The sequence below is a fragment of the Vulpes lagopus genome, chromosome 4, assembly GCF_018345385.1.
Source record: "Vulpes lagopus strain Blue_001 chromosome 4, ASM1834538v1, whole genome shotgun sequence".
NCBI lineage: Eukaryota > Metazoa > Chordata > Mammalia > Carnivora > Canidae > Vulpes > Vulpes lagopus.
In genome coordinates, this window is record NC_054827.1 from 95,689,763 (window position 1) to 95,761,851 (window position 72,089).

A 72,089-nucleotide genomic window follows, 5' to 3' on the forward strand; every position below is an offset into this window, starting at 1 on the left:
TAGGTCTTTCAAACATTATGAATTTATCTTTGTATATGGTGTAAGAAAATGATCCAGTTTCATTTTTCACAAGTGGCTGTCCAATTTTCCCAACACCATTTATTGAAGAGACTGTAATATTTCCATTGTATATTATTTTCTGCTTTGTTGAAGTTTACTTGACCATAGAGGTGAGAATCCATTTATGGGTTCTTTATTTTGTTCCACTGATCTGATCTGTGTGTCTGTTTTTGTGCCAGTATCATACTGTCTTGATGATTACATCTTTGTAAACACAGCTTAAAGCCAGACATTGTCATGCCCCTGGCTTTGGTTTTCTTTTTCAACATTCCTCTGGCTATTCAGGGTCTTTTCAGGTTCCATAAACAATTTAGGATTATTTGTTCCAGCTCTGTGAAAAATGCTGATGATATTTTGATAGGGATTGCATTGAATATGTGGATTGCTCAAGATAATATAGACATTTTAATAATATTTATTTTTCCAATCCACGAATGAGCATGGAATGTTTTTTACATCTCTCTGTGTCTTCCTTAATTTCTTTCATAACTGTTCTGTTCTATAGTTTGTAGAGTACAGATCTTTTAACTCTTTGGTTAAGTTTATTCCTAGATATCTTATGATTTTTGCTGCAATTTTAAGTGGGGTCAATTCCTTAATTTCTCTTTCTTCTGTCTCATTGTTAGTGTACAGAAATGCAACTGATTTCTGTGCATTGATTTTTGTATCCTGCAACATTGCTGAATTCTTGAAATTTTGGGGTGGAGTCTTTTGGGTTTTCCACATAATGTATTATGTCATCTGAAAAAAGTGAGAGTGTGACTTATTCTTTGCCAATTTGAATAACTTTTATTTCTTTTTGTTGCCTTGTTGCTGAGGCTCAATCTTCTAGTACTATGTTGAACAACAGTGTTGAGAGTGAACATCCCTGTCGTGTTCCTAATCATAGGGGAAAAGCTCTCAGATTTTCCCCATTGAGAATGATATTTGTCGTTTCTAATGGCTGAGTAATAGTCCATTGTATACATAAACCACATCTTCTTTATCCATTCATCTTTCGATGGACACCGAGGCTCCTTCCACAGTTTGGCTATTGTGGACATTGCTGCTATAAACATCGGGGTGCAGGTGTCCTGGAGTTTCATTGCCATCTGTATCTTTGGGGTAAATCCCCAGTAGTGCAATATCCACCATTTGCTTCGACCTGGATGGAACTGGAGGGTATTATGCTGAGTGAAATAAGTCAATCGGAGAAGGACATTATATGGTCTCATTCATTTGGGGAATATAAAAAATAGTGAAAGGGAATAAAGGAGAAAGGAGAAAAAATGAGTGGGAAATATCAGAAAGGGAGACAGAACATGAGAGACTCCTAACTCTGGGAAACAAACTAGGGGTGGTGGAAGGGGAGGTAGGCGGGAGGGGGGGTGACGGTGATGGGCACTGAGGGGGGCACTTGACAGGATGAGCACTGGGTGTTATTCTATATGTTGGCAAATTGAACACCAATAAAAATAAATTTATGTAAAAAAAGAGAATGATATTTGCTCTGGGCTTTTCATATATGGCTTTTATGATATTGAGGTATGTTCCCTCTCCCTCTACACTGTGGAGGGTTTTAATCAAGAAAGGATGGTGTATTTTGTCAAATACATTTTCTACATCAATTGTATTATATGGTTCTTGTCCTTTTATTGATGTGATGTATCACTTTGATTGTGAATGTTGAACCATCCTTGCAGCCAAGAAATAAATGTTGAATGATGTGAATGTTGAACCATCCTTGCAGCCAAGAAATAAATCTCACGTGGTCATGGTGAATAATCATTTTAATGTACTATTGGATTCTATTGGCTAGTATCTTGGTGAGAATTTTCATCCATGTTCATCAAAGATATTGATCTGTAATTCTCCTTTTTGGTGGGGTCTTTGTCTGGTTTGGGGATCAAAGTAATGCTGGTCTCATAGAATCATTTTGGAAGTTTTCCTTCCATTTCTATTTTTTTAAAACAGGTTCAGAAGAATAGGGATTAGTTCTTTAAATGTTTGGGAGAATTCCCCCAAAAAGTCATCTGGACCTGAACTATTATTTGTTGGGAGATTTTTGATGGTTCAATTTCTTTGCTGGTTACGGGTCTGTTCAGGTTTTCTATTTCTTCCTTTTTCAGTTTTAGTAGTTTTTTTAAATTTTATTTATTTATTCATGATAGTCAGACAGAGAGAGAGAGAGAAAGGCAGAGACACAGGCAGAGGGAGAAGCAGGCTCCATGCACCGGGAGCCCAATGTGGGATTCGATCCCGGGTCTTCAGGATTGTGCCCTGAGCCAAAGGCAGGCACCAAACCACTGCGCCACCCAGGGATCCCTTTTTTAAAATTTTTATTTAGTTTTAGTAGTTTTTAAGTCTCTAGGAATGCATCCATTTCTTCCAGATTGTCTAATTTGTTGGCATATATTTGCTTCTAATATGTTCTTAAAATTGTATTTCCTTGGTGTTGGTCATGATCTCCTCTTTTTCATTCATGATTTTATTGATTTGGGTCCTCTCTTATTTTTGATAAGTAATGCAAGGGTTTTATCAATTTTATTAATTCTTTCAAAGAACTAGCTTCATTGATATGTTCTACTGTTCTTTTAGTTTCTATTCCATTGATTTCTTCTCTAAACTTTATTATTTGTCTTCTCCTGCTTGGTTTTTAGGCATTATTTTCTGTTCTTTCTCCAGATCCTTTAGGTGTAAGTTTAGCTCTAGTATTTGAGACTTTTTAAATTTTTTGAGAAAGGGTTGTATTGCTATGTGCTTTCTTTTTAGGAATGCCTGTACTGCATCCAAAATGTTTTGAGCAATTGTGCTTTCATTTGTTTCCATGAATTTTAAAAATTCTTCTTTAATATCCTAGCTGATGCATTCATTTTTCAGTGACATGCTCTTTAATGTCCATGTATTTGAGTTCTTTCCAAATTTACTCTTGTGTTTAAATTCAAGTTTCAAAGCATTGTGATCTGAAAATAAGCAAGGAATAATCTCCATCTTTTGGTATCAGTTGAGATCTGATTTGTGAACGAGCATGTGTTCTATTCTGGACAATGTTCCATGTGCAGCCAAGAAGAATGTGTATTCTGGTGCTTTAGGAATGCTTTGTATATATCTGTGAAGTCCATTTGGTTCTGTGTGTCCTTCAAAGCGCTTGTTTTCTTGTTGATCTTGTTGAAATGGTAGATTATCTATCCATTTCTGTGAGTGGAGTGTTAAAGACCCCTACTATTATTGTATTATTATCAATGTGTTTATTTTTTTAATAATACATTTATTTTTTATTGGTGTTCAATTTTCTTCAGAGAGTTAGAACAAATTATTTTAAGATTTGTGTGGAATCAGAAAAGACCCTGAATAGCCAGGGGAATTTCAATGTGTTTCTTTAAATTTGTTATTAATTGGTTTATATAAGTGGCTGCTCTTATCTCCATGTTCTTGTTGGATGGGCCATTTAGGTATGATATGCTGTTCCTCTTCATCCCTTACTACAGTCTGGTTTAGAAACTAATTTGTCTGATATAAGTATTGCTACCCAAAGCTTTCTTTTGATGTTCATTAGCATGATAAGTCATTCTCTACCCCTTCACTTTCAATGTGAAGGCATCTTTGGTTCTATAATGAGTCTCTTGTAGATAGCATATGGATGGGTCTTGCTTTTTTATCCAACCTGATACCCTGTGTCTTTCCATTGGGACATTTAGCCCAATTACATTCAGAGTAACCATTGAAAAGTACAAATTTAGTGCCATTTTATTACCTGTAAAGTCCCTGTTTCTGTAAATTGTCTCTGTTCCTTTCTGATCTATATTACTTTGGGCTCTTTCTTTGCTTACAGGATCCTCTTTAATCTTTCTTGCAGGGCTGTATTAGTAATCACAAATTCTTTTAGTTTCTGTTTGTCCTGGAAGCTCCTTATCTATCCTTCCATTCTGAATGACAGCCTTGCTGGATAAAGTATTCTTGGATGCATGTTTTCCTCATTTTGTAATCTGAATATATCACGCCAGTCCTTTCTGGAATGTTAGGTTTCTATGGATAGGTCCGCTGCCAGTCTAATATTTGTACCCTTGTACATTAAAGACCTCTTGTCTGAGTTACTTTCGGGATTTTCTCTTTATCTCTGAAATTTGAAAGCTTTACTATTATATGTCAGGTTGTTGGTCTATTTTATTGATTTTGAGGGGGTTTCTCTGTGCCTCTTGGAATTGACTGCCTGTTTCCTTACCCAGATTAGGGAAGATTTCAAGTATGATTTGGTCAAATATACCTTCTGTCCCTCTCCCTCTTTCTTCCTTTGGGACCCCAATAATTCTAATATTATTTCACTTTATAGTATCGCTGATTTCTTGAAGCCTTCCCTAAAGGTGCATTAGTTGTTTTACTTTCTTTTCCTCAGCTTCCTTCCTTTCCATCATTTTGTCTTCTATGTCACTGACTCTCTCTTCTGCCTCATTTACCCTAAGCTGTTAGAGCATCCATTTTAGGCTACATTTCAGTTAAAGCATTTTAAATTTTGACCTAATTAGATGTTATTTCTGCACTAAGAGATTCTCTACTGTGTTTTATGCTTTTTTTTTTTTATTTTTGCAAGCCCAGGTAGTAACTTTATCATCCTTATTCTGAATTCTAGTTCTGACATTTTACTTATATCCATATCAATTAGATCTATGGCAGAAAGTTATACCTCTGGTTCTTTCTTTCACCGTGAATCTCTCCTAGTCATTTTGTCCAGAGAAGAATAGATGAGAGAACAAAATAAAAAATATCCATGAAATACACACTAGACAAATCCAAAGAGGTCAGAAACCAAAGAAAAGAAAAGAAAATTAAAAGTGAAAAAAGAGAACATATAATTTCACACGTGGACGAAACAGAGTGATCCACTTGGTCCTGGGTGTATTTTGGTCTGTGTCAGAGGACACGAAATCCCAAAATTGTAAAGAAAGTTAATATATATATATATATATATATATAAAAATTGAATACAGGGCTACCCGGGTGGCTCAGCAGTTTAGCACCACCTTCAGCCCAGGGCTTGATCCTGGAGACCTGGGATTGAGTCCCATGTCAGGCTCCCTGTATGGAGCCTGCTTCTGCCTCTGCCTGTCTCTCTCTCTCTCTCTCTCTCTCTCTCTCTGTTTCTAATGAATAAATAAATAAAATCTTTTTAAAAACTGAATACAGTAAAAGGGAGCAAAAATGAATATATCTATAAAATATAGATGTAAAAATGAAAATTAGAAAAAGACTTAAAAATAGTTGATAAAATAAGAAATGAGTTGAAAAGAAAAAATTTAAACTGAAAGACTAAAGTCTCATGAGAACAAAACCCTCAAATTCTATATACTATTTTCCCCAAACAGGAGTTTTTAAGTTCTGAATGATCCATATAATTGGTGTTGGACTGATATTCCTGTTGGTCTTCTGGGAGTGAGGACTGTTGCACTGATTCTCAGGTGTCTTTGCCAGGGCAGGGTTGCACCACCCCTTGCCATGAGGCCAGGTTCAGTGTAAGCTTCTTTGGGTTGCATTATGTGGCATTATGTGCATTATGTGGTTGCATTATGTTGCATTATGTGGAACAAAAGGCTTTTTGCACCCTTTAGAGGATGGGGGGAGAAAAGTAAAAATTGCAGTGCCCTGCTCTCCAGCCCAGGGCTGAATGATCACTGCTCCCACTCTTCAGTGCACCCTTAGGGGAAAAGAGTCAATCTCTTTTGTGTTCACCAACCTCTACAGACTCTTGTGGTGCACACCCACACCAATTCCCCAGGGGAGGGTGGCAGGTCTCACTGTGGTCCCTGGCTTGCTGGGCCCCTGCTCAGGGAACGTTTATCAGATAGTGGGTGCACCCATATGCTCCTCTCAGTGGAAGGAGCAGGGTCTCCCACTGGTATAGCTTGCTGGACCTCTGCTTTAAGAGCAGTTGCCCAATTGTGCTGTGACTTGTGGTTTATGGTACCACCTGGCTGAGGGGCTATCCAGGGCTCATTAATTGTAGCCAGTTTCCCTGTTCCCATGCTTGGTAATTCTGTCACACTCAGGCACCCCTGTCCTTTATGTGACCCTGGGGATCCTGAGACTACATTGTCCGACCTAGGATTCTGCCCTGCTTTGCCACCTGAGCATTCTTCAGGCAGGGATATCCCTCAGAGGAACAGACTTTGAAAAGTTCCAATTCTGTATTCCACTGCTATATCACTTTACCATAGCTGGCTTGTGGAGGCTCCCTCCCCTCCGTGGTTTATCTTCCTATATATCCCCTCTGATTCACATCTCTGCACCTCTTACCTTTCAAAACATCATCACTTTTCATTTTTAGAATTGCAGCAATTCTTTTCTTAGATCTCAGGTTGAATTCACAATTTCAGAATGATTTGATAGATAATTAGATGAATTCAAGAGACCAGATGAAATGTAGGCCCCTTATTCTGGTACCATATTCCATCCCTCCAGCATGGTAAAAGGCTTCATGATGTGGTTCTTTTTTAATATAAGTTAATGCTAGCTTGTGTCAAATAAATATCAAGGTAATGTCTAGTGAGTGTGTTCATGCTCAGGGGGTGCCAAAATTCACTCAGGATCTTTCTGAACTGTGGTTCTGAAGATCTAAAATGTTCCAATTCAGCAATAGAATTGAAGATGCAATTCACTCCTGCCTAGTTCTCTTGGAACACTTTCTCTTGAAACCCAGCCACTGTGCTGTAAGGAGACAAAGTCTGCAGCCTTAAGCACGATGGTCTACAAGACAGCAACTGAAGGAGGCCTCCCCATCTGAAAGCACAAGGACAAGCAGCAAGTTGGCGACCACTGAGGCTCCCTATGGGCTTGGAGGATAAGCCACAGGCACACCTGACAGGCTTCTGTATGTGGAAGGTGGAATGGCAGAAGACAGTCACTGAGGAGATGGAGCCCTCCTTGAGGAGTAACAGGAGCAGCTCAGAGAGGAGCACCACCAGGAATACTGAAGATGCTGATGGGGAGACCCTGAAGGAGGCAGACAAACCACTAAAAATCACTTATTAAAACAAAAGTAAGAGAAAGCATAAAATTGTGCCTTCATTCAACCATTTACAAATTTATAAAAATTATTAAGATGAAATAAAAGGGGGGGGGCAGGGCAAGATGGTGGAAGTGTAGGGTCCCCAAGTCACCTGTCCCCACCAACTTACCTAGATAACTTTCAAATCATCCTGAAAACCTATGAATTCAGCCTGAGATTTAAAGAGAGAACAGCTGTGAATGCTACAGAGAGAAGAGTTTGTGCTTCTAACAAGGTAGGAAGACGGAACAAAACTAAAAGACAACCTACAGAATGGGAGAACATATTTGCAAATTACGTATTAGATAAAGGGCTAGTATCCAAGATCTATAAAGAACTTATTAAACTCAACAGCAAAGAAGCAAACAATCCAATCATGAAATGGGCAAAAGACATGAATAGAAATTTCACAGAGGAAGACATAGACATGGCCAACAAGCACATGAGAAAATGCTCCGCATCACTGGCCATCAGGGAAATACAATCAAAACCACAATGGGATACCTCACACCAGTGAGAATGAGGAAAATTCACAAGACAGGAAACAACAAATGTTGGAGAAGATGTGCAGAAAGGAGAACCCTCTTGCACTGTTGGTGGGAATGTGAACTTGTACAGCCACTCTGGAACCTGTGGATGTTCTCAAAGAGTTAAAAATAGATCTGCCCTATGACCCAGAAATTGCACTGCTGGGGATTCACCCAAAAGATACAGATGCAGTTAAAACCCGAGTGTTTACAGGAGCAATGTCCACAATAGCCAAACTGTGGAAGGAGTCTCGGTGTCCATTGAAAGATGAATGGATAAAGAAAATGTGGTCTATATATACAATGGAGTATTAGCCATTAGAAATGAATACACACCATTTGTTTCGATGTGGATGGAACTGGAGGGTGTTATGCTGAATGAAGTAGGTCAGTTGGAGAAGGGCAACATTATATGGTTTTACTCATACAGGGCATATAAAACATAGTGAAAGGGATTATAGGGGAAAGGAGAGAAAATGAGTGGGAAACATCAGAGAGGGTGACAATACATGAGAGACTCCTAATTCTGGGAAATGAACAAGGGGTAGTGGAAGGGGAGGTGGGCGGGGGGAGGGATGGGGTGACTTGGTGACTGGCACTGAGGGGGACACTTGACGGGATGAGCACTGGGTGTTATAGCATATGTTGGCAAATCAAACTGCAATAAAAATATACAAAAAAATTTAAAACAAACAATGGAAGAATAAATAAATGAAAACAATATACAGAATAAATAGAGCTAAATATCTAACTAATGTAATAAATAGAAACATGAAGTACAGTGAGCTCATGGATTCCCCACTGAGCTAAAGGCCTAGCACATTGACATTATCAATAGGAAAATTTTCGAGATGTGTCTTTCAGAATTGAGAGTATCCTGCAAACCAATATATCTCTTTGCAAAATGAGTGGTATATGCAGCATTAAGATTACCTTACTGCCCCAAAAGAAACATCAAATGATACTATGAAGTCATATAAAATTTATTTTCTAGTAAACACATATCTAAAGACATGTTAATGTCCTAACCACATATCTAATATAAGCCCCTCCATGGGAACATTCTGGCTGAGGTATAAAAGCTGTCATCATTTTATTTCAATGCCTGCAATGTCTTACTAATATCCTCAAGTGTGAACTCATAAATTCTATTATTAGGATATATACACCTGCTCCTCTCATTTAGACAAATATGATCTCACTACAAAGAGGCTACCATGGTTCTGAATGAATGTCAAAATCATTTCCATGAAAGTACATTGAAAAGCAGTTTTGTACTTTCGAGGGCAGTCATTCAGAAAAAAATGCTAAAAGGGATGGACACCAGATGCCTCACTGGGCAAAGTTTAATCAATCAGAGAACACATCAGAAAAACCTGGCAAAACCAAGAAAGCACAGTTTCTTAAATTTATATGATGAAGTATTAGTCAAACCTCCGCCTGCAATACAGCTATCAGAATCTTCAGATAGTCCCCAAGTGTAACCAACGGCATGAGTAAATTCCTACATCTAACAAGCTGGATGCCATAGGTGTAAAACCACGACAATAGAAACTCTATCGTGACTCAAGTGAAAACCATGGCATTCATCATTGATGAAGCTTACAGAATTACTGGCTTCAAGCTCACCATGCATGACAAGGGAAAATGTTAACTGGGGCCAGTGAGAAAGGATGCCTTACATTGAGAGATGATCCCATTTAGGCAAGTTAAAAATGTTTCATATTAAAAAAAATGTTTCATATTCCTGACATGATATATTGAAGGGCTAACACTCAAGAAAACTCTTAATCTATACTTAGGTAACCAGAAAAGTAAAAATTATTTATTGTTTTGTGTTTAATCTTTTTCTATTAAAGAGCATTCATTTTTTATTCAACTTTTTACTTAAATTCTAATTAGTTAACAAATGGTGTGATATTAGTTTTAGGTGTAGAATTTAATGATTCAACACTTACATACAATACCCAGTACTTATCACCCTAAGTGTCCTCCTTAATCTCCATCACCCATTTAATCCATCTCCCCTCTGGTAACAATCAGTTCGTTCTCTATAGTCTGTTTCTTCATCCCCACCCTTGATGTTCATTTTTTTCTTAAATTTCACATACGAGTGAAATAATATGGTATTTATCTTGCTCTGACTGACTTATTTCACTTAGCATAATACTCTCTATCTCTATCCAGTTAATTGCAAGTGGCAAGGTTCATTATTTTTGATGGCTGAGTAATATTCCATTGTGTATTTGTGTGTGTGTGTGTGTGTGTGTGTGTGTGTACACACACATCTTTTTCTATTCATCAGTCAACAGACACCTAGGCTGTTTCATAATTTGGCTATTGTAAATAATGCTTCTATAAACATCAAGGTATATGTATAAACATCAAGGTATCTCTTTGAATAAGTGTTTTTGTATCCTTTGAATAAATACCTAGTAGTGCAATTGCTGGGTCATAGGGTAGTTCTAGTTTTAACTTTTTGAGGAACTGTTTTTCAGAGTGGCTGCATTCCAAAATGCATCCATTTTGCACTCCCACCAACAGTGTAAAAGATTTCCACTTTCTCCACATCCTCACCAACACTTGTTGTTTCCTGAGTTGTTAATTTTAGTCTTTCTGACAGGTGTGAGGTAATATCTCATTGTAGTTTTGATTTTTCCCCCGATGATGAGTAATGTTGAGTATCATTTCATGTGTCTGTTTGCTATCTGAATATATTCTTTGAAAAAAAATGTCTATTCATGTCTTCTGCTCACTTTTAAACTGGATCATTTTATTATTATCAATTATGAAACTTAATACCAAAAACCCAAATAAGTTCTTTATAGATTTTGGATTACTAGCCATTGGATATGTCATTTGCAGATATCACCTCCCATTCCATAGGTTGCCTTTTAGTTTTGCTGATTATTTCCTTCACTCTGCATAAGCTTCTTATTTTTATAAAGTCACAATAGTGTATTTTTCTTATTATTTCCCTTGTTTCAGGGGACATATCTAGATCCTAAGTTAAGATAGTGGAGTAGTAGAGGGACCCTATTGTTGGCTCATCTCTTGAATAGTCAGTTAAATATAAAATCTTTTTGAGCACCCAAGAAATCTGAGGGCAGAGAACAAATTGCATATCTAGAAAGAGCAAAATGGCCACATTGTGGAATATAGGAGGTGCAGGGAGTTGATTTGGGGGACAAAAGAATTGTGGGTGCTGTGGAAGAGAGGGAGCCTTGATCACTGAGAGAAGAGGGAGAGAGAGAGAGAAAGAGAGAGAGAGAAAGCAGCACACATGTGAGATTGCACACACATGAAAAACTTCCCAAAACAATTGACTGGGAAAAGAGAGAATATTGGATGGATCCAAAAGGTGAAATGAAACCTGGAAGAAAAGGTATTTCCTCTAATTCCTGAGCAATGGAGCCAGCTGAAGGAACAGACTTCTGACATTGATGATGCAGTAAGAAAACTGTAAAATCAGAGCCATATAAAACCTGTACTGTTCTAGTTGTTTTAATCTGTCTTTTTACATTGGCTTTTGTTTTCTAAACATTGTTTTCCAAGATACTGTATATTTGGATTGCAGAACAATTTGTAAGATGAATACTTTCTTTTTATGTGTATTATTAAAAGTGTTCTGAGTGAAGCTAATTGTCAACTTGATTAAGGAATATTAAAAAAAAAAGGAATATTACTTTGTGCCCACCACCTAGTGTAAAATAAAATCGAGTAATACAATCTTAAAAAAAAAATTATCCGTTCAAAGCCAGCTCCCTTGCCAATGCTGGGAAAAGGAGAGGGGTTAACTACCACAGTGTTTATATGCAATAGAGCTCAAAGTCTGAAGTTTTGTAAGTCAGTGCCATTGGTCAGGGTTGTGCCTAATGGACTTAGAGGTGCTCTGGTGGGGGAAGGAGGGCAGAGACTTGGGAGTATGGGCAGTGTGGTTGGAGGATCCCCTGGATCACATAGGGAGAAATAGTTCCCCTCCTTGGAGTGCATTTGGAGGACCTAGCTTCTTTTAGCAAGGTAACCAAAGCACAACTAGTTACAACTTGCCACACACGGGACAAGGTCTAAACATTCCTCACTGCAGACAAGAAGCAACTCTGAGAGGACAGACCTGAGGGAAGGATCAGGCAAAACACAACAGTAGAGTGCACACTCTGAAACACTTTCTGAAGACCAGGTCCAAGGAAGACAACACGGGACCTCTTCTTAATATAGTCATCACTCTCAGGAGCAGGGATAAACCAGGTTTCCTGATACACAACCCCCACCCCACACATACAATGACCTAGACAAAATAACAACATGGAGGGATTCACCCCATAAGAAATATCAGGAAGAAGTCTCAGACAAGATTTAATAAAAACAAATGTAAGGAAGATGCCTGAACCATAATTCAAAGCAACAATCATAAGGATACTGGTCTTGAGAAAAGCATAGAAGACACTACAGAATCCCTTAATGCAAATATCAAAGACCTAAAAACTAGTCAGGCTGAAATTTAAAAATGCTATAAACCAAGACACAATACCTACTAGATGCAATGACAAAGAGGATGGATGAAGCAGAAGAAGAAACCAGTGATACAAAAAATAAAATTATGGAAAATAGTGAAACTGAAAAAAGAGGGAAAGGAAAGTATTAGATCATGAATGTAGACTAAGGGAACTTAGTGACTCCTTAAAATATAATAACTTTCACATCAGAGGAGTTCCAGAAGAAGAAGAGAGGGGGAAAGGTCAGAAGATTGGAGGAAGGGTTAAGATGACAGAGAAGTAGGGGGAACCTGGGTTCTCCTTATTGCTCAAACATAGCTGTATTGAGATAAGATCACTTGGAACAACCAGTAAATCAATCTAAGGACTGGGAGAAGGATCCCCATGATTGGAGAGAGACAGACTCGCAAGTGTGAGGTGTATGGAAGTGAATTTTGGTAGAGTAAAACTGCACTTCTGTGGAGAGAAGGTAATCCTTTCCATGGGGAGAGAAAAGGGAGAGAGAGAGAGAGGGTTTGAGAAAGTGCAGTGTCAGTGCAGTGTTTTATACAGGATGAAAACCTCCACAGAACTTGGACTGGGGAGTGAGAGTGAGGGAAACTGAGTGTCACAGGTGTTTGTTTGTTTGTTTGTTTGTTTGTTTGTTTTTTCAGATAGTGTGTGAAGCACAAACTCTGAGGTTTTGGAAATGTGTGACTTTTTCCAGAGCGGAGCTGTGGTGTACACTCCTGGGGAGAGGGCCTGGAATGCACAGAGTGGTGTAGGGTTCTCCTGGGTTGCACTGGGACAGAATATTTATTCCCCTTCCTGAAGTACATTTGGAAGAGGTAATATTGCCTCTCCAAGGACAAAAGATCCTGCAGACACTCCTCTTTCATTGTCAGGGAACTGCACAGGCACAGGACTGTTTTTCTTGGATGAAGGACACCAGACACAGGACAGCGAGGCTGTGCTTCTTTTTTTTAAATTTTTTTTTTATTTATGATAGTCACACAGAGAGAGAGAGAGGCAGAGACACAGGCAGAGGGAGAAGCAGGCTTCACGCACCGAGAGCCCGACGTGGGATTAGATCCTGGGTCTCCAGGATCGTGCCCTGGGCCAAAGGCAGGCGCCAAACCGCTGCGCTACCCAGGGATCTCCGAGGCTGTGCTTCTGAGGGTGGGGAATGGTTCCCCATGGTGGCTGGTCTGGTAAGATTTGGTTTTTAATCCCAGCTACATGCTGAAGATAAAACACAGGAAAGCTGTGATGCTGGGTGCACTGACAGCCCTCACTTTTCCATGAGGGCTTCCTGAATGGTAGGGGGTGTGAGATCTCCTGTCTGGGACAAGAGAGTGGAGTGAAGCCATTTCCCCCCTCACCACCAAAATGACTGGACTTCAGAGAGCAGCACAGAAGCCCCCTGTGGAGATAGAAGCTGCTTATACTAAACACAGCCCTTTAAGCCTGTCAAATATGTATTCAAGAATACTTTATCTAGTAATGCTGTCATTCAGAATAGAAGGAGCAATAAAGCACTTTCCAGACTGACAAAAACTAAAGGAGTTCATGACCATTAAGCCAGTCCTGCAAGAAATAATTAAGGGGACTTTTTGAGTGGGAAAGAAAGACCAAAAGCAGCAAAAACTAGAAAGTAACAAAAAACATTACCAGAAACATCAACTCTATAGGTAACACAATGGAACTAAATTCATTTATCTATAATAGTTACTTTGAATGTAAATGGACTAAATGCTCCAATCAAAATACAGGGTATTGATTAAAAAAAAAAAAACAAGACCCATTTATATGCTGCCTAAAAGAGACTCATTTTAAACCTAATGTCACCAGCAGACTGAAAGTGAGGGGATGGAAAACCAACTACCACATTAACGGATGTGAAAAGAAGGCCAGAGTAGCCATACTTATATCAGAGAAACTAGATTTTAAACCAAAGACTGTAACAACAGATAAAGGAAAGCACTATATTATATTAAGGAGTCAATCCATCAAGAAAATATAACTGTTAAGTATGTATGCCCCTAAATTGAGAGCATCTAGATACATAAATCAATAAAAACATAAACCTCAATCATAATAATACAATAATATTAGGAGACTTCAACACCCCACTTACAGTGGTGGACAGATTATTTAAGCAGAAAATCAAGAAGGAAACAAACAATGGTGTTGAATGACACACTGGACCAGATGGATTTAATAGATATATTCAGATCATTCCATCCTAAAGTACCAGAACACACATTCTTTTCGAGTCCACATGGAACATTCCCCAGAATAGGTCACATATTGGGTCACAAATCAGGTCTCAACTAATTCGAAAAGATAGAGATCATGCATGCATATTTCCAGACTACAATGCTATGAAACCTGAAGTCAGCTACAACAAAAAATTGGAAACACCACAAATACATGGAGATTAAAGAACATCTTACTAAGGAATGAATTAGTTAACCAGGAAATTAAAGTAGAATTAAAAAAAGACATGGAAGCAAATGTAAATGAAAACATGACAATCCAAAACCTTTCACATGCATTAAAGGCTATCCTAAAAAGGAAGTATATTGCAATACAGGCCTACCCCAAGAAGCAAGAAATGTCTCAAGCACATACCCTAAACTTAAAATTAAAATAAGTAGAAAAGGAACAGCATATATAGCCTAAAGCCAGCAGAAGATGGGAAATAATAATAATTAGAGCAGAAATAAGTGATATAGAAACAAAAACCAGTAGAACACATCAATTAAACTAAGAGCTGGTTCTCTGAAATAATTAATAAAATTGATAACCTCATAGCCAGACTTATCAAAAAGAAAAAGGAAAGGAAGCAAATAAAGAGAAAAGAAGCAAATAAAAAGATCACAAATAACACCAAATAAATGCAAACAATTATAAGAGAATATTATGAAAAAAATACATGCCAACAAACTGGGCAATCTGAAAGAAATGGATAAATTCTTAAATACATACAAACTGCCAACACTGAAACTGAAGGAAATAGAAAATTTCAACAGACCAATAACCAGTAAAGAAATTGAATCAGTAATTAACAATCTCCAAACAAACAAGAGTCCAAGGCCAGAGGATTTCCCAGAGGAATTCTACCAAACATTTAATGAAGAATTAATACCTATTCTTCTGAAATTATTCCAAAAAGTAGAAATGGAAGGAAAACTTTCAAACTCATTCTATGAGGTCAGAATTACCTTGATTCCAAAACAAAGACTCCACCAAAAAAGAGAATTATACAACAATATCTCTGATGAACATGAATGCAAAAAATCCCAACAAGATACTATCAGATCAAATCAAACAGTACATTAATAAATTATTTACCATGGGGCGCCTGGGTAGCTCAGTTGGTTAAGTGTCTGACTCTTGGTTCCAGCTCAGGTCATGATCTCAGAGTCATGGGATAAAGCCCCATGTTGGGCTCTGGGCTCACCATGGAGTCTGCTTGGGATTCTTTCCTCCTTCCTCTTCTTCTCCCTCCCTCTCTGACTGTCCCCCTTCATCTCCTTCTCTCCCAAAATAAATAATTGAATAAAATTTCTTAAAAAAGAATATTTCATTATGATTAAGTGGGATTTATTCCTGGGATCCAGAGGTGGTTCAATACTTGCAAATCAATCAATGTGATACACTCGTCATCAGGGAAATACAAATCAAAACCCAATGAGATACCACCTAACACCAGTCATAATGGCTAAAATTAACAACACAGGGAACAACTGGTGTTGGTGAGGATGCAGAGAAAGGTGAACACTCTTCCACTGTTGGTGGGAATGTAAACTGGTGCAGAGACTCTGGAAAACAGTGTGGAGGTTCCTCATAGAGTTAAAAATAGAACTATGACCCAGCAATTGCACTACTAGGTATTTACCCCAAAGATGCTGATGCAGTGAAATGCTGGGAAACCTGCACTCCAATGTTTATAGCAGCAATGTGTGCAATAGCCAAACTGTGGAAGGAGCCTCAGTGTCCTTCAACAGATGAATGGATAAAGAAGTACAGGTCTTTTACCTCTTTAATTGGGTTTATTCTTATGATTTTGGGTACAATTGTAAATGGAATTGATTCCTTTATTTCTCTTTCTGCTGTTTATTCATGTATAGTAAGGCAACAGATTACTGCACATTGATTTTGTATCCTGTGACTTTATGAATTTGTCTATCAGTAATACCAATCTTTTGGTGGTTTTGGCTTTTTATATAGAGTATCACGTCATCTGAAAATATTGAAAGTTGACTTCTTCCTTGCTGAGTTGGATGCCTTTTATTTCTTTTTGTTGTGTGATTGCTTCCAGCTCACCAGTCCAGGATCACACTCCAAGCAGAAGGCAGAGCCCAACCGCTGAGTCATCCAGGCATTCCGTTATTAATTGTTTTATATATTTGGGTCCTCCAGTTTGGGAGCATAAATATTTACAAGTGTTAGATCTTCTTGTTGAATAGATCACTTTATTATGATATAGTACCTGTCTTCACCTCTTGTTAGAGTCTTTGGATTAAAATCTACTCTATTGAACATAAGTATTGCTATTCTGTCTTTCTTTTGATGTGTTATTGCATGGTAAATGTTTTTCCACCTCTTTACTTTCAGTCTGGAGATGTTTTTAGTTCTAAAATGAGTTTCTTGTAGGCAGCATATAGATGGGTCTTGGATTTTTATCCATTTTGACACCCTAGTCTTTTTTTGTGACTTTTCTTTATTTTTATAAATTTATTTTTTATTGGTGTTCAATTTGCCAACATATAAAATAACACCCAGTGCTCATCCTGTCAAGTACCCACCTCAGTGCCTGTCACCCAGTCACCCCCACTCCCCGCCCACCTCCCCTTCCATCACCCCTAGTTTGTTTCCCAGACACCCTAGTCTTTTGATTGTGGTATTTAGTCCATTTACACCCAGAGTAATTATTGTCAGATATGTATTTAATGCCACTTTATTACTTGTTTTATCATAGTTTCTGGAGATTCTCTCTGTTCCTTTTTTTTAAGGATTTTATTTATTTATTTATTCATGAGAGACAGAGAGAGAGGCAGAGACACAGGCAAAGGGAGACCTTGGCATCCCTTATGTCACTTTTGGTATCTCCTTTCCACCCAGAGTCCCCTATAATATTTTTTGAAGGGCTGAGTTAGTGAACATGAACTTCTTTAGTTTTTGTTTGTCTGGGAAACTCTTCATCTCTCCTATTCTGAATTATAGGTTCGGTGAATTCTTTGCAGTAGATTTTTCTCATTTTTTAAAAAATTATTTATTTATTTATTTTTTATTTATCATAGTCACACACAGAGAGAGAGAGAGAGGCAGAGACACAGGCCGAGGGAGAAGCAGGCTTCATGCAAGGAGCCCGATGTGGGACTTGATCCTGGGACTCCAGCATCATGCTCTGGACTGAAGGCAGGTGCTAAACCACTGAGCCACCCAGGGATCCCCAGATTTTTCCCATTTATCGTGTTGTATATATCATGCCTTTTTTTCTGGCTTGTCAAGTTTCTGTGGAGAAGTTTGTAGCTAGCTTTATGGGTCTTCCTTTGTAAGTTAGGTACTTCTTTTGTCTTGCTGCTTTACGATTTTTTCTTTATCACTACAATTTGCAAGTTTAAATATGATGGGTCTTGGTGTTGGCCTGCTTTTGTTGATTTTAATGGGAGGTTTCTATTCCTCCTGGATTTAGATATCTGTTTCTTCCCCACATTGGGGAAATTTCCAACTAGTATTTCTTCAAATAAGTTAGCTGCCCCCATTTTTCTCTGTTCTTATTCTAGATACCTATAATACAAATGTCATTACATTTTATGAAGTCATTGAGTACATAAGTCTATTCTTGTGTTCTATAATTCTTCTTTCTCTTTTTTCAGCTTCATTTTTTCCCATTATTTTGTCTTCTATAAAACTTATTTGTCATCTGCTACTTCTATTCTTTTTTTTTTTTTGCTACTTCCATTCTAATGGTCATTACATTCAGTCAGTTTTGAATCTCAGTTATTGCATTTTTAATTTCTGACTTTTTAAAAACTCTTTTATTTCTGTGGTAATGGTCTCCCTGATTTCTTCCATGCTTTTCTCAAACCTAGTGAGTGTCCTCATGATTATTGCTTTCAATTCCTCATAAGGAGTATTACTTATATCTGTTTTGATTAGCTCTCTGGCTGAGGCCTTATCTTGTTTTTTCTTTGGGGATGAGTTACTCTGTCCTGACGTTATGTGTAAGTCTCTGTCTTCTCTGAGTTAGAAAACCTGTGTTTTCTGCTTCTGGAGGTAATGGCTTTGTTAAGAAGAGATCATATAATGTTCAGGGCCTGGCACTTCAGGAAATGTCTCTGATGTGTGCTGTATGCATTCTGCTGTTGTGTTTTGGCTGGTCTATCCTGTAGGCCAGTTGCCTGCAGATGATCTTCTTGCCTGGACTGGGTAGTGTTTGGAACTTGGTAGTTATTTGACTAGGTGTGCTCTAGTCTCCATGTTAAATGATATCTGATACTACTTCCACTAGCAATGAAACTTTGTAGAACTCTATGGTCAGATGTTGTGGTGTGACTAGGGGTTTATGTTCATCTTCTAAGGAAGGTGTCCACCACACTTGGAATGGGGCAAATTTGAACTATAAGGGCAGTATTGGAAATGTGAAGAAGTGTGTGACCTGGTTTAAGCAGGTTAGGCAGTAACTGTTGGCATTGTGCTATTTATGGAAGGTGGTTATGTGTTTGTTCTGAGGGGTGGTGGAAGAGAAACATTGCCATCCAGATGCTCTTGCCCTGGAAAGGGGTTTTAGTGCTTGCTGTCCTCAGGGAGGCACCCTAAGGGTCAATTATCTCCTCCGTGAGTGTCTCAGCTATTTTTCAGTGTCTGTTTTCATACTGTATGACTCCATGTAGTTTACTTACTTTCTTGGAGCAACACAGTATTGTCCATATGCTATCTAAACCAATCCAACTATCACTTGAGAATCCAGAATTTAGGGACACTTCGGTGGCTCAGCGGTTGAGCATCTGCCTTTGGCTCAGGGCATGATCCTGGAGTCCTGGGATTGAGTCTTACATCGGGCTTCCTGCATGGAGCCTTCTTCTCCCTCTGCCTATGTCTCTGCCTCTCCCTCTCTCTGTCTCATGAATGAATGAATGAATAAATAAGTAAATAAGTAAATAAATAAATCAATCTTTAAAAAAGAATCCAGACTTTAGGTACATGGTATGGGCAGAAGCCTGTCCTGGTCTTCTGGAAGAGGGATTCAGTGTGCTGAAACTAAGGGAGTTTTAACCAAGAAGGGCAGTCTTGCCAGAGCACAGGGTACCAGAATGAGGAAGAAGCAACTATGCAGCCAGTAATGGGGATGAGCTGCACCTGGCAGGTGACTCTGCATAGATGCACTTGCACAGCAGAAAAATGGAAATTACTGGATCCTTTGTCCACTGAAAGGCCATTCTATGAAAGTGACCTATCAGAAGTATGGTCAGAGAGGAGTAAATGATCTCTCACTACTGTGACCCACGTGATACTCAGATCCCACCATTGGGCCAGAGATTTTGCTTACATTTTTGTCAAGAGAATGGCAATGCCCTCAAATTTCTATCACAAAAAAATGCCTGCTGACTATAAAACTACAGTTCTCAAAACCATCTGGTTACAAAAATTAGCCTTTATGCTTTTTCTAGGCAATGTAGTGGGATATCTGTCTCCCTATGTGTTCCCAAGTGTACTCCATTATATTTGTCTTTTCTACGACAAGAGCTCCAAACCAGTCATATATCAGTGATAAATTTCTACCAAAACCATCATCTTCACACAATTTAATTTTCTCCATATGGCATCCTTTCTCTTCAATGCTGTGGAGAAGGATAAGTCAGTATTTACTATGATTTCCTGCTTATTCAGAATGATTTGACAATTACCTGTTTCACCCAGAGATTACAACTGGATTTGCCTGAAAAACCAGTGTTGACCTAGGAAAATGTGAAGCACACAAGAAATGCCAAGTTCATGTTTCAGAATGCTGGCTAAAGTGCTCAGCAGGGAAGTTCCAACTGGGAAGCCCCACACAATTCAATTCCCTTCAGTGACTCCTATGGTTGTCTTTGGCACATGTCAGTTCCACGACATATAACACGATGAAACAATCCCCAAATTCCCCACTAAAACTGAAAGAAACATAATTACTCAAGCACAGCATTCTATAGTTGGGCATTTAGATTGAAGAGAAAGAGGCCAAAAGACCAGGGGTGGAGTAGACTTCTCCAGGTATTCCAGACATTGTCAAATGTACAGGGAATATTTGACATCTGGGCCAAAAGCAAGAACAGAATTGGTGTATAGTGTCCAGCAGGAGGCCTGGAACTCCTGCTTACCTATATAGACAAACATTGGCATAGATGGTGAACCACTTGGCAGGAAGTGATAGGAAGGGCCAGGAAAAAGTTGATGTGATGTGAAGAGTGGGGAAGGGCAGGATGGTCATGTGGATTCAGGATCTGTGGGGAGAGAGTTAGGCCAGATGTCCAAGAACCCCAACAGCAAATGCACTAGGGGCCCTGAGATGTGGGAACACAATGCAGGGCAAAGGTTTCCAGGCTTGAGGCCCGTGGCCTACCTTGGAGGACCTAAGGGAGGCCATGGGGGCTTGAGGCATGGAGCCCATGTCAGGATACCCAAAAATCAGGATGACTGCTCCACCAACCTTGGGTCAGAGGGCAGGGTAATGCTTGGTGGGCCACGACAGGCGGGGTGGGACCTGGCCTTATCCTGAAATCTGGTCAGGGCAAGATGCTCAGGGTGGGCCCACAGCCCTAGAAGACTTGGGAATCCAGGCCACCCAGCACCACAGAAGAGCTGAATGAAAACTAAAGTTCGTGCAACCACAACATGCTTCCCAAGCAGACACAGCCCTATTCATGATTGGGAGTGAGGGCTCCCCTAACAGCCGCTGGAGTTGATGTCCAGGACTACTGTCCAACACCATCCCCGATGGCCTGAGGGCATGCCCGGGGGTGCCTTCATGGGCCCTGGGTTGGTGTTACCATTCCAGCAGCCAAGGCCAGGTCCCTTGATGGTGCAGGCCACTCTGAACATACTTCAGAGCTGGCTTGCTGTAAGGGGAAGTTGGTGCTATCTGTGCCCACGGCACCCTCCAAGGTAGAAGTAGCTCCATCAGCATGGCACAGAACAGGGACTTGGCTGAAACTGGCCAAGGGGATCTAATGTTGACCCAGGAGGTCCACCATCATTCTCAACAGGGAGCAGCTGAAGCACACAAAGCTAAACGGCCTAGCATGGTACCTCCCTATATGGCACATTCAAGTGACTCTGGGCTGCCCTGGCCACATTTGGCCAGCATGTTCCAGTGCTCTAGGGAGAGGGAGATCTTCCTAAGGCACTAAACCATCTCAGGTATTGCAGCGGTCCAAGCTATACGTCTGGGCACGAGTCTCACAAGAAAAGATTCTGAAAATCGAGGTTGGTTGCAGCCTGTAGACTATAAATATGGCATACAAACCTATATGATTGAAGTAGAAGCGAGATCCCAGGAGGCATGGCCCAATAAGACACAAAGGAACCAGAGAGGCAGAGCAAGAAGCCCGGGGGAGGCATGACTGAAAAGCAATGGGTCGGGACCAACCCAAAGGCCTGAGCCAGCTCAGGCACCTAGAGGCCCAAAGCCACGACCTCGCCATAAATGGCAGTTTGGAAAGATTGGTAGCCTCAAGGCCCAGGCGGAGGGGAAGCATACCCAGTACCAACTGTACGCCCAGAATACTAATCATGGAACAATATCTTCCATTGGTCCAAAGCTTAATCCTATTGAGCATGATCTTCATGTCATCATCTCTCTTTGAGACAATATGAGTTCTCATCACTGACACAAGCACAGTACTAGTCATGTGTGTGGGCCTCTGCCCCTGAAAAGGCTTACCGGTGGTGCTTCATGCTGAGCTGCATGCCTTGTGGACTGGAGCATTTGGGCCTCTTCTCAAGACTGGACCCAGCTGATGTAGTGTGTAGAAGGGTGCAGTGGCATGATCCACTGGGTTCAGGGTCTGTGGGGCTACGAGGCCCTCCATCAAGAAGCCCATCCTGGGGGCAGCTAAGCTTCCAACTGGAGCAGACCCGTAGGGGCTCAATGAGGGTTTTGGGGTTCAAGATGAGGTGAATGGCCTGCATGGTGGAAGCAGAAAAGGGCCCAATAGGGCATGTGGCCCTGAATCTGTGCTGGGATACACGAATAGTCCATTGAGGGCTTCCCCGAGGGGGCTGAGGGATGGGGCCCACTGACCGGCAGCAGGTTGGGCACCAGGGTTTCCCTTGGTAACCCTCAGATTGTGGTGGTAGGCAACACGGCAGACCAAGAGTAGGATGGCTGGGACCTGGTCTTGGTCAACAATCTCTTTAGGATCATATGGCTGCAGTAACCTTGGGGCACTCGAGGACATGGGGAGCCAGGCCTTTGGGCATCTTGGGAAGCCACAGGGCAAGCCGAGTTCCTGCAACCCCACTTTCTGCCCAAGAAGGGAGAGCCCTGTCCGGAAATGGGAGGAAGGGTGCCCGGGATGCCTGCAAGCAATTGAGGGCCCAGGGCTGGGGCCCTGCACCATCCCTAATGGCCCAACGGCATGCTTGGATGCCCACCCCAGGGCCCCAGCTAGCCCTTGCCTTCCCAGATCCAAGGCCAGGTGAGGGAACCAAGCTGCCACCCTGGGCAGCCAGTTCAAACCTCCTTGGGAGGCGGCAGGTCCAAGGGGAGGTCAGTGCCCTCACAGGCCAGGAATACACCCAAAGCAGCAGTGGCTAGATGCAGCAAGGCCCAGATGAGTGGCTCCAGGGCCCCAAAGGAGAGGGGACCCCAAGTCCACCGAAGCAGAGCCCCATAGTGATAAGCAGGGAGCAGCAGAAGTCCTCTGCCTCCTGTGGCCTGGAGTTGCCCCCCAGCTGCACACACTGGGGTCCCACTGGGCTACCCTGGTTACATTTGGGCCCATTCTTCCCTGCACCTTAGGGATGGGAGGCCTTCAAAGGCAGCAATGTTATGTGTCCCTGCAGGGGTGGGCCTGCACACAGGGACCCAAATCACCCTCAGGCTTGCCTCCCGAAGGCCCCTTGGTCCCCTGGACTTCAACTCGCCTCGTGGCATCAACTCACCAAACTTAGTTGAGGCGGGGGTGAGAGCCTGGACAGTGCAGCCCCCTGAAAGACACAAGGACACCAGAGAGGCTTAGTAAGGGTCTCAGGGCAGGTGTGGTTGGAGGAGCAAGGGTTGGCCCTCAGGCCCAAAGGACTAAGATCTTTAGGGCAGACAGAGACCCATGTCCAGACCCTAGCCAAAAAGGGCAATTAGGCAGGACCCGTAGCCTGAAACTCCAGGCTGAGGGGAAGCACCCCCAGCACAACTGGAGCACCCGATTCCTCCGCCCAGGATAGTCCCCTCCATCGGACCTCAGAATAATCCTATTGAGCATGATTTTTATGTCATCATCTCTCTTTGAGACAATATGTATTCTCATCATTGACCCAAGCACAGCCTTGCCAGGTATGTGGGCGTCTGCCCCTGAAACGGCTTACTGGCGGTGCTTGCTGACAAGCTACATGCCTTCGTGCTGGAGCCTTTGATCCTCCTCTCAAGACAGGAGCCAGGAGATTTGGTGGGCAGAAGGGTGCAGCAGTACGATCAACTGGGTTCAGGGTCTGTGGGTATACGAGAAGCCCTCCATCTAGACACCCATCCCGGGGGGCCTAAGCTTTCAACTGGAGCAGACCCATAGGGGATAAACGAGGGTTTGGGGGTTCAGGATTGAGGTGGATGGCCTGCCTGGTGGAAGCAGAGGCGGGCCTAAGAGTACAAGTGGCCCCAAAGATGTGCTGGGATACACAAAGAGCTACAGGAAAGCTACAAAAAGGGGGCTAAAACATGGGGCCCACACCCCAATATCCAGTTGGGCACCAGGGTTTCCCTTGGGTCCCTTCAGGTGGTGGGCAGTGGGCAACATGGCGAGCAAAGACTAAGATGGCTGGCACCAGGACTTTGTCAAGATTCTAGTCAGGGCGGAATGGCTTTAGTAGATTAAAGGCCGGCAGGACTGGGGAGCCAGGGATTTGGGCATCAAGGGAGGGCCCTGGGGCGGTCTGACTTTTGCAACCAGGCCCTCCACCCAGCACGGAGAGCCATGAGTGGGACTGGGAGTGAGAGCGCCCAGGATGGCCTCCAGAGGTTAGGAGCAAGCCCCCCCGTCTAGATGCCCATCTGGGTGGCTGCTATGCTTTCCTGTGGAACAGAGCCGTGGGGGCTCAACGAGGGTTTGGGGTTTCAGGATTGAAGCGAGAGTCCGACCTGGTGGAAGCACAGAAGACCCAATAGGGCAAGTGGCCCCAAAGCTGTGCCGTGGTACACAAAGAGCCAGACGAGGGCTACACCAAGGGGCATGAGCAAAGGAGCCCAACGCCAGGAAGCAGGTCAGGCATCATGGTTGCCCTTGGGGACCTCTGGGGTTGCGGGCAGTGGGTGGCGGGCAGCCTGGCGGACCAAGTCTAGGATGTTGGGGACCTGGCCACAGCTGGGCATTTGGTCAGGACAGTATGGCCTTAGTAGACTCGAGGGCCTCAGGACTGGGGAGCCAGGGCTTTGGGCATCAAGGGAGGGCCCCAGGGCGGTCTGACTTTCTGCAACCAGACCCTCAGCCCAGCACGGAGAGCCATGAGTGGGACTGGGAGCGAGAGTGCCCGGGATGGCCTCTAGAGGTTTAGGGCCCAGGACTGGGGCACTGCACCATCCCCAGTGGCCCCAAGGCACGTCCGGATGCCCAGCGCAGGGCCCTGGCGAGCCCTTGCCTTCCACAATGCCAAGGCCGTGTGAGGGAATCAGACCCCAGACCTGGGCAGCCATTGCCAACCTCCTTGGCAGGGGGCAGGCCCCAAGGGATGTCCGGGGGATGCCAGCTGAGGGCACCACCGCAAGCAGCGGTGGCTAGACGCTGCACGTCCCAGCTGAGGGGCTTCAGGTATCCACAGGAGAGGGGACCCCAAGTCCACCGAGGGGCACCCCATAGTGATTAACAGGGGGCAACAGGAGTCCACCTCCTCCCATAGCCTGGTTTTGCCCCCCATCCCCCGCCCCGGCCGCACATGCTGGGTCCCTCTGGGCTTCCCTGGCTACATTTGGACCCATTCTTCCCCACACCCAGGGGATGGTGGCCCTTCAAAGGCAGCGACACTATGTATCCCTGCACGGGTGGGCCTGGCCTGCACACAGGGACCCAAATCACCCTCAGGCTTGCCTCCTGCAGGCCACTCAGTCCCCTGGACTTCGACCCACCTCGCAGCATCAACTCACTAAAGTTAGTTGAGGTGGGGCCGAGGGCCTGGACAGTGCAGCCCCCTGAAAGACACAAGGGCACTGGAGAGGTTGAGCAAGGGTCCCAGGGTAGGTGTGGTGGGAGGAGCGGTGGGTTGGTCCCAGGCCTGAACGACTAAGCTCTCTAGGGCCGACAGAGACCCGCGTCCAGATGCTAGCCGCAAAGGGCAATTTGGCAGGATCCGGGGCCTGAAACTGCAGGCTGAGGGGAAGTACCCCCAGCACAACTGGAGCACCCGGATCCTCTGCCCGGGACGGTCCACTCCACTCCACTGGGCCTCAGCATAATCCTATTGAACATGATTTTTAAGTCCTCATCTCTCTTCGAGACAATATGAATTCTCATCATTGACCCAAGCACAGCCCTTGCCACGTGTGTGGGCGTTTGCTCCTGAAACGGCTTACTGGCAGTGCTTGCTGATGAGTTACGAAACGTGCCTTCTGGGCTGGAGCCTTTGATCCTCCTTTCAAGACTGGACACGGCTGACGTGGTGTTCAGAAGGGTGCGGCGGCATGATCGACCGGGTCCAGCCTCTTTGGGATAGGAGCAAGCCCTCCGTCTCGACGCCCATCTGAGTCGCCGCTAAGCTTCCCTGTGGACTTCCCTGAGAGAGGAGGAGGCTCAACGAGGATTTCGGGGTCAGGATTGCGGTGGACAACCCACCTGGTGGAAGCAGAGGAGGGCCCAAGTGTTCACGTGGCCCCGAGCCTGTGCTGGTATACACGAACAGCCACACGAAGGCTCCCCCAAGGGGGCTGAGCCACAGGACCCAGCCTCGTGCAAGTCGGGCACTGGAGTTTCCCTTGGGTACCCCTTGGGTGGTCGGGCTGTGGGCAACTTGGCGGGTCAAGACCAGGATGGCTGGCACCAATATCCAGGGCAGGATATTGGTCAGGGCAGTATGGCCTTAGTAGATGCGGAGCCCTTGAGGGCTGGGGGAGGCAGACCTTTGGGCGTCATGGGAGGGCCCCATGGCACGTCAAGTCCCTGCAGACCCACCGTCTGCCCAAGCAGGGAGATCCCTGTGTGCCCGGAGAGTGAGAGCTCCCGGGAAGGCTGCCAGAGCTTGGGTGCTCATGGCTCTTGCCCTGTGTCAACCAGACTTGCAGAGGGCATCCGGGCTTGTTGGTGGATGTGGCCTGGACACACTGGTGCTCTGAAAGACACAAGGGGACCATAGAGTTTGAGTAATGGTTCCCTGTCATGATAGGATGGATGCTCTGCAACCAGGATCGAAGGCCTCACCCCACTCAGGCAACTGGAGCCCCATGGCCAGCCCCCCTTGCAGTTTGGCAAGATCTGTGGCCTGCAACTCCAGGAGAAGCACCCCCAGCTCCCTTCTAGCCTCCATATCTTCAGCCTGGGATGGTCCCCTCCATTTGGCCTTAGCATATTTTTTTGAGTTGGTTTTTATGTCATCATGTCTTAGAGACAATATAAGTACTCATCATTGACCAAAGCACATTACTGGTCATGTGTGTGTGCATGTACCCCTGAAGCAGCTTACCTGTGTTGTTGCTGACAAGCCATGTGCCTTGTGGGTGGAGTCTTTGGCCTCCTGTCAAGACTGGACCCAGCTGTCGTGGTGTGAAGAACAGTGCAGTGGCATGATCGACTGCATTCATATTCAGTCCAGATCAGAGCAAGCCCTCTATGTAGTCGACCTTCCGGGTGGCTGCTAATCTTCCCTGCGGAGCAGAGATGTGCGAGCTCATTGAGGGTTACAGTTTCAGGATGTAAGGTGGGCAGCCCACCTGTTGGAAACAGAGGATGGCCCATGAGGGCACGTGGCCCTGAAGCTGTGTTGGGATACACGAATAGCAGATGTGGCCCCCCCCAGGGGTTCTGAGCAATGGGGTGCAACACCAGGCAGCAGGTCTGCACCAGGGTTTCCTTTGGGTACCCCTTGGGTTGTGGGTGGCCAGCAACTTCATGGGCAAGTCTAGGATTGCTGGGCCCTGGCCTTGGCCGGCAATCTGTTCAGGGCAGTATGGCCTTAGTAGGTTCAGGGCCCTCAAGGATTTGGGGACCCAGGAGTTTGGGTCTCATAGGAGGGCCCCAGGGCATGTCAAGTTCTTGCAACTGTACCCTCTGCCCAAGCAGGGTGTGTCCTGTCTGGGACTGGGAGCAAGAGCACCTGGGACAGTCGCTAGGGCTTCAGTGTCTAGGGGCCGGAGCCCTGGGCCATCCCCACCACCCAAAGCCCTCCAGGATGCCCACCCCAGGGCCCCAGCTAGCCTTTGCCCTCCCAGTTGCCAAGGCCAAGTCAGGGAACTAGGCTCCTGCCCTGGGCAACCAGTCCCAACCTCCTGGGTGGCATCAGGCCCAAGGGGAGGTCAGTGGATCCCAGCCCAGGGTACCACCTCAAGCAGCAGTGTCTCAACCTTGCACGGCCCAGCCATGTGTCTCATCAGTCCACCACAGGAGGGGGGACCCAAGTTCCAACGAGGTGGCATCCCTTGGTGATCAGCAAGGAGCAGCAGGAGTCCCCTGCTCCCCGTGGCCTGACTTGGCCCCCCATCAGCCCAACATGGGTTCCCTCTGGCCTGCCCTGTCCACCTTTGGGCCCATTCCTCCCTGCGCCCTGGGGATGGTGGGCCTTCAAAGGTCAGTAACACTATCTGGCCATGCATGGCTGGGCCTGCATGCAAGGGACCCAAGTCGCCCTCAGGCTTGCCTCCCAAAGGCCCTCTCGTCACCGTGGCCTGTGACCTACTTCACAGCATCCATCACCAAGCCTTGTTGAGGTGGTGGCAAGATCCTGGCCAGCGCAGTCCCCTGAAAGACACAAGGGGACCAGAGAGGCTGAGCAAGGGCCCCAGGGGAGGCATGGTGGGAGAAGCGATGTGTCTGCACCCAGCCCAAAGGCCTGAGCCCTCTCAAGCACCCTGAAGCCCATGGACAGGCCTCATGGGCAGTTTGGAAGGTTTGGGGGCCTCAAGGCCCAGGCTGAGGGGAAGCACCCCTAGTGTCACATGAAGACCCGCCCGGTATTTGCAGCCCTGGGCAGTCCCTTCCATTGAGCCTCAGTGTAATCCTAGTGAGCATGATTTCTACATCATCATCTGTCTTCAAGACATTATGAGCTCCCATCATTGACCCAAGCATAGCACTGGGCACGTGTGTGGGCATCTATCCCTGAAGCAGCTTACCAGTGGTGCTTGCTGCCAAGCGGCATGCCTTGTGTGTTGTAGCCCTTGGAACTCTTATTAAGACTGGACCCAGCTGACGTGGTGTGCAGAAGGGTACAGTGGCATGATCAATTGGATTTGGAGTCTGGGGTGATAGGAGCAAGCCATCCGTCTAGACGGCCATCCAGATGGCAGCTAAGCTCCCCTGTGGAGCAGAGCCATAGGCACTCAATGAGGCATTGGGTGTTCAGGATTGAAGCTGGCAGCCCACCTGGTGGAAACACAGGAGATCCCAGAGGGCATATGGCCCCAAAGCTGTGCTGGGACACACAATAGCCAGACTAAGGCTCCCCAAGGTGGCTGAACAATTGGGCCACCACCAGGCAGCAGATTGAGCACCAGGGTTTCCCTTGGGTACCCCTTGGGTTGCAGGTGGTGGGCAACTTGGCGGGCCAATACTAGGATGGCTCAGACCTCGCCTTGGCCCTGAATCTGGTCAGGGATGTATGGCCTTAGTAGACTCGGGGCCCTCGAGGATGTGAGGAGCCAGTCCTTTGGGCATCATTGGAGGGCCCCAGGGCAGGTTGAATTCCTGCAACCCCTCCCTCCACCCAAGCAAGGAGATCCCTGTCTGGGACTGGGAGCAAGAGCACCGAGGATAGCCACCAGCTCTTGAGGGCCCAAGCCTGGGTCCCTGGCCATCCCCAATGGCCTGAATGTATGCCGGGATGCCCATCCCAGGACCCCAGCTTGCCCTTCCCTTCCGCAATTCCAAGGCCAGGTGAGGGAACCAGTTTCCCCCTGATCAACCAGTCCCAACGTCCTTGGGAGGCGGTAGGCCCCAGGGGGCATTGGTGGCTCCCAGCCCAGGGCTTCACCCCAAGCAGAGTTGGCTAGATGCGGTACGGCCCAGCCAAGAGGCTTCAGGTTCTCACAGGAGAGGGGACCCCAAGTCCACTGAAGTGGTGCCCCATTGATCTGCAGGGAGCAGCAGGAGTCCCCTGCTTCCTGTTTCCTGGTGTGTCCCCCCAGCCACTCACACTGGGGCCCCTCTGGGCTCCCCTGGCCACCTTTGCGTCCACTCCTCCCTGCTCCTTGGGGATGGCGGGCCCTCAAATGGCAGGAACACTATCCATCCCTGCATTCGTGGGCCTGCACAGAGGGACCCAAGTCCCCCTCAGGCTTTCCTCTCTAAGGCCTCCAGGTCACCTAGGCCTGCAATCCATCTCATGGCATCCACTCACCAAGCTTAGTTGTGGCGGTGGTGAGACCCCGGCTAGCATGGCCTCCTGAGAGACACAAGGGGACCAGAGAGGCTGAGCAAGGGCCCCAGGGGAGGTGTGGTGGGAGGAGCAATGGGTCAGCACCCAGGCCCGAAAGCCCTAGCCTTCTCAGGCACTCGGAAGCCTGTGTCCAAGCCCCAGGTCCAATGGGCAGTTTGAAAGGATTGGGGGCCTCAAAGCCCAGGCTGAGTGGAAGCACCTCCAGCACCATTTGGAGTCCCCATATCCTCCGCTGGGGTTGGTCCCCTCCATTGCGTGTCAGTGTAAGCCTATTGAGCATGATTTTTATGTCATCATCTCTCTTCGAGACAATATGAGTTCTCATCATTGACACAGCACAGCACTCTCCACGTTGTAGGCCTTTCACCCTGAAGTGGCTTACCGGTTTTGCTTCTAGGGCTTGGTTGGCTGGAGACTTCAGTTCACCTTGACCAAGCTGAGGTGGCCTTGGGAGGGCTTGGCAGGATGGGTTAATATATTTGGTGTCCTTTGGCAGAGAGAATGCCAGTCGTCTAGAAGTCAGCCTTGTGGCAGCTATCCCAGGGTGCAGAGCTCTGTTGGGTCAAGCATATTTCAGTGCTCTGTACGTTAATTTCAGGCCCATCTTCGGGACCAGAAGTATTTTGAGAGGGTGCAACCCTGGACCCCATGTCAAATTTAACAAGCCTCAGTTCAAGGGTTCCCCCAAATGGTGCTGAGCATATGTGCCTACCATCCTTCAGCAGCCGTCCAAACACCAAGGCTTCCCATTTGGACCTGCGTTGGGTCTTGGGGTAGTGGGCTATGCCAGGGAGGGCATGGACTTGGACTTAGCCCTCATTCTGGTCATAGCAGGATGACCGGGGTGAACCCTGGGCTTTGGAGGACTCTGGGACCCAGGGCACAGGGCAGCATGGGATGGCCCAGGGCACGCTGAATTCTAGCAACTCCACCCTGCCGCCCAAGCAGGTGATCCCTGTCTGAGATTGGGAGGGAGGGCTCCCTGAGTGGCCCCGTCAGTTTAAGTACCCATGGTTGGGGCCCAGCACCATCTCCATTGACCCAAAGGCTCACCTGTGTGCCTCCTACCAGGTCCAGGGTCAGCCCTTGCCATCCTGGCAGCCAAGGGCAGTAGAAGCCCATAGCGCCACCTGGTATGGCACAGCCCTCCTGCCTGGGACACTGGGTTCCCTCTGGGCTGTCCTGGCCACCTATTGGTCCACCTATTCCTGCACCCTGGTGATGCCAGACCTTCCTGGAACTGTCAACCCTTTCTGATGTTGCAGGTGTTTCACCTGGATGCTGGGTCTTGTGTCACCTTCAGGCTTGCCTCCCCTTGGCCCCGAAGTTGACTGCATCCTGTGTCCCAGCCCAGAGACATTTGCTCACCTCACATGTTTGTAGCAGAGTTTAGACTCTGGCCAGCATGTTCCACTGAAAACCTCAAGGGTACCATCTATGCTATTCAACTGCATCTGTATAGGAATCTTGGGTTGAGCAATGGGTGGTTACCTAAGGTGAATAATTGAGTTTATCTTGTTCACTTGGTGTTCTTCAGACATGTCCCTGCTACAGAGGGGAGTCTGAAGTATCATTTTTCTTATTCCAAATCTACAATGCCCTCCAGGTCATATTGACAAGGATACAATATGGTATTGTCCTGTACATTCATTCTCAATAGAATTTCTTCAAGCATGATTATGTCATCATTTCTCTTCGAGTGAACATTTTTTTTTTTGCTAATGTCCTATGCAAAGCAGGTCCCAATCATCAGGAATTCCCCCTTGAATCTTCTTACCATGGTTTCTTAATGCATATCATGATGCCCAGGTTGTTCCTGATTGGGCTGCTTCCCTGGTCTGGAATTAGGTGATATGGAGTCCTCCATGGGATCTTCATTTGAGGACCTGTTCTGAGAGTGTTAGGCCTGCTCTTCAAATATCCTAGGCAGTTTCAGTTGTCTTTGTGTGCCAGAGTTGCTTGTTCTGAATTTGTGGTGCTGGGATTCAACATGTGATACCATCTTGCAACCACAGGAGACCTGAGGGAAACATCAGAGTGCAGAAGATCCTGCGCCCTTGCCTTAAATGATATACCATGCAATGTCGGACCCCAATGATGAGCTGAGTATGATTGATTCACCACCCATCAGTGGTCCAGGGTTGCTATAGGGCATGATGCCCCAGTACACACAATTTTGGTCCTCTTCTGGTAGCTTAGCAGTGCTGATATATGCTTGAGCATTTTGGATTTCTTCCTTCTCCAGAGCCATCTGTTTAATGAGAAGTAGGGTTTTTTTCAGAAACACCTTTACAGCTGTGTCATTTTCCCAATGCATTTTCTTTATATGTGTATCAACCATTTAATACACAAATGTGTACAGAATAAGTGAACTAATGGATGTTTTATTAGAATGTAGCAATAAATCCATATATGCCTACTTTCCTAAATACATGTTAAATTTGCCCATAGTCTTCTTTTATGTTTATAGATTTACCCTCATCTGTAGGCCTATCTCTTTTGATTCATTATATAAACTCTGCTGTTTTAATGATTTTACTTTTTAGATTTTTTAATTTTTGGCTTCAATTTTGTTTTCTTTGAAGAACAATTTAATATATCTCTGGAACACTTGTGAACTGACAATGTAATTTAATATAGATTTATTTTTCAGGAAACCATATCTCCCATCATTAAGAGATACTTTCCTTAAGATCAAATCCCTGCCCTGGAACTTTCAGTCCATTTTTCAAAAGCCATGTTTCTTTTGTTCATATCAACCTTCGAAGTCCTGCTAACAGTATTTAAATTCCGATTAATACACTCCATCATCCTAGTGTACAGGTGAAGTTATGTGATCCACAAAATATGAGGTCAAGGGAGTTGCTTTAATATTTTGAAGAATTTCCCAATTTATTTCTACAAAGGTACTTTTGAAAAAGGTTTTTTTTCGTATTCCTTATTGTTTCATTTTTTAAGACATACATTTTCCCCAATAAATTTCCCAAGTGATATGGACACCAGTGCCCTTTTTTGGTAAAATGCATTTTGTCAGATTTCCCATCATGAAAATCTGACAATACCAATAGCTCACAATTCTTTTCTTAATTTAAATTGAATTAGCCAACATATAATACATTACTATAAACTATCACTAGTTTCAGATGTGGAGCTCAGTAATTCATCAGTTGCATATAACACCTGGGTCTCATCATGTCACATGCCCTCCTTAATGCCCATCACTCAGTAGCCCCTTCCCCCTACACAGCAACCCTCAGTTTGTTTCTTTTATAGTAAAGAGTCTCTCGTAGTTTGTCTCCCTCTTTGATTTCCATGGATTCAGTTTCCCTTCCCTTCCCCTATGATCCTCTTTGCTGTTTCTTATATCCCGCATATGAATGAAACCGTATGATAATTTTCTTTCTCTGATTGACTTACTTTGCTTAGCATAATACCCTTCAGTTCCATCTATTTTGATGAAAATGATAAGATTTTATCCTTTTTAATGACTAATAATCCATTTTATATATATCACATCTTTATGCATTCATCTGTCAATGGACAACTGTAGCCCACAATTTCTTAAATTGTCATAGGAAGTTTTATCAATCCACCAGAGTCACAGGTAAGCTATCTGAATCTTTTTTCAGTGTCCACCAACTGAAAAACATGGTATGAACTTTTGCTTCTCATCTTCTGTACACCATGGAGGTCAATCTTTTCTAGAGGAAGTGGTCTGAGACACAAATGCAGACTTCTGCTGTTGTCAACTATGAAGTTTATTTGAGATATTTTCCTAACCTGGACACATACTGACTTGCATCATGTTTCCCAGTGGCCATGAAGGACAGATATCCTCCTCTGCCATCTTATACATTTCTTTGGAAATGACAAAGTTATGCTTTCCAGAGATACTATCCTGTCAAGATGATACAGGAAGAAATCAATCCTCTATTATTTCATTTTGCAAAAGGAATAAAACATATTTATTGACTTTACATGGGCATTCTCTTTTGTCCTACCTTCTTTTTTGGCCTGTATCTATGATCAAAAGTATCATCTCACCTTGTATCACTATAATAATCATTGCCTGAATGTTCAACTGAAGACACAATGAGGGAAAAAGAGGTATGGAATTGTTCCATATAAAGGCTCCTTTGAGGAAACATGGATCATGTAACAAAGACTAAAATATGAGCATTTGTTAGGTACATTGAATATTATAGACATTGTATACCACAAAGGATTGCCATGAGAGATTGGTTATCTCCTGTCTGAAATTCCATAATTTCTCCAGTGATAATGGATAAATCAATAAATGAATGGTTAATCAATTAATTAATAACAAGAAACAAATATAAATTTACCTTATGAAAATGCTGAGCACCACTCATTTACCATAAAGAGATGTCCATGTAAACAAGCTCCTAGATAGGAAGAGCACTCAGGATGTGTCTGGTAAAATCAAGTTCCCTATGGTTCATTTTTTGGTCTATACAGCAATAGTGTTATGTAGAAAGCTGGGCTTGGTTATTGGCCTTGAGTATCCACAAAATGACCTTGTAAAATTATGCAGAAGTAGTTTTATTGAGATAGATATCTGGAATCTTAAAAATGTGCTCACTACCATCCCCGAGGCAAACCCTGCATGAGGCTTTTTAGGCCATGGCCTGAATGACATCTTCTTTTTGTTCAGACTCCTTTTTTGTGTTCTTATCTGAAGATCTTGCTGATCTTCCAATCAGCAATGCAAAATTTTTTCTTTGTAATATATATCTTTATTTCTGTACTTTGGGCAGACAAAACCTCATGATGGAGATGATACCATGGCTCCAACAATCTCAACATTATATTTATATAAGCACTTCCAAAATTGTTTTTGTTTTTGTTTTCCCTTATGGTGCCATCTTCTAAAGGACTTGTGTCTTGAACCTCAAATGTGAAGCTAGTGTTCCATTTGGCAAAGCTAAACAGATTAAGGGGCCAATTAGAAAAACTGGCATCACCAATAAACCCATAATTCCTTAAACTGACATTTTAAAACCCTAATAATCCTCCAAGGCCACAGTCCCTTTGAGCCAAGACCCAATGGCAGATCAATTCTTGCATTTCATTCTCTGGATGCCATGGGCATGATTCTTCCTTAGAGGAATTTGTTTCGAGTATCCAGTAAAGAGCCCAGCAGTTATTATCTCTTATGTATATTAGATAGTTTCTAACCTGTGCACACACAGATGGTAATGTTTCCTGGTAATGTTTCCAGGGGTAATGAAGGAAATATTTCCTCCATTTGGAGTGTGAGCCATTTCAGGTATAACTTAAAATGTTTCTAATTATGCTACTCCAGTGGCCTAGCTCCCAAACAGAAATTAAACATCTACAATTCTTAGCTTTCTGAAAGGATCCACTTATTTATCTTCTTAAGTCAGGCCTCTAAATTTTCTATGTCATCTATATCTATGATCAAACATGTCCATTCACCTTGATTTTAATGCAACAGTGAAATTCTTTCCAGAACTTCTAACTGAATAACCTGATGAGAAAAATATAGGTAAGGATTAGTGTTGAGGATGGCCTTCTGTGACTAAATATGGCTCACCAAATATAGCCTAAACTTGAGGATGTGTTGTTATCTTGAAACCTATAGAGAAGATTCCCTGAAGGAACTTGTTGCTTGAAGACTCAAATCCTATTACTCTATAAGGGAAACATGGAACGTCAACATTTTGCTTTGGCGTTACTGACTACATTGTACTTCAGTGTAAAGTTATTAAACATGATTTTTAGGCCATCATTTCTCTACAAGATAATATGAGTTCTCATCTTTGATTAAACCACAGCATTACCTGACAATTTATACACTTTGACATGTATATGCTCATCAGAGATAGATTTTAGAATTTGCGATGTCAAAATAGACATGACTTTTGTCATTTACTATCATGAACACCTGGCCGACATAGGCTCATTCTGTGGCAACAAACCATGCTTTTTTTAAGAGTCATTTTCTGTGTGGACAGTAGTAAGACAGATAAAATATTTTACTGCATCTTTCATGGACTCATGATTTATCCATACTCTATGTTAAGCAATTACTATGATCCTTTCTGCAAAAATGACTTATTACAGAGTTGGTGCAGCTTTCATTCACTCAGCAGAAAAAGGACAATATATACAGGTTTCTTAACTTTGTATAAACATGCAGGTGATGTTTGCAGACATGGGAGACATTCATTGTCAATCTTATTCTATCTAGTCAAGAGATCATCAGGATATTTGCCATGGTTCATTGCATATAAACTCAAATAAAATCATACTCTTTCAGCCACATTAAACTCTGGATCTAGAAATCAGATGTCAGGACACTTGAAATTGTGATCACTTTATGAATCCTTTGGAACCATATAAGAAACTTTTATATGATGGCCAATAAGCCATTGTGTTATATTGTAAGTCCTCTTCAATGTCTTACAATCTTGACAAGAGCAGAACAAAGAAAAATACAATAATTAATGTAAATATGTATACTTGTATACTTAGACCAAAGAAACTAACAAAATGGAGTAAGAACCATACTCAGAAAAATTCTATACTTTCAATAAACTTTCAGTAAAACAGTAATGTTTTCTCACTTATCATCAGGAAAATACAAATAAGATACCACCCAGCACCTATCATAATGGCTAAAATTAACAATACAGGAAACAACTAACATTTATAAGGATGCAGAGAAAGAGGTACCCTCTTGGGATGCCTGCGTGGCTCAGTGGTGGAGCATCTGCCTTCAGCTCAGGGCATGATCCTGGGGTCATGGGATCAAGTCCCACATAAAGCACCACTCAGGGAGCCTGCTTCTTCTGCCCATGTCTCTGCCTCTCTGTGTGTCTCTCATGCATAAGTATATAAAATCTTAAAAAAAAAAAGAGGTGCTCTCTTATACTGTTGATGGGAATACAAACTGCTTCAACCACTCTGGAAAACAGTATGGAGGTTCCTGAAAAAGTTAAAATAGAACTACTCTATAACTCATCAACTGCACCACTGGGTATTTACTTAAAGGATACAAAAATGCTGATTTGAAAAAAAATACTGATTTGAAGGGGCACATATACCCCAGGGTTTATAGGAACATTATCAATAATAGCCAAATTATGGAAAGAGCACAACCAAACCTCCATTGATTGATGAAAGATAAAGAATACTTGGTATACACACACATAGAGGAATATTACTCAGCCATGAAAAAGAATGAAATCTCACCATTAACAATGTGTGTGGAGCTATAATGTATTATGCTAAGCAAAATAAGTCAGTTAGAGAAAGGTAAATACCATATAAATTCACTTGTATGTGGAATTTAAGAAACAAAACAAGTGAACTTAGGGGAAGGGGATAAAAGGGAATCAACTATGAGAGACTCCTAACTATAGTAAACAAACTGAGGGTTGCTGGAGGGCGGGTCTGTAGGGCCTGGAGTAATTGGGTGATGGGAATTAAGGAGACCACTTGATGTAATGAGCACTGGATGTTATGTGTAACTGATGACTCACTAAACTCTACCGCTAAAACTAATACTACAGTATATGTAGATAACTTGATTTAAATAAAATCTTGAAAAAATAAAAATAAAAAATAAAATTATAATGGTCAAGATAATTAAGAAGAAATTAAGAAATCAGTTTATCTATCCTATTAGAGGAAGTTTCTCTTTAGCTCAAAGTCCTTAATGATAATTAAACCCTGCTCAATTATACTTATTAGTATCACATATGACGTTTGCATCCACTTGGGTTTCTCCTTTACCTTAATGGTAATGTGTTATCAACATCACCTGGTAGGACTCTGTTTAATGGATGACCATCAGTCTATCAGTGTAACACTTTAATATGGACCAGGTCTCCTGTTCAGTGATGATAACTCATCTCCTCAGGAGGATTTTTTTCAGCATCTGGTCAAATGACATAATGAGCCCAAGGAAACCCACAAACTCTAAGTATTTTATATGATAATGACTTGTTTTTCTTGTATCAGATAATAGGGTAGGTTTAAACCCTAAATTTATAGATTTTCCAAACTCAAAGAAAGAAATGCCATACTTACTACATGGAGTTAATATTATTTTTAATAAAGTCAAGTGGTAAGGCTTGGGGCTACTATGAAAAAAATGGCTTGGTATAATTTAGCCAAATAATTACTTCACGTATGGTTTATTCATTTCACTTGTCCAGAAATTTGCAGATGATTAAAAGTAGTCAAATGTTGAGTACTTGTAGAATATTACGAAGCTCCTGAATTACCACAGATATAAATTCTACATGTTTAAGAATTCCAAGTTTAGGTGATATAATTTAGTAAGGTACTGTTCACAATTTGACTATCAGCTTTAGCCTACAGACACATGCATGGCCATATGGACATTATACATAACATTAATAAGAATATTTAATACCTTCTAAAGTTGGATTCTCAATAATGTCCAATTGCCATCACACTCCAGGTAATATTGGACCTCAATTTGACTTATCTATGTGTTCCCTGTAAAGAATTTTCCTGACAGCACTGTTTCCTGAATTATCTAATCCTATACAAGTGTTAAAAGATTCTAAAATGTTCAGCCTATTCCTTCTGTATGAATGACTTTGTTGGTTTTATGAAAAAGCCACCCATTTAATTCCCATTTTCCTATAGTATTCTTCTTAGGTCCTCTTGATTTCTAATTTTCTAATTCTTAGAGAGTTAGATATTTCTAGAGTTGTCATTTAGAGCCCCTGGATATGAGTAATAGGCATTTCATTTTATGTTCCAAAACTTAGTACCTCTTTTCAAGCTTGGTCTACAAATTTCTTTTTTAAAAAATATTTTATTCCTGTTTTCAAGTATAGGTTTTAAAATAAATAATATAAATATTTTAGAGAATCTTCTATGATTCAAATAAATCAGTAATCTCCCATATAATATTTTAGTTGCTGTCTATTCTTCAAAGTTGGATGGTTGCAAAACAGACCACAAACCATATTTAAGCCTCTATTCTTTCAAAGTTGGATGGTTGCAAAACAGACCACAAACCATATGTATTAACAATATAAATATTTACTTTAAGACTAAAGGCTAATATACAGTGACATCAGCAAGATGGCAAAATAGAGGTCTCTGGTCCTAATTCACTCACAGAAAAATCAATTTACAAAAATGCCTTTATGAGAATCCCAGACCTCAAAGGTAGTGTTTTAGCACATTATAGGAGTGCAAAAAATTAATTTTAAAATATTTAAATATTTAAAATGGTCAGAGTGAAGGTTTTACTTCATGCTTTCACCCTTCCTCAAAGCTGACACAGAACTACACAGAGAAAGATCTCCTTGGCACATGATTTCTCCGGGGGGGGGGGGGAAGAAACTAAGACATACATCCAACTTTTCCAGTGTTTTTGAACACTAATATACCTACACTTATCTCTTCTCACATCAAACAGGGGGGATTAGAATTGGTAGACTACATAGGACCATTAGAAACAGGGAAAAATGATCTAGGCTCACAGGAACATGGGTTCATGGGTGCTGCAGATATTAGCAGAAGCTCTGTACCCCCAACAGCAGTTTGGAAAACCAAAGCTCTTTCCAGCATCATTGCTACAACAAGGAATATCCCCATCTAAACAAGGAGCCCCGGCTACCCCACTGTAGAACCCAATCACTTCTGCCAGCCTAAGAGCTGAGTCACAAACACACCCAAAGGTGTAGCCCCACCAGCAGTCCTGTCTATGCAGGAAGCTCCAGTGAAACTTAGAACCCAACTACTGGTCCTACAAATTCATAAAGCCCACTCCACCTAATGAAGGAGCCCAGCCAGAATCACCATCTGACTAGACAACCCATCAGGGTCTCCACCTAAATGCAAAGCCCAACCAATGACCCCTGCAACTGCAGGGCCCAGACAGCATCCCCACCCAATTTCAAAGCACTGGTAGCTTGCCCTACTGTTTGGTGGATGCTAAAGCTGGTCTACTCAGAATCCTAGGCTTGGGTGATTGGTAAAAGACTTTTCCTTGCTAAGCCAAGCTATAAAGACTGGAAAAGGTTACTATTTTCTCAAATGTACAGACACCAATACAAGGACACAAGAGTCAGAAAGAATCAGGGAAATATAGCACTATGAAAGGAAATAAATAAAGCCAGTAACCAATCCTGAATAAACAGAACTACAAACATCCTGATAAAGAACATAAAACAATTGACTTAAATAAACTTAGCAAACTAAAAAAAATAACATACATAGACAACTGAATGAAATCAAGAAAATAATAAATGAACATGAGTTCAATTAAAATAATTTAAAACCATAGAAATCAAATAGAAATCTTAGAGATTAATAATACAATGACCGTACTAAAAATTTCAATAGAGAAATTCAACAGCATGCTCAGAGGAAGGAATTAGTGAATTTGAAGACTAATCACTTGAGATTACCTGGTCAGTGGGAAAAAAAGGTAAAAGAATTTAAATGAGTATAGAAAGCCTACAGAAATATGGAATGCCATGAAAAAAAAAACAATATTTGCATTATGGGAGTACCAGAAAAAGGGAGACCAACTGGGGCAGAAATTCTATTTAAAGAAATAGTGGTTGATGGGGAGGGAAATGAAATTAATGAAGCCCAAAAGTCACCAAATAGATTGAATCCAATAGGTCTATACCAAGATACATTATAATTAAATTGTCAAATTCAAAGACAAAGAGTTTTGAAAGAAGCAAAATATAAGCAATTTAGCACATATGAGGGAACTCCCATAAGACTATAGATTTCTCAATAGAATTCTTCCATGTCAGAAGACAAAGGGATTATATATTTAAAACACAGAATGAAAAACATTTGCTAACCAAGAATATTAACCCGGGAAAAACTTTTTAATATTTTAAAATAATTTTAATTTATTTTTATATTTTAACATGTGGCATTTGCAAGATTCCTTTAAAAAGAATAAACATATTTTTCCCTTTTTTATTTGACTATAGTAGAGACACAGTGTTATGTTGGTTTCAGGTGTACAACATAATGATACCGCGTCTCTTTATGTTATGCTATACTTACTATAAGTGTAGTTACTATGTGTCTTCAAACAATGGTATGAAAATTTAATTGACTATATTCCTTATACTATACTTGTATTCCCATGACTTATTCATTTCATAACTGGTAGCCTGTATATCCCACAAAACATTTCAGTGAAAGAAAAATACTTTCACAATTAAACAAAACAATGAGGGAGTTTGTCAGCACTAGATTTGCCTTACAAGAAATGATTAATGGAATTCTTCAAGTTGAAAAAATAAACACTAAACAGAAACAAAAAGTATATGAAAGTACAAGTCTCACTAGTAAAGTTAAGATATAGACGAAGAGAATACTGCAATAATGCACAATAGCATATAAATTGCTTTAACCCTAGTAATAAAAGTGTAGATCTTTTGTATGCAATTGAAATTAAATTGTTATCAGATTAAATTAGACCATTATAACTATATATAGTTCAATGTAAACCTCATGGTGACCACAAAGAAAAACTTATAATAGATATACAAAAGCTGAAGAGTAAATAAACCATATAACTACAAAACATCATCAACCACAAAGAAAGGCAGTATAGAAATGAATAAAGGAACAAATGAAACAAAATAATTAACAAAATGGCAATACTAAATCCTTACCTGCCAATAATTACCTTCAATGTGAATGAGTTAAGCTAATGAGTTAAAAGACATAGAGTGGGAAAACCCTGGGAAGATGGCAGAGCAGTAGGGCCTTGAGTTCACCCCATCTGACATTTTCAATTAGATATCCTCCACATATAAATCAACAAACCAGAAACCAATCCAAAGACTGGAAGAATGAACACCACAACTAAATATAGAAAAGAAACTACATCTAAAATTTTAGGAAGTTCAGAAAGCCAGAGCTAGAATTTGACCACAGCAAGGAGGGAGCTGTGCATGTGGAGAGGGCAGAAAATGGGTGTTTGTACCAGGGAGCTCACACAGGGAAGACTAACTCCCATGTTTGGCTTTAAAAACCAAAGGGAGACAGAACATAAAGACTCCTAACTCTGGAAAACGAACTAGGGGTGATGGAAGTGGATGAGGGCGGGGGGTGGGGGTGAATGGGTGATGGGCACTGAGGAGGGCACTTGACAGGATGAGCACTGGGTGTTATTATGTATGTTGGTAAATTGAACACCAATAAAAAATAAATTTATTATAAAAAAAAAACCAAAGGGACTAAATTCCATGAGTGTATAAAACCAGTGGTACTTGGAGCCTAGAGCCTTAAAAGTCTGCTGACTCAGGACTGAGCCATCAGGGAAGGTGAGTGATAGCTGGGTTAGTATTCTTAAAGTGACAACAGCTTGCATAGAGAGGCAACAACAAAATAATGTCTGTTTGCACATTATATGATCTATTCATACTACTTTTGGAGCATGTTGGAGGGACTTCTCTCAAGGTGTGGGAGTTGACAGGTGCCATTTTCCTCTTCTTCCCCCAGCATAAACACAGAACTACTTGCCAGATGTAGGGCTGCACAGACACTGGCTGCCTGACATTATGCCAGTGCACCATACCCACGAGTCCTTCTGTGGACTAGCCCACTACAAGCATGTTGGCCTTGGCCCTGAGAGCTCAGGGAAAATTTTGTAAAAGCCATTCATGTGCCCTGACCAGCCACCAGGTGCACATACACAACAGTGTATGTTCCCCAGCCACTATACCAGGCCCAGGCACTGTCCCATACCCACCCTTATGCCCTGGCAGCCCAGGCATTCAGCCCCAAGGTACCAAAACTATTCCAAGGATCCAGCATAGAGCTAGTATCCCAGCACAGATTTTGCTACTACTGCTATGCCATTCCCAAGTTCTCTGGTGGGCACATACCCTCAGACTTATCCTGACTAGGACCTACTAAAACCACAGAGAGAAAGCATAGCCCACAACAGGTAGAAAATCAATGCGGACAACCTCACTGAAAGGAAAAGTGACTCAGACAACAGCAGAATGCAAGCAATACATAGAGGATACTCTCCTGAAGTTCCAGGTTCTGGTGAACAGGAAACACTGCACTGCAGGGCACCCTAGGACCTCTTATTCATAATGTCACTATTTTCAATACCAGAAGACATGGTTGACTTTCTTAACACAAAGAAACAGACACAGAGAGGCAGATAAAATGAAGGGATAGAAAAATTTATCCCAAATAAAGGAACAGGGCAAGGCCACTGCTAGAGATCTAAGTGAAACAGATATAATTAACATGTCTGAAAGAGAGTTTAAAGTAATTATAATAAAGATACTCACTGGACTTGAAAAAAAGTGGATGTATCAGTGAGATCTTTAATACAAATAAGGAACAACATAGCAGAGATAAAGCACTCAGTAAATAAAATGAGAAATAAACTTGATGTAATGAATAGCACAATTGAAGAAGTAGAGGAATGAATTAGTAACCTGGAAGACAAAGTAATGGAAAGTAATCAGCTGAACAAAAGAGAAAAGAAATAATTACACAAAATAAGAATAGACTTGGGGAACTTAATGACTCCATCAAATGTAATATCTTTTGTATTATAGGAGTCCCAAAGGAAAAGAGAAAAAAATTAAAAGGGCAGAAAATGTGTTTGAAGAAATACTAGCAGAAAATGTCTCTAATCTGAGAAAGGAAACCGATATCCAGATCTGAGAAGCACTGCAAAGTTGCATCAAAATCAACAAAAGTAGACCCACATCAACACATAATTAAGATTGCAAAATATTGGGTAACTCCAGTGGATAAGCGGTTTAGTGCCACCTTCAGCCCAGCGCATGATCCTGAAGACCTGGGATTGAGTCCCACATCAGGCTCCCTTCGTGGAGCCTGCTTCTCCCTCTGCCTGTGTCTCTGCCTCTCTCTCTGTGTGTGTCTCTCATGAATAAATAAATAAAATCTTTTTTAAAAATTGCAAAATATTGTGATAAAGAAAAAAATTTAAAGTAGCAAGTGTAAGAAGTCATTAATTCACAAGGGAAAACCCATAGCAGGAGATTTATATCAGAAACTTTTCAAGCAAGAAGAGAATGGCATGATATATTCAAAGTGCTAAATGGGAAAATCTGCAGCCAAGAATACCATATCTGGCAAGGCTATCACAAGAATAGAAGGAGAGAAGAGAGTTTTTCAGACAAACAAAAACTAAAGGAATTTGTGACCACTAAACCAGCCCTGCAAGAAATACTAAAGGGGACTCTCTGAATGGAAAACACAGACCAAAAGTGACAGTATAAGAGTGGGAAACATGAAAACAGTGAAAATGAATATTTCTATAAAAAATAAAACTTTTTATTTAGTTAGTTCCTTTAGTCAAGGAACTAAAATAATGATATAAAATAGAATAACATATACTTAAAGCATGGAGTAGAGGTGGGAAGAATGGTTTCAAACTTAAATGACAATCAACTTAATACAAACTTTTTTAATGCAGAATACGTTATATACAAACCTAAGAGTAACTACATAACAAAAAAAAAAAACACTAATAAGCATGCAAGGTATAAAGAGAAAGAAATCCAAATATATCGCTAAGTAAAATCAGGAAACCATGAGACAGACAAGAAAGAATGAAAGAAAATCTACAAAGACAACCACAAAACAAGAAATAAAATGACAATAAACACATACTATCAATAATTACTTTGAATGGAAACGGACTAAACACACAAATCAAATAACAGAATGGATAAAAAAAAAAAAACCATCTATAAGTTACCTACAAAACTCATTTGAGAACAAAAGACAACTCAAAATTGAAAATGAAAGAATGGAGAAACATCTATTATGCAAACGTTAGTTAGTAGAAAGCTGGAGTAGTAATATCTATTTCAGAGAAAATTGACTTTAAAACAAAAATTAGAGACACCTGGGTGGCTCAGTGGTTGAGTGCCTGCCTTTGGCTCACATTGTGATCCTGGTGTCCTGGGATTGAGTCCTACATTGGGTTCCCTACAGGGAGCCCGCTTCCCCCTCTGCTTATGTCTCTGCCTCTCCCTCTATGTCTCTCATGAGTAAATAAATAAAATCTTTTTTAAAAAATAAATAAAACAAAGACTAAAAAGAGACAATGAAGGATATACAGTGATAAAGGAGACAACCCAACAAGAAGATATAACAATTGTAAAAATTTATGAATGCAATCCAGGAGCACCTAAATACATAAAACAGTTAATAAAAACATAAAGAAACTAATAGATAATAATACAAAAGTAGTAGGGACTTTAACACCCTACTTACATCAAAGGGCAGATCATCTAAACAGAAAATTAACAAGGAAATGATGACTTTGAGGGGCACACTAGAACTGATGGGTTTAACAGATATATTCAGAACATTTCATCCTAAATCAGCAGAATACACATTCTTTTCAAGTACACATTGAACATTTCAAGGAATAGATTGTATATTAGCTCACAAAGCCAGTCTCAAAAAACTCATGAAGATCAAAGCCATACCATGCATCTTTTCTGACCACAATGCTATGAAGATAAAAAAAATCTGAAAAGACCAGAAATACATGGAGGTCAAATGACATGGTACTAAACAATGAATGAGTAAACCAAGAAATAAAAGAAAAAAAATTTAAAAGTCCCCATGGAAACAAATTAAAATGGAAACACAATGGTCCAAAGGCTCTGGGATGCAGCAAAAGTAGATTTAAGAGGGAAGTTTACAGCAATACAGACCTACCTCAGAAGTAAGAAAAATGTCAAATAAACTACCTAATCTTGCACCTAAAGGAGATAGCAAATGAACAATAAATGAAGGCTAATCCAGCAGAAGGAAGAACATAATCAAGGTTAGAGGAGAAATACATGATAAGAAACTAAATATATATATATATATATATATATATATATATATATATATATATATATATATATATAATCAATGGAGATCCTCCAGGATGGCGGAGGAATAGGGAATCCTAGTTTCATCTGGTCCTTGGAAATCAGCTAGATGATTATCAAATCATTCTGACAACTTACCAAATCAACCATAGATCTGAGAAAAGAATTGCTACAATTCTACAAATAGAAAAGTGACCACTTTTTGCAAGGTAAGAGGTGTGGAGATGTGAATCCAAGGTGATATCAGAAGATAAACAGAGGGGGAAGGGACCCTATGTAAGTAGGTACTGGAAGTGTTACAAGAAGTGGAGCTCAAAATTGGAACTTTTATAAGTTTACCTGAAAGGTGCTCAGAAGGTGAAGTGGGGACGAATCTCAGTGGAGGACAATGTGGTCTCAGGATCCCCAGGGTCCCAAAAGGACAAGGGTGGCAGTGTGGCACAGTTCCCAGGCATTGGAGTGGGAAAGCTGATTGCAAGCAGTGAGACCAGGCACCAGCTTTCTACCCAGTGTTGCCATAAGCCATAAACCGCTACACAATTGGGTGACTTTTCTCTGAACAGGGGCCCATCAAGAGGCAGAACTGTGGTGAGATCTCACTCCCCACCCTGGGAGGAGCAACACAGGTGCCCACCAAAAGAGTCCATAAAGTTTAGAGTCTGGAAATGGGGTCACATGCCTGAGATAAAAATGCCCAGTCACAAGCTGGGTGAATAGAGTTCTGACAGAAACCAGGAAGACAAGAGTGATTGCTTTTCTGTGAGGGTTTGCTGAAGAGTGGGGGAGCTTGATATTTCAGCTATTGGGCTAGAGATCTGCCCACCACCATTTTAATCCCTCCCTCACTAGCTCTGGAGCTGCTTAAACTGAGCTCAGCCCCTTGAAAGGGCAGTGCAATTCCCCCAGGCAAAGACATCTGAGAATCAGCCCAACAAGCCCCTCCCCCAGAAGACCAGAAGGCACTTCCAGCTAATACAAAGTTTACTGATTATACAGAACTGTAAAACCCCTGCTCTTGGGGAAAGAAGTATGTGGCATTCATGTTTTTCTTGTTATTCTTTAGTCCTTCAGTTTCTTTATCGTAGTTCACTTTATTTTTTATATATATAAATTTTTCTTACCTATTTTGGGGTCTAGTTTCTTCTAACAAAAAGACCAAAACACACTCTGGATCCAGTTTATTGTTCTGTTCTGTTCAATTTCTTGTCTTACTTTACCCCTATTTTTATCCTTTTTTTCCTATTTAGTTAGCTTCTGTTCTCTTCGGATTAGTGTAGTGTATCTTTCTGTGGTAGAGTTATTCATTAGTCCTTCAGTTTTATATTTTATTAACTTTTTCAGCTATTTTCCTTTCTCATTAGTTTTAAATATTTTTTATTTTTCATTTTTAGACTGAGTATATATACTAGAATTCAAAACAATGACTATAAAGTTACTAGCTGGGCTTGAAAAAAAGCATTGAAGACTCTAGAGAATCCATTACTAGAGAAATAAAAGAACTAAAATCTAATCAGGTTGAAATAAAAAAGGCTGCCATGATATTGGAGGCTCTAATAGGATAAATGGGGCTGAAGAAAGGGTGAGTGATATAGAAGACAAAATGATGTAAAATAAGGAAACTGAGAAAAAAGAGTTATAACACTACCGGATCACCAGAGAAGAATTAAAGAGATCGGTGATACTATAAAGCAATACAATGTTAGAAGAGTTGGGCTCCCAGAGGAAGAGGAAAGAGAGAGAGGTACAGAAGGATTATTTGAACAAATTATAGGTAAGAAGTTCCCTAATCTGAGGAGTGAAACAGGCACTCAAGTCTAGGAGGCACAGAGAACTCTCTCAAAAATCAATAAATATAGATCAACACACCGACATATAATAGTGAGGCTTGAAAATTTCAGAGACAAAAAATTCTGAAAGAAGTTTGAGACAAATGGTGAGGCTTGAAAATTTCAGAGACAAAAATTCTGAAAGCAGTTTGAGACAAAAGGTCATTAACCTACAAGGGCAGGAACATAAGGCTGACAGCAGACCTGTTCACAGAGACCGCAGAGGCAGAAGGGATAGCCATGATATATTCAAAGTGCTAAATGAGAAAAAATATGCAGCCAAGAATACTTTATCCAGCAAGTCTGTCATTCAGAGTAGAAGGAGAGAAAAAGAGTTTCCAGGATAACCAGAAACCAAAGAATATGTGATCACTAAACCAGCCCTGCAAGAAATAATATGGAGGATCCTGTAAGAAGTGAGAGCGAGCCCACAAGTAACAAAGACCAGAAAGGAACAGAGACAATATACAGAAACAGTGACTTTACAGGTAATAAAATGGCACTAAATTCACATCTTTCAATAATTGCTCTGAATGGAAAAGGCCTAAATGCTCCAATCAAAAGATACAGGGTATCAGAATGGATTAAAAAAACAATACACAAAAAAATAAAAAATAAAAAAAAACAAAACAAAAAAAACAAACAAAAATACACATTGATATACTGTCTATGAGAGACTCATTTTATGCTCAAAGACACTTCCAGATTGAAAGTGAGAGAGTATGGAACCATTTATCGTGCTAATGGATAACAAAAGAAAGCTAGGGTAGCAATCCTTATATTAGAAAAATTAGATTTTAAACCAAAGACTTTAATAAGAGATAAATAGGGACACAATAGCATAATAAAAGGGTCTGTCCAACAAGAAAGTCTAACAATTATAAATATTTGTGCCCCTAACTGGGAGCAGCTAATTATATAAACCAATTAGTAATAGAATTGAAGAATCATATTGATAATAAAAGAATAATAGTAGGCGGCTTTCACACCTTACTCAGATCAATGGACAAATCATCTAAGAAGAAAATCAATAAGAAAACAAGGACTTTGAATGACACACTGGACCAGATGGACTTCATCTTAAAGCAGAAGAATACACATTCTTCTCAAGTGCACATGGAACATTCTCCAGAATAGATCAAATTGTGAGTCACAAATTAGGTCTCAACCAGTACCAAAAGATTGGGATTATTCCTTGCATATTCTCACACACAATGCTTTAAAACTTGAATTCAATGAGATGAGCGCTGAGTGTTATACTATATATGTTGGCAAACTGAATTTAAATTTAACAAAAAGAAACCAGGATTTTTAAAGTTCTCAAACTCATTAATTTACACCACACTGACTCTGAACTACTGCTTTTTGCTTATGTAATGGAAATAAATATTTATTTTAAGTAAAGGAAACTCAGATGATAAAAAAAACTTGAATTTAATGATAAGAGAACATTTGGAACACAAATACATTGAGGTTAAAGAGAATCCTACTAATAAAAAAGGAGAAAAAATGAGTGAAAATATCAGTGAGGGTGACAAAACATGAGAGACACCTAACTCTGGGAAACAAACAAGGGGTGGTGGAAGGGGAGGTGGGCACGGGGTTGGGGTGACTGGGTGACAGGCACTTGGGGGGACACTTGGTGGGATGAGCACTGGGTGTTATGCTATATGTTGGCAAATTGAACTCCAATAAAAAAAAATGGATCAGGGCACCTGGGTGGCTCAGTGGTTAAGCATCTGCTTTTGGCTCAGGTGATGATTCTGGGGTCCTGGGATTGAGTCCTACAGCAGGCTACTTGCTGGGAGCCTGCTTCTGCCTCTGCCCATGTCTCTGCCTCTCTGTGTGTGTCTCTCATGAATAAATAAATAAAATATTTTTTAAAAATGAATGGATCAAAAAGGAAGTTTAAAATTTTCATAGGAGCAAATGAGAATGAAAATACAACTGCTCAGAACCTTTGGGAGGAAAGAAAGTCAGTCCTGAAAGGGAAGTATACAGCAATACAAGACTTTCTCAAGAAACAAGAAAAGTCTCAAATACACAACCTAAAGTAAGTGGAGAAAGAACAACAAATAAAGCAAATAAAGCTTAAATCCAGCAAGAAAAGAGAAATAATAAAGGTTAGAGCATAAAACAGTGAAATAGAAACCAAAAGAAGAGTAAAACAGGTCAACAAAATTAGGAGCTAGTTCTTCGAAAGAATTAGCTTAAATTAATAAACCCCCACCAGACTTCTCATAAAGAAAAAAGAAAGAACCCAGCTAAATAAAATCAGAAATGAAAGAGAAGAGATCACTACCAAAACTGAAGAAATATGAACAATAATAAGAATATATTATGAGTAGTTAAATGCCAACAAATGACTTAATCTGGAAGAAATGTATTCCTAGGAGCATATAATCTACTAAAACTGAAAACCTGAAAAGAGCCATAACAAGTGAAGAAATGGAAGCAGTAATCAAGAATTCCCAGGAAACAAGGTTCCAGAACAAGATGGATGCTCAGGGGAATTCTACCAAAAATTTAAAGAAGACTTAATACCTATTCTTCTGAAGCTGTTTCAAAAAAAATGGTAATGGAAGGGGGCCACCTAGGTGGCTCAGTGGTTGAGCATCTGCCTTTGGCTTGGACCTGTGGGTCAAGTCCCACATCAGGCTCAGGTGATGGCTGATGGAGAGCCTGCTTCTCCCTCTGCTTATGTCCCTGCCTCTCTTTCTGTGTCTCTCACGAATAAATAAATAAAATCTTTAAAAAATAGTAATGGAAGGAAAACTTCCAAACTCACTCAATCAGGCAAGTATTACCTCATTTTCAAAACCAAAGACCTCACCAAAAAGGAAAATTACACAAATAACCTTGATGAACCTGGATGCCAAAATTCTCACCAAGATACAAGATCCAATGGCATACTGAAAGGATTATTCACCACAACCAAGTGGGATTTTTTTCCTGAGCTGCAAGTGTGGGTTATATTCACAAATCAATCAGCATGATACATCACATTAACAAAAGAAAGGACAAGAACCATGTGATCTTCTCAATAGATGCATAAAAGCATTAGACAAAATACAGCATCCTTTCTTGATTAAAATTCTTCAAAGTGTAGGGATAGAGGGAACATACCTAATATCATACAAGCCATATATGAATAGCCCACCACGAATATAATACTTAATGGGGAAAAATTGAGAGCTTATCATCAAGGTCAGGAAGATGACAGTGATGCCCACTCTCACCACTGTAATTCAATATAGTACTAGAAGTCATACCCTCAGCAATCAGACAACAAAAAGAAATAAAAGTATTCAAATTGGCAAAGAAGTCAAACTTTTCACTCATTGCAGATGAAATGATACTCTAAGTGGAAAGCCCAAAAGACTTCACCCCAAAATTGTGAGCTGTCAACCAGAAATTCAGCGATGTGGCACAATATAAAATCAATGCACAGAAATCAGTTGCATTTCTATACACTAACAATGAGATTGAAGAAGAGAAATTAAGGAATTGATCCCAATTACAATTGCATCTTTTGATGCGCCATAATATACCGAGAAAGAAATCTAACCAAAGAAGTAAAAGATCTGTACTCTGAAAACTACAGAACATGTATGGAAGAAATTGAAGAAGACACAAGGAAAAGGAAAAATATTCCCTGCTCATAGATTGGAAGAACAAATATTGTTAAAATGTCTATGTTACACAGAGAAATCTACATATTCAATAAAGCCCTATCAAAATACTGTCAACATTTTCCACAGAGATGGAACAAAAAATCCTTAATTTGTATGGAACAACAGAAAGACCCTGAATAGCCAAAGCAATATTGAAAGAGAAAACCAAAGCTGGAGGCATCACAATTCCAGACTTCAAGCTGTATTACAAAGCTGTGATCATCAAGACAGTATGGTACTGGCACAGAAGCAGACACATAGATGAGGTAGCATAGAATAGAGAACCCTCACTCTATGGTCAACTAATCTTAGACAAAGCGGTAAAGAATATTCAATGGAAAAAAGACCATCTTTTCAACAAATGCTGTTGGAAAAATTGGACAGCCATCTAGAGGGGAATGAAACTGCACCATTCTCTTAGATAATACACAAAAATAAACTCAAAATGGATGAAAGACCTAAGTGTGAGGCAAGAATCCATCAAAATTCTAGAGGAGAATCTAGGCAGGAACCACTTTGACCTCAGCCACAGCAACTTCTTGCTAGACATGTCTCCAATGGCAAGGGAAACAAAAGCAAAAATGGACTACTGGGAATTCATCAAGATAAAAAGCTTTTGCCCAACAAAGGAAACAGTAAACAAAACCAAAAGGAAATCTATAGAACAGGAGAAGATATTTGCAAATGTCTTATCAGATAAAGGGTTAGTAACCATCCAAGATCTATAAAGAATTTATCAAAGTGAACACCCAAAAAGCAAATAATCCAGTCAAGAAATAAGTAAAGACAAGAACAGATATTTTTCCAAGGAAGACATGCAAATGGCCAACAGACAGATGAAAAAAAAAGTTCAACACCACTTGGCATAAAGGAAATACAAATCAAAATCACAAATGAGATACAGCCTCACAGCAGTCAGAATGGCTAAAATTAACAATTCAGGAAATAACAAATGTTTGCAAGGATGAAGAGAGGGGGAACCCTCTTATACCACTGGTGGGAATGCAAGTTTGTATAGCCACTCTGGAAAAAGGCATGCAGGTTCCTCAAAAAGTAAAAAATTGAACTACCCTACAACTCAGAATTTGCACTACTAGGTATTTAACCAAAGGATACAAACAGTGATCTGAAGGGACAACTGCACCCCAGTGTTAATAGCAGCAATGTCCACAATAGCCAAACTATGGAAGAACCCAGATGTCCATTGACAGGTGAATGGATAAAGAAAATGGAATACTACTCAGCCATTAAAAATGAAATCTTACCATTTGCAATGATGTGGTTGGAACTAGAGGGTATTATGCTAAGCAAAATAAGTCCATCACAGAAAAATAACTATCATACAATTTCACTTATATGTGGAATTTATGAAACAAAACAGGATCATAGGGGAAGAAAGGGTAAAATAATATAAAATAAAATCAAAGAGGGAGAAAATCATAAGAGATTTCTATCTATAAGAAATGAACTGTGGGTTGATGGAGGGCCGGCCAGTGGGTGGGGAGAAGGGGTAACTCGGTGATGGACATTAAGGAGGGTGTGTGATGTGATGAGCACTGGGTGTTATATGCAACTAATGAATCACTGAACTCTACTTCTAAAACTGATAATACATTATATGTTAATTAACCCACCATTTGCTTCGACGTGGATGGAACTAGAGGGTATTATGCTGAGTGAAATAAGTCAATCGGAGAAGGACAAACATTATATGGTCTCATTCATTTGGGGACTATGAAAAATAGTGAAAGGGAATAAAGGGGAAAGGATAAAAAATAAGTGAGAAATATCAGAAAAGGAGACAGAACATGAAAGACTCCTAACTCTGGGAAACGAAGTAGGGGTGGTGTAAGGGGAGGTGGGCGGGGGGTGGGGGTGACTGGGTGATGGGCACTGAGGTGGGCACTTGATGGGATGAGCACTGGGTGTTATTCCATATGTTGACAAATTGAACACCAGTAAAAAATAAATTTATTCAAATAAATAAATAAGTAAATAAATAAAATTTTAAAAAATTTTAAAAATTAAAAAGTCAAAATGAAAAATCAATATAACTAGAAGCTGGTTCTTTTTAAAATTAGTAATATTGATAAATCTCTAGGCATACTTTATCAAAGAGAAAAGAGAAAGGAGCCAAATAAGTAAAATCATGAATAAGACAGTAGAAATAAAAATAAATGTCACAGAAACAAAAAAAATTATAAGATAATATTATGAAAAACTATATCCAAACAAATTGGACAACCTGGAAGAAGTGGAGAAATTCCTAGAAACATATAAATTACCGTTTTTGAAACAGGAAGAAATAGAAAACTTGAACTGACTGATAACCAGCAAAAGATATTGAATCAGTAATAAAAAAAATTCCCAAGAAACAAAAGTCTAGGACCAGATGGCTTGACAGGCAAATTCTACCAAACATTTTTTAAAGCTTTTTTTCCCTCAATTCCAGTTAGTTTGTAGGCAGAGTAATCTTAATTTCAGCTGTAAAGTTTAGTGACTCAACACTTACATAAAACACCTCATCAGAAGCACATTCCTTGGGCGGCCCGTGTGCCTCAGTGGTTTAGCGCCGCCTTCCGCCCAGGGTGTGATCCTGGAGACCCGGGATGGAGTCCCATATCAGGCTCCCTACATGGAGCCTGCTTCTTCCTGTGCCTGTGTCTGTCCTCTCTCTGTGTGTGTGTCTCTCATGAATAAATAAATGAAAAATCTTAAAAAAAAAAAAAAAGAAACACTCTCCTTCATCCTTATCACCTATTGAATACATCCCTCTACTCTCCTCCCCTTTGGTAACTATCAGTTTATTATCCATAGTTAAGAGTCAGTTTCTTGGTTTTCCTCTCTCCTTTTTTTTTATTTATTTTTTATTGGTGTTCAATTTGCCAACATATAGAATAACACCCAGTACTCATCCCATCAAGGGCCCCCCTCAGTGCCTGACTTTATGATCATTCATTTTGTTTCTTAACTACCACATGAGCGAAATCATATGTATTTGTCATTTTCTGACATTTCATTTAGCATAATACTCCATAGATCTATCCACATTGCTCCAAATGGCAAGATTTCATTCCTTTTTATGGCTGAGTTGTAGTCTATTGTTTATATATAACACATGTTCTTTGTCCATTCATCTTTTTTAAAATTGGAGTTCAATTTGCCAACATATAGCATAACACCCAGTGCTCATCCCACCAAGTGCCCCTCTCAGTGCCCATCACCCAGTCACCCCAAACCCCCGCCCACCTCTCCTTCCTCTATTCCTTGTTCATTTCCCAGAGTTAGGTGTCTCTCATGTTTTGTCACTCTCACTGATACTTTCACTCATTTTCTCTCCTTTCCCTTTATTCCCTTTCACTAATTTTTATATTCCCCAAATGAATGAGACCATATAATGTTTGTCCTTTTCCGATTGATTTATTTCACTCAGCATAATACCCTCCAGGTCTATCCACGTCAAAGCAAATGGTGGGTATCTGTTGTTTCTAGTGGCTGAGTAATATTCCATTGTATATATATACCACATCTTCTTTATCCATTCATCTTTTGATGAACACTTGAACTTCTTCCATTATTTGGTTTTGTAAATAATGCTGCTATAAACAGGGTGCATTGATCCCTTCAAATCAATATTTTTGTGTCTTTTGTATAAATACCTAGTAGTGCAACTGCTAGGTTGTAGGATAGTTTTATTTTTAAATTTTTGAGGAACCTCCATATTGTTTTCCACAGTGGTTGCACCAGTTTGAATTCCTGCTAACAGTATAAGAGGATTCCCCTTTATCCACATCTTCGCCAATACTTGTTGAATCTTGTATTGTTAATTTTAACTACTCTGACTGTTGTGAGGTGATATTTTCTTGTGATTGTGATTTGTATTTCCATTATTATGAGTGAGGTTAAGCATCTTTTCATTTGCCTGTCAGTCATCTGTATGTCTTCTTTGGAGAAATGTCTGTTCATGTCTTCTGCCCATTTTTAGTTGGATTATTTGTTTTTTAGGTGTTGAATTTGATAAGTTCTTCATATATTTTGGATACTAACCCTGTATCAGATATGCCATTTGCAAATATCGTCTCCCATTCTATAGGTTGCCTTTTAGTTTTGTTATTGTTTCCTTTACTGTTCAGAAGCTTTTCATTTTCATGCAGTTCCAATAACTGATTTGTGCTTTTGTTTCCTTTGCCTCAGGAGACATATCTTGAAGGCAGTGCTACAGGTATGGCCTCTGTCAAAGAGATTATTTCCTGAATTCTCCTCTAGGATTTTGAGGGTTTCCTGTATCACATGTAGGTCTTTAATTCATTTTTATTTATTTTTTATGTATGGTACATGAAAGTGGTTCAGATTCATTATTTGCACATTTTTGTCCAGTTTTCCCAACACCATTTGTTGAAGAGACTGTATTTTCTCCATTAGGTAGGCTTTCCTGATTTGTCAAAGATTAACTGACCATGTAGTAATGATGCACAAATTCAGTAAAGTCACAGGATATTAAATCAACATACAGAAATCTCTTACACTTCTATACACAAATAATGAAACAGCAGAAAGTGAAATCAAAGGATGGACCCCATTTAGAATTGCATTAAAATACATAAGATACATAGGAATAAACCTTTACCAAAAAGGTAAAATATCTGTACTCTGAAAACTACAGAACACTCATGAAAGAAACTGAAGATGAGACAAAGAGATGTAAAAATATTCCATGCTCATGGATTCAAAGAACAAATATTGTTACAATTTCTATATTGCACAAAGCAATCTACACAGTTAATGTAATCCCTACGAACATACTGACAGCATTTTTTAACAGAACTAGTACAAATGATCCTAAAGTTTGTATGGAAGTACAAAAGACCACAAACAGCCAAAACTACCTTTAAAAAACAAGAATGCAGCTGGGTACATTTCAATTCTGATCTTGAAGCTATATTACAAAGCTGTGGCAATCAAGCCAGTATGGTACTGGCACAAAAATAAACACAGAGATAAATAGAACAGAGTAGAAACCCCAGAAATGAACCTACCAAACATTTAAAAATAGGTAATACCTATTCTCAAACTATTTCAAAAAATAAGGAATGAAAACTTCCAAATTCACATTCTAAAGCCAGCATTACCTTGATGCCAAAACCAGATAAAGATATTACTGAAAAGGAGAACTACAAGCCAATATCCCCTTTGAACACGCAGCAAAAATTCTCAATAAAATATGAGCAAACCAAAAAAATAAAAAATAAAAAAAATAAATAAATAAAATAAAATATGAGCAAACCAAGTCCAATAATATATTTAAAAAATCATTCACCACAATGGAGTGAGATTTATTCTTTGGTTGTTAAGTGTGGTTCAGTATTCACAAAACCATCAATGTGATACACCACATTAATAAAAGAAAGGATAAGAACCAAATGATACTTTCAATAAATGCAGAGAATGCATTTGATAAAGTAAACATCCATTCATAATAAAAACCCTCAACAGAGTAGATTTAGAGAGAACATACCTCAACATAATAAAGGCCCTCAATGAAGAACCCGCAGACAATATCATTCTTAATGGGAAAAAACTGAGAGCTTTCCCCCTAAGGTGAGGAACCAGACAAGGATGTTAATTCTCACCATTTTATTTATGATATTGCTGGAAGCAACAATAATCAAACAACAAAAAGAAATAAAAGGATTAAAATCAGTAAGGAAGAAGTAAAACTTTCGGTATTTGCTGATGATATGGTATTCTATATAAAAAACCTGAAAGGCCACCAAAAAACTGCTAGAACTGATATAAATTCAGTAAAGTTACAAGATACAAAATTAATGTGCAGAAATCTGTTGCATTCCTATGTATATAACAATAAAAGAAGCACCAGAAAGAGAAGATAAGAAAGCTATAACATTCATAACTTCACCCAAAATAAAAAGATACCACGAATAAATCTAACCAAAGAGGTAAAAGCTCAGTAGTCTGTAAACTACAAAACACTGATGAAAGAAAATAAAGAGGACAGAAAGAAATGGAAATACATTCCATGCTCATGTATTAGAAGAACAAATATTGTTAAAATGTATGTATTACCCAAAGCAATCTACAATTTTATGTAATTCTTACAAATTACCAGCAACATTTTTCACAGAACTAGAACAATCTTAAAATTGGCATGAAACAAAAGAAGACTCCAGACAGTCATGCGATTTTGTAAACTAAAAGAAAAGCAAAACCAGTGGCTGTACCAGTTCATATTCCGACCAATGGTGCAAGAGGATTCCCCTTTCTCCACATTCTTTCCAACATTTTTTGCTTCCTGTCTTGTTAATTTTCACCATTCTCGCTGGTGTGAGGTGGTATAAGAAGATGTGGTCTATGTATACAATGGAATATTACTCAGCCATTAGAAACGATGAATACCCATCATTTGCTTTGACATGGATAGAACTGGAGGGTATTATACTGAATGAAGTAAGTCAATCAGAGAAGGACAAACATTATATGGTTTCATTCATATAGGGAATATAAAAAATAGTGAAAGGGATTGTAGGGGAAAGGAGAGAAAATGAGTGTGAAATATCAGAGAGGGTGACAATACATGAGAGACCCCTAACTCTAGGAAATGAACAAGGGGTAGTGGAAGGGGAGGTGGGCAGAGGGATGGGGTGACTGGGTGATGGGCACTGAGGGGGTCACTTGACAGGATGAGCACTGGGTGTTATATGTTGGCAAATCTAACTTCAATAAAAAATATACAACAACAAACAAAAACCAAAAAAAGAAAGAAAGAAAAGCAAAACAAGAGGCATCACAATTCCAGATTTCATGATATATTACAAAGCTGTTGTGATCAAAACAGTATGGTATTGACACAAAAACAGACACATAGATCAACAGAACAGAATAGAAAATCCAGAAATAAACCCGCAATTACATGGTCAATTAGTTTTTGACAAAGCAGAAAAGAATATTCAATGGAAAAAAAGTCTCTTCAACAAATGGTGCTGGGAAAAGTGGACAGCAATATGCAAATGATTAATCTTGACCACTTTCTTATACTATACACATAAAATAAATTCAAAATGGATGAAAGACCTAAATGTGAGACATGAAATAATAAAAATCCTATAAGACAATGTAGGCAGTAACCTCTTTGACAGAGCATAGAAACTTCATTCTAGATATATGTCATAAAGTAAGGGAAACAAAAGCAAAAATAAACCATTCTGATTACATAAAAATAAAAGCTTCTCCACAACAAAGGAAACAATTAACAAAACTAAAAGGCAACCTATGGAATGGAAGAGGATACTTGCAAATGACATATCTGATACAGGGCTAGTATCCAATATATATAAAGTATATACAAAAATCAATACCTTAAAAAATCAATACCTTAAAAAAATCTAATTCAAAATGGGCAGAAGACATGAAAAGACATTTTTTTCCAAAGAAGACATAGAGATGACTAGCAGACACATGAAAAGTTGTTCATCACTCACTCATCATCAGGGAAATACAAATCAAAACTACAATGAGATGCTATATCACACCTGTCAGAAAGTCTAAAATTAACAACACAAGAAACAACAGATGTTCACAAAGATGTGGAGAAAGGGGAACCCTCTTACACTGTTGTGAATATATTCTGGTGCAGCAACTCTGGAAAACCGTATGGAGGCTCCTCAAAATGCTCAAAATAGAACTGCTCTATCACTCAGAAATTGCAGTACTGGGTATTTACCCAAAGGATACAAAAATACTGATTCAAAGGGGCATATGCACCCCATTGTTTATAGCAACACTATCAGAAATAGCCATATTATAGAAAGAACCTAAACCTTCATTGACTGATGAATAGATAAAGAAGTTGTGAGATAGATGATGATGATGATGATGATAGATACATACATACATACAAAGATGCATACATACATATATCAATATCAACCATCAAAAAGAATGAAATCTTGCCATTTGCAATGATGTGGATAGAGCTAGAATGTATTATGCTAAGCAAAATAAGTCAATAAGAGAAAGACAAATGCCATATTAATTCCATCATATGTGGAGTTTAAGGGAAAAAACCCAGATGAACATAGGGGAAAAGGGAAAATGAGAGGGAGGCAAATCATGAGATACGTTTTATAATAGAGAACAAATTGAGGGTTGCTGGAGGGGAGTTGGGTGGGGCATGGGCTAAATGTGTGATGGGTATTAAAGAGGGCACTTGTGATGAGCATTGTAAGGGCACTTTTAAGTGATGACTCTCTAAATTCTCCCCCTGAAACCAGTATTACGTTATGTTAGCTAACTAGAATTTAAATAAAAACTTAAAAACAATGTAACTGACTACAACTTTGTTTTGATATTAAAAGGGAAAATCATTTAAAAAGTTTAAAAATTGATGAAAGAAATTGAAGAACAAAATAAAAGAAAAATACTTCTGTGAAAATATATTTTATGTTCATGGACTGGAAGAACAAATATCGCTAAAGTGTCCTTATGACCAAAAAGGATCTTCAAACTTAATGTAATTTCTATCAAAATCCAAATTACAATTTTCACAGAAACAATCCTAAAATTTATAAGGAAAAGAAAAAGACCGCAGAAAGCCAAAGAAATATTGAAGAAGAATAACAAAGCTATAGGCATCACACTTCCTGACCTCAAACTACATTACAAACTATAGTAATTAAAACAGTACTCTATTCATTTAAAAGCAGATACAGAAACCAGTGAGACAGAATAGAGTGCCCAGAAATAAATCCATAAACACAGAGTCAACTAATGTGCTCTTCAACAAGGGCACCATGAATATAAATAGGGAAAATATGACTATATTCATTCAATAAATGGTGCTGGGAAACTAGGTACCTATATAAAAAGGAATAAAATGGAACCCATATGTTATACACATAATCAATCCTTAATGGATTAAAGACTATATGCAACTGGTAAATCATTGAACACTACAACTAAGTACGCACTTTATGTTGGCTAATTGAATTTAAATTAAAAAATACTTAAATGTAAGACTAGAAACTGTAAAACTCCTGGACAAAACAGAGGGAAAAGCTCCTTGACATTGGATTTGGCAGGGATTTATCACTTATTTATTTAGTTTTGCAAATAACATGAAAAACACAAGTAAGAAAAATGAAAAGAAACAAATGGGACATCAAATCAAAAGCTTCTGAGGAGAAAAAAGTAATCCATAAAATGAAAATGGAAAAATATGCTTGCAAACTATGTATCTGATAAGGTGATAATATCCAAAATATATTTTAAAAACTTCTTCAATAGCAATAAATAAATGATAGGTGATAGATAAGATGGATAGATAGATGATAGAGATTACATAGATAAATCAATACAGATAACCAGAATATACATTTCTCCAAAGAAAACATACAAATGGTCAACAGATAAATTAAAAGATGCTCAACATCATTAATCATCAGAGAAATGAAAATCAAAATTACATTGTGATATCCTCTTACATGTATTAGAATAACTATTTTCAGAAACACAAATTACAACAGGTAATGAAGAAATGAAAGAAAAGAGGACCCTGGTGCTTTGTTGGTTGGAATGTAAATTATTATAGCCATTATAGGTAATAGCATAAAGTTTCATATATATTCATCTATATGTTTCATATATATTCATATATATTTTATATTATATATAATATATATTATATATCTCACTTCTGATTGCATATTTATTTATTTTTTCAGATGTAGTAGATTAATGATTTATCAGTTACTATATAACACCCAGTGCTCCTGGTGTTGTATCACATAGCACATGCCCTCCTTAATGCCCATCACCCAAATACCCCATCCCTCTATCCACCTCTCCTGCAGCAATTCTCAGTTTGTTTTCTATAGTTAAGAGTCTCTCATGGTTTTTCTCCCTCTCTGATGACTTCTCATTCTGGGTGTATATTTAGATCAGGATCTAAGAGATGTATCTTCACTACCATTTGAATTGAATAATTATTCATAATAGCCAAGATATAAAAACAACCAAAATATCCATCAATATATCAATGGATTACAAATATACATATGATAGAATATTACTCAGCCTTACAAAAGAAGAAATACTATCATTTGTGACAAAATGTACAAACCTGGAGGACATTATGCTAAGTGTAATAAGTCAGTCACAGAAAAACAAATTCTGTGTTACTCCTCTCATGTGGTGTATAAAATAGCCAATGGTATAGAAATATACAATAGAATGATAATTTGCCAGGGACTTGGAGGAGAGAGATTTGAGTAGTTGTTTGATGGGTGTAAAGTTTCTGTTACACCAGATGAGTAAGTTCTGGAGGCCTGACATACAACATGATGCCTGTGGTTAATAATAAGGTAATGTGTATTTACAAATGTTTTAGGAGGTGGATTTCATGTTAAGTCTTACCGCAAATGAAAAAAAAAAACAGAAAACAAATATATATGCAAAAAAATACTTTTGGAGGCAATGAATATGTTTACTGCCTGTACTGTGGTGATAGTAACATGAATGTATATGTTCAGAGTCATCAAATTGTATACATCAATATTTTTTTTGCATGTATACATCACTTATATAGAAGTTTTTGGGTTGTTTTTGTTTTTTTTTTTTGGTAAATGAATACCTCAGAAATATTGTGGATTGGTTGCAAATGGCTACAATAAAACTAATATTGCAATAAAGTGAAACAATTTTTTTTCATTTCACAGTGCATATAAAAACTATTTTATACAAGATTGTAGTCTATTCAGTGTGTAATAGCATTTTGTCTAAAAAAATGTATATACTTTAATTGAAAAATATTTATTGCTAAAAAATGCTACCATCATCTGAGCTTTCAGTTGCAATCACTGATCACAGATCACCATAACAAATACAGAATAATGAAAAGGTTTGAAACATTATAGGAATTATCAAAATGTGGTACAGAAACACAAAGTAATTACTGTCAGAAAAATGGCACCAATAGACTTGTTTGATGCAGGATTGCCACAAACCTTCGATTTTAAATAAATACAATATTTGCAAAGCACAAAAACACCCACAAATCACAGTAAAATGAGGTATGTCTGTGTACCAATTACACATCAATAAGGTAGGAAATTTTTTTTAAAAGACTGATTGATGGTTAATATAACAGCTGGTTTAACAGCCAAACATGAATGATTTTATGTTGGGAAAACAGAAGCCCCTAAAATTTCATGAAGTTTGACTACTTCGTAAGATGCTTTTATATTCCTTTGTGGGTCTCTAACACAGGACATACTAGTGAACAAAATTAAATCATAATTGGCATTAAGAATAACAGGCAAATCATAGCAAGGTTTAGTATCTACCTCAATGACTGTGAGACAGTCATATTCAACCTATTTTATCAGGACCTTGCAAAATAGGAGGGTTTAAGAGGTTTTACTTGCAAAGTATAGCACTAGGATTAGACAGTAATATCTGTTTATAGCTAATCAGGCAGCACACTAAGAAATGAATGAGTCTTAAGAACTTGTAAAATAATAATAGTGTGAGATATCTGTTAGTAAGTTAAGTGTCCTAAGGTCAAAGTCTGAGATTTCCAATTAGGAAAGTGGTTGCTACTATGCACTGATAACACTCTTGCACTCTCAGAGCAACAAAATCCAACAACACAGAAGAGTAAGCAATATGCCTATAACCAGGGCCTAATTTTTTGAGTAAGTACACTATTAGAAGTACCTTTAATCTCATGACAGAAAATGTAGAAGGTTTTATTAAAGTTAAAAACTGATACATATAAAGAAACAATTATTTTAAGACTAAAAGCCTTCTTCAGCTTATTTTGTCTATGATTTTGAAACTTCATATAACATCTCAGGAGAGACTTAGCCTTTTCATAAAAGGTAGGAACCTATAATCCTCAAGACTGTTGGAGGTTTATTTTATGTGTGTATGTGTGGTACATTGTTTAGTTGGTGTATTAACTTGAATTCAGGATGCAACTATCTTCCATCTGTTGGTCAATAATACATATATCAAATATTTGGCTTCAGTTTGATGATATTGCAACTTATCCAAGAAGGCTTTCATCCTGGGAGACTAAGAAATTTAGTAAAGCTACAGCATCTGTTTTACTAGCATGTAAGGTATTAGCAGCTAACAAAAATTAACCAGTACTGAATTAGTACAGACACTTGAGGTGGAGAAAATTCTTTAAGCTTTCTTATAAATGCCTAGAGAATACAGTATGTGAATCTTTGAATCCTTGGGGAATCAATTGACACAAAAATCTAAAGCTTCTATAGGTAGACTAAGCAAGAACCTTGACTCCTTAGGTAAAGGTAAAAAAACTGAACATGTCTATTAGAGAAAAATATTTAACTGACTCAGCCACAGCGGGTAAGAGGGTGGCAAGATTGAGTACCATAGTTGTTAGAGGAATTATCTTTCTTAGATTATAAACAAATCTATAAACAAATTTACTTCATTGCCATTTTTTTCCTTTCTGACAGATAATATGGGAAAAATATAAGGTAAATGCCCTTTTTATTATTTATTTATTTATTTATTTATTTATTTATTTATTTATTTATTTTTAAAGATTTTATTTATTTATTCTTGACAGAGAGAGGGAGAGAGAGGCAGAGACACAGACAGAGGGAGAAGCAGGCCCCATGCATGGAGCCTGACATGGGACTCAATCCTGGGTCTCTGGGATCACACCCTGGGCTGAAGGCAGCGCCAAACTGCTGAGCCACCCAGGCTTCCCTAAATGCCCTTTTTAAATTACACCCTGTTTATGCAGTTTTCTGATTGCTTGTTATATACACTTGATCTAGAAATAGATAACATGTCCTATATGTGGCCATGTTTTTTTTCTTTATTGTAATTTACAACAATGGAATCAATCCCTTTTAATAAACTACTATAATTTATTCTGGGGGCCCATTAAGATAGATCTATTTTCTGTAATTTGGGTGTAACTCAGCGTTGGGTGAGACTGCCACTTTCCCACACCTATCCTTTTGTTTCAGAAAGCATGTAAGATGCTCCAAAAACACTACACCCATGGTATGGGATATCATAGCCTGTAGTTTACACAACTAGACAGCAGACAGCAGTTTCCTTCCTGACCGATTATGAAGCACATTGAGAGACAAGACGTATTCTTCTATGGGAAGACCTACTTGCACAGAAACTTTAGAAGAGAAAAATCAGGTAGAAGATTGTCCAAAAACACCCACACCTTGGGTGTTTTTCTGGGTTAGGGAAAACAAGAAAGATCAATAGAAGTTGCAGAATTCATGGCTTCAGCATACACACACACACACACACACACACACACACACACACAAACACGGAAAAGATTAAGTTCGGGAAAATAAACAGACCTATACATTTATCCCATTCTCAGTTTTGGGGTTCCTTCATTTTTGCACATTTACCTCAATCTGCCCATTAGTTTTGCACAACTTGCCAATTATTTCCTGTCTGAATTATTCCTGGGGTGGGGAGGATCTTGTTGAGAAGGTGGTAAAGATTAGGTGAAACTGTATCCCTTACATCATCCTCAGTCTCTTCCTTTTTCCAACATCTTGACTTTCTAATAAGGACTTCCTGACTTTACAGTATAGCTTTCCTTCTTTCTTTGTTGGTGGCCCCAAATAAAGGGGTTTGTGAATTATTATGACTTATTCACAATATCTTTTGTGAATAATTGTAAGTGAGCAGCTAATTGCAGTCTTCAACTTATGTCTTATATTTCTATGCATTTTTTTCTAGAACTGGGTTACTGCCACTAATATCTGAGAAACTATCTTTCCTTGCTATCAACTTACTTTTTCCCCTAATTTTGTTGAATTTCTGGAAACAAATACCATAAAATGGAGATGCTCAACAGTCTGTTATAATTCTCACATGGATTTATATATTTAAATTTAGAAAATACCTCAGTGAAAATCAGTGAGGGACTCATCCAGGTTCTGAACAGTATTTAGCTTCTCTTGTTTCATCTTCTGTAGAAATATTTCAGGGAGTCCTGCCAGCAGTCCCTCAAGTGGGTTTCTAGGGTACAAAGAATAGGCTGAGTTGTGCAGGAAGTGTATAGTTGGATTCCTGTGGAGTTGTTACCTACTCCCTGATGTGGGTCTTACCATTTTGCTTCCATTTTGCTTTTTCCTTTGTCAAAGAATGTCAACTGAAGGCAAAAATCCATGTAGCAGTCAGTATGCATCCCCATGTACAGGGTTTTCAATTGAAAACAAACTTCAGAGTACCTCAGGAAATTTTGGTGGATATCTCCAGAGCATTTGAATTCTTAGAATAGCTTAGTTGGGGTAAAGGACATATGGTGGACTCTTACCATTTTCAGTTCTTGCAGCAGTCTTGGATGCATTCTAAGTGGCATTTGAGTTGCTGGAATTACAAAGAATAGGGCTGCTATACTGTATATTGAAATTAAAAATAAGTTGGTTTCTTTTTTTAAGATTTTATTTATTTATTCATGAGAGACACAAAGAGAGAGAAGCAGAGACAAGCAGAGAGAGAAGCAGGCTCCATGCAGGTAGCCTGATGTGGGACCCAATCCGGGACTCCAGAACCACACCCTGGGCCGAAGGCAAGCACTAAACTGCTGAGTCATCCAGGGATCCCCAATAAGTTGGTTTCTATGGTACTATACTTCAGTTCTAATTTTGCCATTTAATGGCATACCCGTTTTAACCCATTTTTTAAATTTACTAGGGAAATCACTGTCTAATTTGATGCATTCATTCTGACAGTGTCTTCTCCAAATTTTTGATGACTACTTGTTTTTATTATATCTTGTTTTCATAGCTATGTTTTCATAGCCTAGAACACTTACATCCTTTCCTAAGAATGGCACCTATGCTGGTGTCAGCACAATTTTTATGTTCTCAAATTTTCTTATGACCCCAAACCATGGTATTCCCATTATAGATCTATTTGATCCTGAAAATTCTAACTAGAGTTGGCATTCTTAAGTCCTTGTGATAAGTGGATTAGAGTTTGAGAAGATTCAGCAAAGAGTCTGGATAGCTCCCATGTGTCTGTAGTGTATAATATCAAAAGGCACTCTTCTTCAGTAGTCTTTATTTAAGAGGACAGGAGTAGGAGAGTAGTCAAAGTTGAAAACTATCTCTTGGGAACTGTTCCTAAATAGTAAATAGTATACCAAGAAGCTTCTAATTTTATTGATTGTTATATCTATAGGCAAACAAATATCTGACTCTCAATCCTTTGGCCAAAATTGTCAGGAGACTTAAATATTCATAGTTCAAAAATGACCTATAAATGCAATACATTAAAAACAAAGTACAGGATGCCTGGGTGGCTCAGTGGTTGAGTGTCTGCCTTTAGCTCAGAGTGTGATCCCGGGGTCCTTGGATTAAGTTCCACATTGGGCTCCCCAGAGGGAGCCGGTTTCTCCCTCTGCCTATGTCTCTGCCTCTCTCTGTGTGTCTCTCATGAATAAATAAAATCTTTAAAAAATAAAATAAAAACATAAAGTAACATAATGGCTAACTGTTTTTACTTGAGCATTTAGACTCAAGCCAATATTACACCTTAGAAATGTTAAATGAATCATAAAAATGTCTCAACTTCAGTTAAAGCAAACTCAGGTGAAAAATGAAATTCTTCTGTTGAAGATCCCACCATACACATGACCTTGGGAGAAAAGGAACCCATCATAATTGTTATGTTGTTGAAAAGAATGAACATAAATGCCCTAGAAGTAAGTCTTCACTAGTTTAAAAATCAATTTGAAACTTCAAACAAACTTTGAAACTTTACTAAAGATAACTAGCCATAATTCATGTAATATTGCATATCATGTCAGTTCAGATTACTGCAATACACAATATAAAAAAGAATTAAAGTATAATTTCCAAAAAAATAGGAGACTAAGCATCAAAATTCAGTTAATATAAAAGAGTATTTATCACTTGGAAGGAGAAAGGATGAGGTGGATGAACAAGTTTTCTACAGCGGATTTATTAACTGAAGCCCATCATTACAATTTCCACTCTAATGAAGCTAAGAATCCCATCCTACACTTCACAATATGGGATTATCATTCTTTCTGGGCCCCAATGTAATCCTTATGAACATGATTTTTATGTTATCACACCTCCTCAGGACATCAACATTCATTCAAATCATGGTACAACATGGTACATGTTTCCATGTACAACTTCTTTTTCCTGAAAACTCTCAAACTATGGATGGTATCCTTAATCTCTAGTCCCCAGTGAACTGGATATATGATCAATTCAGTCCAGAGGAACTGGGTAGTTAATTGTGCTCTAGAGGAGTGAGCTAAATGGTTCTCTTCTCCATTTGCCTTTGTCTATGAGGACAGGGTTGGGACAATAGTCAAAGATGAAATATATAATATCTGCACTGTTCATGTGTTCCTCTGTGGTTCCTATGTGAGAGACATTAGTTGCCTTACTCAAAAAGACCACATTCCTTGAGTATAGATCAGAGGTTCACTAAGCATAGTCAAGTCAGAGCAAATAAAGTACCTTGGTCTCAAAACCTATCAGGAGTATTTATACAGAAACAATATCTTACTAGTAACCAGTCCTTATATCTTCTGGTATCTTCCATGATGCCAGAGCAGAAAAAAGAATGGCATCACTCATAGCATATGTTTTCTTTCTAAAGTAAACCTAATGATAGCAGGTGATAATAAGAAACTAGGTATCAAGTATTAGGCTGCTTATAATTTTATTCAATCTCATGTATTATGATCAAAGTATATCCCTGAATCTCAAACTTCTGGCTGCAGATTCCAAGGTCCTTCAATTGTGAGTTGTTCATTTATGATCCACATATTTCACAACACCTTAGAAAACTCAAAATAATCTAACAGAAATAATATCATATACATATGAATTTACATCCAACCCAATAATGTATCATGAAAATAATATCAATGAATTATAAGGTTTTTCAACTTTAATCAGAGCAAAATTTCAAGTATAAAGTTCTCATGAGGATATATCATCTATGTGAGTCACTCATGGAGAAAGATTAGCCATCATAATATCCATGTTTCCTTATAAAATGAACCTAAATATCTTACAGGCTACTCTTCCTTTGTCTGTACATATATTTGAAATTCTATCACTCTGTAATTATTGAGGGAAATTCAGATTAATTTTAATTTTTGGTAATTATCATTTTACCAGTTTTTCATACCTGTTGCTACTGCAGTTTCCTTATTTTATTATTTTTAAGGATTTGCTTATTTATTCATTTTAGAGAGAAAGAGAGCAGGGGGAAGGGACAGAGGGAGAGGAACAGAAAGAATATCCAACAGACTCCCCACTGAGTGAGGAGTCGAACATGGGTCTCAATCCCAGAACTCTGAGATCATGGCCTAAGCTAAAATCAAGAGTTGGACACTTAAACAACTGAGCCACCCAGGCATCTCTGCAGTTTCCTTTTTAAACTCAGCTCTGTAAACTGTGGATAATTTATCCCTGTGATAAAAAACATTAGCTTAGCACTTTAGCTTTTCATTCCACATAGTTTAGGTATTTATTATGTGGTAAAGCAGCATTATGCTCATTGGTTTAGCTTCAACAAATGTGTTCATTCTGCATGTGGTCATTCACCTTTTCCCCAAAAGTTCCTTGCATGGGCAAAACATATTTAATATTCTCAGTATAAGAAAAAGTAGCAAAGATAGCTCTCCTGTAGATGCTCTTCCCATCTCCTATTTTAGTCCCTCCATTTTAATCTACCCTGTATTGTTTTAAAATGGGACTAATTCTTTATATTAATATCCAGCGTATCTAGCACCAACTGTTGAACAGACCATAATTTACTCATTATGCAACAAAAGGTCTCCAGGATCGCGCCCTGGGCCAAAGGCAGGCGCCAAACCGCTGCGCCACTCAGGGATCCCTGAGCTTTTTTTTTTTATGCAAAGTCCATTTTTTTTATAAAGCAAGTAATCATATATCTGTTTGTTTGTGGAGGTATTTTATTCCCCACTGGAGTAGTTTACTATCTTTTGTCAGTATACAATCTTAACTACTATAACCTATAAAAAGCTTTGAAAATTTATAATATAATTTATGAAACTTTGTCATTTCCATCAAGATGACTTTGAGCTTTTTTAAATTTTTTTTTAATTTTTATTTATTTATGATAGTCACAGAGAGAGAGAGAGAGGCAGAGACACAGGCAGAGGGAGAAGCAGGCTCCATGCACTGGCAGCCCGACGTGGGATTCGATCCTGGGTCTCCAGGATCGCGCCCTGGGCCAAAGGCAGGCGCCAAACCGCTGCGCCACTCAGGGATCCCTGAGCTTTTTTTTTTTTATTCTTTGCATTCTATATAATTCATGAAATTATACTGACAATTTCCAAAAAACGTAACAAGATTTGGATTTGGAATGCTATTGCATTGAATCTTTAAAATGAATTTGAGGGAAGGAATTAAAATCTATATGTACTGAATCTGCCAATTTGAATATGTTACATCCCTTCATTTGTAAGATATTATTCACTTTCTTTCAATGATGTTTTGTAATGTTATGGATAGATCTTTTCTTATACAATTGATGTTTCTCATATTCCTGAAAGTGTTATATTTGTCATTCTTCATTTTTAATTTATTTCACATAGAAAGACATATCAATATAGTTATTTGCTTATTAATACAGCATCTTTGCTAAACTCTTAATTTTTCACATTCAGATTAGAGACAGTAGATAGATGATAGATAATTCCCACACACAATTTTGTTGTCAGTAAATAAAGAAACTTATTGCATGCATCAGGACATACAGTATAGTGCTTAATAGAAGTAGTGACAAAATTTTTTATTCCCAATGTCACAGGGAAAGTTTTCAATATATTCCTTATCAATTATTTTGAAATTGATTTCCTTTGTAAATTCTTTTTATCTCATTAAGTAATTTTGTTCAATTCCTATTCCCAGGAGATTTATGAGGAATAGGTTTTATACTCTATAAAATATTTTTCCCTTTATTTTTGAGATGATCACATAATGTTTTCCTTCTTTTGCATTACTATGATGAATTACATGGAATGATTTTTAATTTCTTTTTAAATAAACTTACTTTAGAAGTTTTAGATTTATAAAGGATGTGAAGATAGCATAGACAGTTCCCAAATATATCATACATTATTTCACCTATTATTAATATTGTATATTAGATATTATTAACATCTTATATTAGTATGTTATATTTGTCCTACAATTAATCAATATTGACACATTATTATTAACTAAAGTCTATATTCTATCCATATTACTATTGTTTTTATCTACTGCTGCTCCAGGATCCCATTCACAATGTCATATTGCATTTAGTTTACATGTCTACTTAGGATCCTCCTGACTGTACCCTTTTTTCAGATTTTTCTTGCTTTTTAAAATTTTATTTATATGTTTATCTTTTGTTTACTGTTTATTTATTTATATTTTATTAAGAAGTTTCCATGACCATGTGGGGCTTGAACTCATGACCTTGAGATGAAGAGTTGCATACTCAACCTACTGAGCAAGGAAGATACCCTATATTCTCCTTTTGATGATCTTAATGGTTTTGAGAACTGGCCAAGTTTGCTGTAGAGTGTCTCTCAAGTGTGATGTCTAATTATTTTCTCATGATTAATAAGTGGGGTGATGGGTTTTGGGGAGAAAGACCATGAAGATAAAGTACCATTCTCATCATATCAGATCAAAATACATATTATCACCATGCCTTATCACTATCTATTTTAACCTTTATTACCTGAAGTAGTGTTTCTGAGGTTTCTCCACTCTGAAGTTGCTTTTTTTCCCACATGCAATTTTCATGCTGTACTCTTTGGAAGGAAGTCACTATGCAAGCCCAATTTGAGGAGTGAGGAGTATTAATGCACCTCCTTGAGACCAAAATATCTACAATTACTATTTTGAATTATTTTCACAGGAACTATATCTCTTCTCCACAGTTTATTCATTCCTATATTTCTGTGGATTCACAAATATCGGTTTTTCTTTTTTGTTAAATATTTTATTTATTTATTCATGAGAGATAAAGAGAAAGAGAGAGGCAGAGACACAGGCAGAGGGAGAAACAAGCTCCATGCAGGGAGCCCTATGTGGGACTTGATCCCAGGTCTCCAGGATCACGCCCTGGACCAAAGGCAGGTGCCAAACCACTAAGCCACCCAGGGATCCCTCATATATCTATTTTTCACTATGGGTAATACCATGCCATTTATTTTGTTCAATTGCTCTAATTTTGACAATAAGAAGCTCTTTTGGTTGGTTCCTGTGTCACTTGACATGCAATTATTAATGTGTGTGTGTGTAGTACTTCATTACTTTCCAGCACTATAAGATGTTCTAGGCCATCTTTTAAATTTCATGTCCTTCACTATATCATACTTAAAGTACTATCCAAGAAGATAAGATGTGGGAGCTGCCAAATATATCAATCAATTAATAACCAAAGTTAAGACATACTTAGATAATAATACACTTATACTTGGTGACTTCAATCTAGCGCGTTCTACACTTGATAGGTCTTCTAAGCACAACATCTCAAAAGAAACAAGAGCTTTAAATGATACACTGGACCAGATGGATTTCACAGATATCTACAGAACTTTACATCCAAACGCAACTGAATACATATTCTTTTCAAGTGCACATGGAACTTTCTCCAGAATAGACCACATATTGGGTCACAAATCAGGTCTGAAGCGATACCAAAAGATTGGAATCATCCCCTGTATATTCTCAGACCATAATGCCTTGAAATTAGAACTAAATTACAACAAGGAGT

At 39.5% G+C, this 72,089-nt stretch overlaps 8 non-coding genes across 8 annotated transcripts; all 8 read right to left on the minus strand.

Moving 5' to 3' along the window:
• Positions 1 to 21,884: 21,884 nt before the first annotated feature.
• On the minus strand, positions 21,885 to 21,964 carry LOC121490253. The gene has a single exon (XR_005987574.1). It is a non-coding gene; the product is annotated as a small nucleolar RNA SNORD115 (small nucleolar RNA).
• Positions 21,965 to 23,527: 1,563 nt separating this feature from the next.
• On the minus strand, positions 23,528 to 23,608 carry LOC121490250. The gene has a single exon (XR_005987572.1). It is a non-coding gene; the product is annotated as a small nucleolar RNA SNORD115 (small nucleolar RNA).
• Positions 23,609 to 25,717: 2,109 nt separating this feature from the next.
• LOC121490248 lies at positions 25,718 to 25,798 on the minus strand. The gene has a single exon (XR_005987570.1). It is a non-coding gene; the product is annotated as a small nucleolar RNA SNORD115 (small nucleolar RNA).
• Positions 25,799 to 26,824: 1,026 nt separating this feature from the next.
• Positions 26,825 to 26,901, minus strand: LOC121490256. Its single transcript, XR_005987577.1, has one exon. It is a non-coding gene; the product is annotated as a small nucleolar RNA SNORD115 (small nucleolar RNA).
• A 1,564-nt stretch (positions 26,902 to 28,465) lies between these two features.
• LOC121490251 lies at positions 28,466 to 28,546 on the minus strand. Its single transcript, XR_005987573.1, has one exon. It is a non-coding gene; the product is annotated as a small nucleolar RNA SNORD115 (small nucleolar RNA).
• A 1,565-nt stretch (positions 28,547 to 30,111) lies between these two features.
• LOC121490249 lies at positions 30,112 to 30,192 on the minus strand. Its single transcript, XR_005987571.1, has one exon. It is a non-coding gene; the product is annotated as a small nucleolar RNA SNORD115 (small nucleolar RNA).
• A 5,397-nt stretch (positions 30,193 to 35,589) lies between these two features.
• On the minus strand, positions 35,590 to 35,669 carry LOC121490255. Its single transcript, XR_005987576.1, has one exon. It is a non-coding gene; the product is annotated as a small nucleolar RNA SNORD115 (small nucleolar RNA).
• A 31,686-nt stretch (positions 35,670 to 67,355) lies between these two features.
• Positions 67,356 to 67,438, minus strand: LOC121490257. Its single transcript, XR_005987578.1, has one exon. It is a non-coding gene; the product is annotated as a small nucleolar RNA SNORD115 (small nucleolar RNA).
• Between the last annotated feature and the right edge of the window lie 4,651 nt (positions 67,439 to 72,089).